This window comes from Ornithodoros turicata, chromosome 1, assembly GCF_037126465.1.
Source record: "Ornithodoros turicata isolate Travis chromosome 1, ASM3712646v1, whole genome shotgun sequence".
Classification (NCBI taxonomy): Eukaryota; Metazoa; Arthropoda; class Arachnida; order Ixodida; family Argasidae; genus Ornithodoros; species Ornithodoros turicata.
Genome location: NC_088201.1, coordinates 215,205,997 through 215,278,085, shown reverse-complemented (window position 1 = coordinate 215,278,085; position 72,089 = coordinate 215,205,997). Strand labels below are relative to the sequence as shown.

Below are 72,089 nucleotides of genomic sequence, written 5' to 3'. Positions count from 1 at the left end.
CCTTCCGTCAAAACCCTGCTCCTCTACAGCGTCACCAGGTCTGGGCATGAGGAAACACCCCACTTCGGCGAAGCTGGTTCTGATCCTTTTACGCAGTTCGCATACTTCATCTGGCAGTATGGGGTCCGTTTGAAGCAAAACTTGAAGCAGCTCTTCTCCGCCTTCCAGTCCAAATGATTTCTCTTGCGGAAATTGCCAGTCACGTATGAGAAACAGGAGCTTCTGGAACACTTCATTGCCATCGCCACCAGCATTTCTAGCCATGCTAGCATACTCCGTAAATAGCTGGAAGAAGGAATAAATTACAGACTGCCGACTGATCACAGTTCGATACTTTTCTGTGCTCTTTTTTTTTTCTTTCATTTTCTTTTTTTTTTTTATGCTTTAACCCATAACGCTATGTTACTCCACGACACATGTGTATTACTCATCTTTCATTGCATGTTCGCCTAAGTTGATTTCTTCCCAGACGCTACGACACTACGCCTCTGCGTGTGAGAAGAAGAAAAGGTGGGTGGTGGTGTTGAAAGGACTCGCCGTTGTCGGCCTCACAGATGTGGGCAACGTCACAACTGACGCTCAGGAGAATGTGCGTCCTGGGCCGACTTCTAAGGAAACTGTGCCGGCATATATCTGAAAGAGCCCGAATGAAGCCCAAGAGAACCCCTAGACACCAGAACCTGAACCGGGATTCGAACCAAAGATGGGAGGAAGCCCGTGACAAAGCGTCTCTCCGCTCAGACAGCAGCAATAATGGGGTATTCGCAGACGACCATAACATTATCGGGAAAAAGGGCACGTGGACCCCACGTGCAGTTATAACCTAATTTGGGGGCGATCCAAGTTCTACGTACACGAAGGAAAGGGGAAAATCTGAGGGATTGCTAGGAATGCTGAGCTGCTTTCATGACTTGTTGCTATTACATTTGTCGGTGAACGAACGTCCAGGTGCTGCGTTCATATCTGTTGGAGACATTCGAGCTTCTTTCTGCAAACTAAGCACGATATATATATATATATATATATATATATATATATCTTGAAAAGTTGGAGTTGGATCGGACGGCTACGTAATTATATAGTTGAAATAAATGGGAGGCAGAAGACGAAAGTAGGGGAAGTAACAAAAAAGGGGTTTATTAAAACTTAAAAATCATAAAAGTTAGGGAGGATGTCTACGTTACGGCGGAAGCTCCGCCTTCTTCGGGACAAAAGAGCTAAATGTGGCCACGAGGCTGATAAGGGGCTTGAGAATGACGTGGTCGGTTGGGGGAAATTCCCGCCACCTGGCGGTTGTCAATTGGGGAAATTCCAGAGCGTTTCTGTGTCAGGTCCAGGAGTGGGGTCATCGTCCTTGTGGGTCAGTGGGGACCTTGATCTGGCTGAAACGAGAAAAGGCAACAGGGTCTTATCTAGGTTGTTAGACTTCTTATTGTTGACAGCATGCCAGGGTCCTCGTTAATGGCCGATCGGAATTTGTAAATTAGGTAAGATTCCCGTTGTTCCCGGGAGCGGTCGGAGGTAAAGTTCGACTGGAGAATAAAAACTGAGGCTTCGTTGATTGAATGTTCTGGTTGTTTGAAATGGCGTGAGACTGGGAGATTAGGTTTCTTGGTAACATCCGATCGGTGATTGTTGAATCTAATTCGGAAAGAAGTTTTTGTCTGTACCCACGTATTGGGCCCGGCATGTGTTGCATTGGATTAGATAGATAACGTTGCATGAGTTACAGTCTACGTCTGCGTTGATCTTGACGGTAAAGTTGGAATTCGTACTTCTGACCGTTTGTGCGGTCTGCATTAACTTGCAAATCTGGCATCTCTTGCCATTACATGGATGACAGCCAGACAGACTAGCCCTCCGGCGGGCTGTCATCCATGTAATGGCAAGAGATGCCAGATTTGCAAGTTAATGCAGACCGCACAAACGGTCAGAAGTACGAATTCCAACTTTACCGTCAAGATCAACGCAGACGTAGACTGTAACTCATGCAACGTTATCTATCTAATCCAATGCAACACATGCCGGGCCCAATACGTGGGTCAGACAAAAACTTCTTTCCGAATTAGATTCAACAATCACCGATCGGATGTTACCAAGAAACCTAATCTCCCAGTCTCACGCCATTTCAAACAACCAGAACATTCAATCAACGAAGCCTCAGTTTTTATTCTCCAGTCGAACTTTACCTCCGACCGCTCCCGGGAACAACGGGAATCTTACCTAATTTACAAATTCCGATCGGCCATTAACGAGGACCCTGGCATGCTGTCAACAATAAGAAGTCTAACAACCTAGATAAGACCCTGTTGCCTTTTCTCGTTTCAGCCAGATCAAGGTCCCCACTGACCCACAAGGACGATGACCCCACTCCTGGACCTGACACAGAAACGCTCTGGAATTTCCCCAATTGACAACCGCCAGGTGGCGGGAATTTCCCCCAACCGACCACGTCATTCTCAAGCCCCTTATCAGCCTCGTGGCCACATTTAGCTCTTTTGTCCCGAAGAAGGCGGAGCTTCCGCCGTAACGTAGACATCCTCCCTAACTTTTATGATTTTTAAGTTTTAATAAACCCCTTTTTTGTTACTTCCCCTACTTTCGTCTTCTGTCTCCCATTTATTTCAACTATATATATATATATATAATGGTCCTGGTCCCGGTCCTGACCAAGAAAGTGCCACTGTCGAAACGTCGACCGTTCTTTCATTTGTTAAATTACCCATTAAATAAATTCCTGTAATCTGTAGTTCACGTCTTATTGTTTTACTTTTATTCAACTTCGTAGCCGTCTGATATATTAACCTCTTTGACCTATATATATATACATATAACGTTCGTTCGCTGAACGAGCAGCTGAATGTTTCGCTAAAGCTAAACTTTGGTTCCGTTACGAAACTACGATCAAAATTATATTGTACTCTTTCCCGTTTCGGCGCTAAGCAGTGAATGGTGCGTCAACTGGTGCACCAGTGTTTCTTAGTCCACTATTCCATTGGCACGTATTCCATTGGGAGAGCAGGTCTTGCCCCGCGCTGGGCGAACCCTTTCACCACCTTGTTTCTTCTAAACGGTAGCGTTGGGAGAAGTACTTTTGTTTGAACTGGACCAACTGAAACACGAGCTTTCCTTTGAGAGCAAGTTATTTTTTTGTATTTTGCGCCCCTTTAAAGAGTAAAAGAGTTTCTACCGCGTGTTGAGCATTCGGCAGACGTTAGAGAGCCCTCAGGTAGCCACACACCGACGACTGTACCGGGACGCATGATCAAAGTTGTCTCGTGACATCAAGCCACGAAATAATGTTACAGTCCGAACTTCTTAATATGACCACAGCCGTTCCCGCGGATTTTGGTCATCGAGCGAATTGTCATATTAACGAATTCTACGTGTTTAGCGTCGTACCACGTACGCTGTTTACGCAAGCTTCATAAATTATAAAACTACGTAAGCTGGCCAGTGGGATACCGATAATGAGGCATTTTAAAATAATGAATAATACTTTGTTTTTGTTTAAAAAGTCTGACAAAGACGTTTGCACAGTGTTATTATCAGCCTGACGTTTATCCCCTTCCCGCATCTTCTAGGTCGGTGGATGGCTTATGATAGGTTACTGACTCTATCAGCGAGGACACAACTCTTTTAAGCGCGTCAGACAGGCGCATCTAGAGTCACACCGAAAGCGTGTCCGCGTCTTGTTCGTTATATGTCAGAAACACCGCCATTTCACTGACAAAAGGTCATAGCAAGGAGAATAAAATACACGCGTTCGCCCCAAGTTGTGCTCAAAAGACCGGTCATTTCATATAAACTGTAACGGCCCATCTCGACGAAGACGAGGAAGAAGAGGAAAAAGGTAGAACGTTGGGGGGATTGGATGTTGTACCCAAGACCTGAGTAAAGGAATATTACATAAACGAAATGCATTCTTTTATGAACAAGAGTTACATGCGGAATGCATTGCGAAGAAACGGTTCCCGAAGGGAAAAAAAAGGGTGATAAAGCGGAGATGTCGTATTAACGAGGTTTGTCTGCACTGGAAAATCTGAGACAGCACAGCAGCACTGCGGGGTTCAAACCCGCTTCACATTCCAGCCTCGGTATGAAAGGCCATCATCCTAAACCCTACGTCACTCGACCTGGTGAGGGCCTAGTTCCCGCTCAAATGCAAAGAAATTGGAATTGCATGACTGTGGTGCGCGTTTTGTTTAGCCTTTCTTTATTATTTTTTTCGCTAATATTAAGTTGTGCGCATTATGCACCGGAAGCTACGGTAACCACATACGTGACTCATACCCACCTTCAGATGTTCCAAATCGGCCTGGATTATTTGTTTGGTGAGGTTGTACAGTTGTATAGAACTCAGCAGCATGCTGATTGAGAAAATTGTAACATTTCCTTCTAGCGTGGTCCTGTTGTCGAATGAACCTTCCGTGTCCATGAGGATGACTGCCACGGTCCCATATCTTTCCGTCTCCACCTTGAACACTTTTCCCCACAGGTGAATGCCAGTCGTCTCCCTTTGGCTACCGTACATCCAGGAAAACCCCGTCAAGGGTATATTATCCTGCTCCATCCAATCAGATGAATCTGGCGACGTCTCTAGGTGCTCCAGGTACCTGTCGCGTTGCAGAAAACCAATAAGTACATACACCGTAGCGTGATAAACGTAAGCTCAGGTCGGTCGTGTAAGTTGCGATCTAAGCAAACTAATACCGTAAACGGTGTCCAACGATATCCCCGGGGATGCGGTTCACACATTTCTGAAATTTAATACGCAACTTACTCAGATATTAGGCTTATGAAATGTACTGAGTCATAGATAACAAGGTAGTTCCCTCTGTTCGATTAAAAGTTGGAAACGGTTAATAGGGCCGAGAAAATACAGTTCGCATAGTAATGAAGGATAGGTCAAGAAATCGTTCGTAGTGTCTCCCGGTTGGAAAAGCTAATAGTGATATTCATATTGGTTACTATTATACTATATGTTATTGGTATATTAAATAGTCGTTTTCCCGCGATCCGCAAGTAAATGCAGTTGATTATCCGAGAATATAATCATGACAATGTCGGCGAGAGCAGAGTGGGAATCTGCAATATTTGAAATTCCAGCGCATGGTGAGTTGTGCACGACGTCATATGAGACAACACTGTGACGTTGCAAGGGCGTTCCCCTCATAGCCTCGCAAGGAAGCGAGCCCGCGGGCTCCTGTTGGCTGTCATCGTCGGTCCCACGTGACTACTCCAGATTGAATGCCATGCAATGTCAAGCGGCCTAATGATCGGCCGTCAGGTTTTCTCCTCCCTGTGGATCTTCCCGCGCTGGAAAGTTTTCACGACAACAATAGAGATATGATGACGATGATGAAGGCACATGCTTAATGTACATGCTCGAATAAACGCATTCGTCATCCCAACGTTCATCCGACTGGACACAAAATCTGCAATGCAAGCTAATGAAAATTGTGGCATACGAGGCTCATCCTCACCCGCAGTGACGGATGTGTTCATGGCTTACCACCTTGTGTACGAAACCCTGCAGAGGCTGGCTTTCCAATGGGGTCCAGCCCGTTGTGGTACCGTTGAGAATGAACATCGCCGCGGAAGCAGCACTCGCGTCCCAAAGACGGACGAGCATTGTGCTGCTGAGAGGAGAACGTCGTTTCATTCTCGACGCCTCCGCGTACCCCGCCAATACACAACTCATATTCTCCCCTATCAATGTTGAGAAGAGTCGATCCAAGGTTCGCTTTTGGCATGCCACGAAACACTATCCGTTAAGATGCTGCATTGATTGATCAGAAGCAACTCGATGTTGCATTGAGAGCTTAGTGTGGTTACCGCTTGAGACAAGTTGACGCTCCCAGATGCTGTTACCACGGTGCTCTGGAAGATCTAGAGAACATTATTCTTGAGTGCGCACGCTACCAACATTCGCAGACCACGCTCTCCGGTTCCCTGAGTCAGCTGCCCTCTCGCACCCCCCTCTCTCTCCGCTTGGTCCCTGGACAAATCCAGCCCACGAACGTTTTGTCCTCAAGGCCCTATTGAGCTTTTTCGCCACGATACGACTTCGATCGTTATTGTGAAGGAGCTCATTATTTCATTCCCCACATCACCACCAGCAATGGGGTAGAGCATCAACCCTGGCTACGAAACTCCCGATTCATCGTCTCAAAATACAGTCCTCGTTGTTCTTGTTCGTCCGAGTGCCCCCTTGCCCCACTGTCTAACATTTGGTGAGGGTGCGGAGGCACCGACGCCGTTCTCGGCACTCCGCTATTACGCAGTGACGGGGAAGTTTTGGGCATCGTCGCCCTAGCACTGAACCACGAAGACTACTGCGAAGACAATGAGTCACTCACGTGAGAACGAAGTGATGCCTAGTGTTGACGATGACTACGCGGTGATTACTGCGGCCGTTCCCCGGTCACGACGACTACACCACGCCCTCAACTTCAGGTCCAACGAACAGGTGCCGGGGCGGCGGTCCTTATCAGCTACCATTATCACCACACCACCTTACTCGAGCTCATTCTCTTGCACATCCTCCGCAACCCTCAACGTCGTCTTTGTGGTCATGTCCACACCTGCGCTTACCCTCAACCATCTCTCCTGTCCGGTAGGTCAAGCCCTCGGGAGTGTGTGTGTGTGTAGTGGGGAGAATGGCAATGTTACGACGATGCCGACGTAATACCCGCGTTCGAATTGAGGCGTTCATCACGCCATCCTTTATACGAGTGCCTCGCTTCTGTGCTGTCTGACAAAAATAATTGCATATCCAGCAATCGATACGATACGAAAGTTCTTACAGAGTTGTTTGGTGTGAACTGATCGACGACATAAGTCTACCGATTTCGATTACCCTAGTAAGACAGCTATCCTTTTAAAGCACTACGGGCGTATCTGTCGTATGTGAATGCATCATGTTGACTCCTATAGCTGACTCGGCGGCAGCGTGGCAGTTCATGCTTGTAGCAATCGATCGAGTGGTCGGACTCTGCGTGGTGGAGCGGCAAGGAGCCTGCCGGCTACCAGGCGAGAAAGCGCGTGTGAGAACGCGAGAAAGAAAGGTGTACAACACATGGTGGAGCCTTGTTTGGTGAAAAATAGATAACTCTCACTATCAAATCAGAAGACCGCGACCAGTCAGTCTTCCGAGCCAAGATTTATTTCTCGTATTATTCGCTGTTATTAATATAATTCTGTGAAACGAATTTGTTATCGTTTCATATCATTGTTGAGAGGAGCCTTTAACCGGGATTTCTTCCCCCGAGTCATGCTCATACACATTATATGTATTAACCCTTTAACATTCTGAAATAAACTTGAATTGAAAGTGGAATGTAAGTGCCATGACATAATTATTCCTCTTTCTCTCTTCCATTGCTCAGTTTCTTTCCCTAAAGCCCTTGATATCCTGGCTCTGACTGGCCACTCCACCAGGTATTGACCAACTGATCGTGTCGCGTGCAGACTTCCGAAACCTCCGTTAATCCGAAAAGTATAGAGCAACATAACAGCGGACGACACGAACAAGTCTACTCGCGAAGCTGACACGGACAAGTTCCGCATGCCCGCGTCGTCTGCTGACCGATGAGCTGCCCCTGTTTTGGCATATGGACCGATACCAACATGCTCATCTTTCAACGCTAGGAAGTTCTTGTGTCTCTGCTTGAGTTCGCTCTGCCCCGTACGATCTTTGTTTGCGAACTTAAGCGGGTTTTTCTCTCCCTTACGAGATAGCCTACACAGTAAATAAGTTTACACCTTTATTTGCTCAAAAAAGGTGTATTCTTATAAAAACACCATTTTCTATTCCGCAAAGGGTGCAAGAAGAGCATTACTAAAGGTGTAATATCGATATACACCACGTTTTATTCAATGTCGGTCTTTAAGGGTGTAAAGTGGGGTGTTGAAACAGGTGTTTACCGTCTAATACACCTCTTTTAATATTTGAATTGGGAATATGGTGTTAAAAATTGTGGTTTATTTCGCGCGAGAAAATGGTTTCACAGCTCCGCTCAGCAAGTAATCACATTAGAGACGATAACCTGAGTTAAAAACACAGTATTTGACAGGGAATTATGCTAGGAATTTAGCTGATATCTTTGACTCGTTGCAAGCGTGGGTGTTAATTGCAAAAACGCATTCCCGTCACCGTTACAAACGTTTCCCACCCCACCACATGTAACGAAGGTGCCCCAACAAATTGTATTTCAGTATATGATCCATCCGACTCGCCAATATAGGCTACTGCGGGTGCCCGAGGTTTCTTCAAGACCAGGCGCTCACGTTGGCCCAGCTTGGCAACACTGTGGTTTTACCAAGCTAACGAGGCGTGCCTTGACGCATTGCGCTCCGGTTTAGGTTCTACGATGGAACCACGGCTGGTAGTGTGCCGTGTTCAGGTTGGTGCTTGCCATAGAAGCTGTCGAACTGTATGTCTCGGCGACTGGTATCGGCATGCTGCCGCAGAAGCTTCTATTACACTAGCTATTTGCGAGGGAATATTTGCCAGCAAGCAATTCCATCATAAAAGGTGTTTTAGATAGAATACTCCCCTTTTAAGAGTGTTTTTGTTTTTAAACGCCCATTATAACAGTGTTTTATTAGGAATACACTTACCTAAAGGGTGTATTAGAAAACACCCAGCATTTATTTATTTATTTATTTCCATTACCTCAAAGGCCCGAGGGCATTACATGAGGGATGGGCGAAGAAACAAAATAGGATAGCAAGCACACGAACTTACAAAAGAAAAAATAACAACAAGGAAGAAAAAGTACATAAAGCACTGGACGTCAAGCATAGAAAAATATCATGTTACACGGAAGTGTGAACATAAGTGACGGCGAAATGACTGGGGGTCAGTAATGTTGATGATAAGCTCAGGTAGTGCATTCCACTCCCTGACTGCAGATTGAATGAATGATTGCTGGCAGTGATTAGAATGACAGTGAACAAGCTTAATCTTTTTACCATGATCAACCCTGTTGGAAATGTAATCAGGTGGGAGAAGCAGGTTAGTGTGAAGTGCGGTGTTGTGGTAAATCTTGTGTAAGAGGCATAGTGACGCAATTCGGCGCCTGGTGGAGAGGAGAGCTATATTATGGTGAAACTTAAGGGCAGATACACTTGTGAAGCGGGAGTAAGATGAGGTAATAAAACGTACAGCCCTGTTTTGAATCGCCTCGAGGGAGGCGATTAAATAATGCTGGTGGGGGTTCCATATGGCAGATGCATACTCAAGTTTTGGCCTTACAAATGTTTCGTAGGCTCGGAGCCGTACCTGTGGTGGGCAAGGGCGGAGATTACGTTTAAGATACCCTAGGGTTCGGTTAGCTTCAGCGGATATAGAGTTAATATGAGAGCTCCACTCCAGGTCTGCGGTTAGTAAGACAGCAAGATATTTGTATGAATCACAGATCGTGAGAGCTTCTGATTTAACCTTATAATTATAATGCAGGCTACTACGCTTCCTTGAAAAGTGAACGATTTTACATTTGGTGTTATTTAGATGCATTTGCCATGATGAACACCAGTCCGAAATTTTATCCATGTCATGTTGTAACATGTCTTGGTCATGGCTCGTGGAGATAGCCCTATACACAACACAGTCGTCAGCAAAAAGTCGGATGGATGAGTTGCATACCAGAGGGAGGTCATTTGAGTGTAAAGGCAACACCAAAAAGATATGCGCCATGGGACAAGCCATTTACACCAAAAAAGTGTGAAAAAGTTTGCTGTATAGGAAAGCAATCGTGTGAGAGACACCTTATTGGAAGCAGCTGACTGCGTGGCTTCAAGTAATCAAACTGGCAAATAAACACTGTCTCGCGCAAGCAGACGTCCCACACGCGGCAGCCCGTTCAATTCGTGCGCGGTGGCAGTATTGCAAGAAACTTCGTTCGGGAAACTTGGAGCATGACGAAATTTCGGCAATTCATTAATCGTGCTCACGATTGCACGTGTTTGTGGACGTTAAACGAGGGAGTGTCGCGATTAGAAGGTATACTACCACAGTTAATGCGAGAAAAACTCCATGCACGAAATATTCTGATCACGCCGAATGGGTCACGCGGTCGGTTAATATTTCGCTTATATTTCGCGCTCTGTTTATATACGCTACAGTATCGGACAAAAGACTACGGAGCACGCTCCGGCTCATGCCTTCCTTAGTGTAGCGCCCTAGCAAAGAATGCGACCGTACGTACTTTTGGACATTGACTTCGTAACCCAGTCACCTCTTGGCATGTCCATTCGTTACCATTCCCTGCTACTGCGTCACTCTGAGGAAGGAATTTCCCGGAACTTGTCCCGTAAACTTTTGTTCAGCATCGTACATGCATAAATAGGTGAAACTTAATTGATGCATTGGTCATTTCACCCTAATCTGCGACCTTGAAGGCACTGGAAAGTCATGTTCATTCCGACAGTTACAACTTTCAGCAATGATGCGACAAGTGATATACCCAAGCCATGCAACATGACTGGCTCTGTGGCTCGTAGTTGCAGACTGGAACACCTAAAAGGGCCGTGTACGTTCAAGCAATTCCCAATGATAAAGTCCACTTGGTCGCCTCCCTTCTCTACGGCGACCGTTAGTACAGTGGCTACATAAACGTGTCTGTACCTGACGCAGAATCCGAGAAGGAAGGACTTTCCCAGTCGGAAGCCTCCGGCGACGGAGAGAACCACCACAGGGAGATCTGCAACATCGGGGTGGGTCAGGAGACATGCCAAGCTATCACTCCGTAGTTCCAAGGAGTTTGGGTCGGAGGCCGGGCGCACGACGACCGGACACCCTGTAGTGTGTACTGGCTCCTGAAATGACCACATTCATTGTCACGGATAGCACCATTTTACACGTGTCCCCTTGCAATAGCATATGTCACCAGTTAGCAGCGGTCGAGCGTATTATCTGCATTTTTTCAGTGGCATATATTCCTTACCGAGCCTACACAAATATTCATCAGACATATTGTGAATTTCTGAATTTTCTTTCGGGTTCGCCTCTGTACAGATTGCGCCCACTCTGCACATGGCTACGATTAGACTTTATTTTCTTTATTAGCCTCGTACTATTATTTTGTTCCAAACTGTAAACTAATTAAAATATGCATCTCTCTCAGCGCTGGTACAACACCACATTAAAGCACGTATCTCCAGTTGAGTCTATACCGGGTGTTTCAGCTAAATCCCGGGCTCAATAATTCGCGGACGGGTGCACCTATCCAAGAACCTATTTTTTTACAAGTGTCTGCATACCTGTATACCGCCTACATCTGTATCTGCCTAGAAGTATCTGTACACAGCAACACCGTCTACAAGCTGCGCATGTGTGAATACGTGGGAGGCGCTCAATATTTAAATAAAAATTCAAATGACTCTCGTGAAAAACAACTTCTAAAGCAAAGCGGTCTCGGCACTGAAGTGCGTACTACAGCTTCAGTGGACACCTTTTAGAGGAAAATCTGCCAACGAAGCTGATCATGTTTTGCAGTAATGGTGGTGGTGGTGATAGAGCTTGCTGTTGTCGGCCTCACGTATGTGGGCAACGTCACGACTCACGCCCTGGGGGAATGTGCGTCCTGGGCCGACTTCTAAGGGAACTGTGCCGACATATGTCTGAAAGCGTCTGAGGAAAGAAGAAAAGGGAAGAAAAGCAGGGTAGAGGAGAAAAATGTGTGCGCGTGGACCGTACAGCTGCTTGGAACGTAAAGTGCGAATGGAGGTTTCCAGTTTGGCCGAGTATATAATTCGGGCCTGTTGTGCTCATCCTAGTCGTCACTAACCACGGCCCCAGACTTCGCCCAAGTACAGATCAGCATGCCGTGAGCTGGGTCTCTGATGTCCCATTCGTCTGGAAGCGACCTTCAGCTCGTGGATCTCGGAGTGAGAGCATCTCATAACAAATTGTCATTGTGAGTGTCATCTTGCCTATCCTCGCAGGAACTTCCAGAAACCACTCTAGCTTTCTTTCTCGTCCTCGTCGAGGCTGCCGACATCACATGACCTTGTCTCGATTAGCAAAAGGCACACGGCACACTGATTACAATTCTTCTGGCTTAGCGTACTTCCTTCTGTAATCGGGAACTGTAATTCGTATGCTTGGAGGATAACGAGGGTCAACAGGCTCTGGCAGGAGGTAGTCGTTATAAATTCGCGCAAGGTACACCACCCTTTTCTCGTTCCGAAAGGCGTCGTCCAGTACCTACAACGAAGAGGCAGTACTGCCGGTTGGTTATACGTGGAGTTGGCCGTGGATCTGGTACCAGTTGACATGCGTGCACTTCCACAGACCGCACTTCCTCAGTTCCGGTACGTGACTCTGTCCTGCACGCTTGCTACCGTCCGCCAGTTGGTCCTGATATTTCGCGAATGTTCCGGTAACCATATACGGCATGTTTAGCGCGGCACATAACTGAACATCGGCTCAATATGCCGTTCCACTAGAGAGGACTCCCAAAACTACAGTGGTGTTCACGTCCATATGATCTTGTCCGATGCTTGGCGGAACATCAGTGTCAGCCACACCCTTTAGTGTGCACATTTTGCACTGCAGTGTTAGTTCACTGCGCAGTCCTTTTCTGTGTTCAGAAACGACTTCCATGTCCGCAAGTGCACAACTGAATGGGTGATAGATTCCGAGCGCCTTGAAGCTACTGAACAGATGCATTAGTGAAGACAGATGTAAATAAAGCCCACAATATTGACATGTAACTAAAGGCCAAAACGTTGACATGCGACTAAAGCCCACAATACTGACATGTAACTGAATCCCACAATATTGACATGTAACCATGTAACTAAAACCCAAAATATTGACATGTAACTGAAGGCCAAAACGTTGACATGTAACTAAAGCCCACAATACTGACATGTAACTAAAGCCCACGATACTGACATGTAACTAAAGCCCACAATACTGACGCTCATGACGTCGTAACGCTGAGATTCATTTCCCAATCTGATGGAGCCAACATTTCTATCAATTTATTTACCGTACTTCGACCTGGGTCCCAAGTGCTCCGATTCCAGTTCAGCTTCCATTGTGATTCAACTTCGATCCTGAATAACTTTTCTCAGCCGAAGCATATCTGCACACATGCCCATCAAATTGTCCGTTGTACCTTATTGTACAGTAAACGATATGGGCGTGTCTGAAATCTGCCCCAACCAGCTCCATCCGCCGCCGCACTTGATCCGCGCTCCTAACCACGTCATGGGATGAGGGGATACCCAGTGCAGTTCAAATAACTATTGTAAAGTTGTCCCATGAAACAACAGACCCCCCTTCCCGTTGGCATCCTACTGGATGAGTGCTAAAAGTGCTGCCAGGTTTCCGGTATCCACTGTAAAATAAAATATTTCACTGTATAACCTATACAGCGCCACTATTTTTTACAAGCATGATCCTTCCACATTTCTGTGGCTGCGACTGGTAATTCCAAGACAAATACGTTTCATCTACTGTTCCCCCGAGAAAATGAGCATCGTCGAACAAACAATAAACAAAATTTCGGGCAGGGCTACGCTGCCCGTGCTCGTGCTCCCGCGTCATGGTCAACATCGGCCTCGTCGTCTTCCGGCCACGTGCAGCGGTATATCATTTCCAGCGGTCAAATTGTTGTTGCTTGTGACGACACACTCGATGAGAGATGGCAGCACTGCGCTGCCCATTCTGAAGCGGCGTACTCCACGGATGACCATACCTGACAAAAACTCGTCTGCTGAGTCAGCGGCTTAACATAGATGAAATCTTTTTGTTGGTATTGGTTCTTGATATGTTTTTCTAGTGAGTGATCTAGCCAGATTTTCGAGTTTTTTGCGGCTCCATTTTACAAGCGAGCGGAATCTCGAAATATAGCTTTTCCCAAACCTTTCGACGACGATATAAAAATTTCAGAGTCTAAAACGCAAGATCTGCTTCGATCAGGCACTAGATCTAAGCATCCTCTTCCATTTAAAAGCAGTTGCACGGAGATCAACCAAATTTTCGCGGCGCTACGGAAGTTGAAAAATGCATGGGGATTCCCATAGAGCGTCGGTGGTGATGCACCGCCTTAAGTTAGAAACTGCAACATCTTTTGTATGTCTAACATCTTTTAACATCTATAACATCTTTTGCTGTTCTTGTGCTGTTGTAAATTGCCGTGTGACCTATCCACCTGCGACTATACCTACAAGTATGGGTAAACAATATTGGAAATACACTAAAATAAAATTCATTCAGTGTTATCTACTTCTTCACCGCCTCGTGTGTCGGTGACCTTCTGTATTCCTACCCACTCCTGGGATTTGGGAATATACAAGCCTTCGATTCTGAATGTATTTAGTTCTGCCCCAAAATCTCTGGTCCAACGAAGTCGCGTTTGATCAAATCATTGCCACTCGCAGACGTCACCACTGGCATCCCCACAGCACTCACAGACGCCAAATTGTCCATATATTCCATTCCATTTAGTAATAACTCTGGATACAAACGTGATATCGAAGATGTCATCATTTATTTACGTAGTCTGTATATCCATGCCTAATAGCTATGAGTCCGCGGCCCATACCTGTTTCCATTGCAAGAGCCTGCGAAGTAGCGTTTGGTCAGATCGTTAATTTTCAAACGACCAAAACACAAAGAGGGTACAAGATCACACACAAGTCGCTCGGTTGTTGTTTCGCGTTTGTTCTTTGGTCACTTGTGGATTTACACCAACCAGCCCAATCTATATACTTGAGACATTTCGCCAAATCGTTGCCCAAGTGGCACTCACTGGCGCCAGATTGGCAGTTTCCTCTATTTTAGCTCGTAATAACTCTTAATACCAACTTGATACTGACGGTATCATCATAAAATTACGTAGTCTGTGTATCGTCTGCGGACGGTAGCTGTTGTCTTTACTGCACCCTTAGAACTCGCATTTAGCCAATTTGTCGTCCAGAAGGCTATCACAGGCGCCAACCTCCCAATTTCATCCGGTAATCTCCCGATATCTGGAAAGTCTCATGCTCGTTCCCACAGTTGTACATCACGTCTTATTCTCTATCTTACGCGAAAGCTTCCGGTCGTGCTATCGGTGTCGTTATCAGGTCAGGGCGCGAAAAGGGAATTGTTCGCCTCAGATATGTCCTCCTCTCCCTGCCCAAATCTGTTCCTCCTCACGTACTCACGTACAACCCTGTACACTTAGCTTCCCCAAGCCGCACAATGTACTGAAAGTCGAGTGCAATAGGGGTGAACGGGTAGGTGGAAGACCTTGAACGAACTGGTGAAACTAAAGAACATTGATAAGACACATACCGTCCACCCCTATTGCACTCGACATTAGGTACATTGAGCAGCTTGGGTCCTTGTGTAGTCCTCTGCTATCAGGTCAAGCCGGGTTTCAGAGGGGGGTGTCCCGGAATGCTGCTCGTGTTGTATTCAGCCTTTTCTACCTTGTGTAGCCCCTTTATTTCAACCACAGGGTATTTAAATAAATTAACAAAATAAATAAGTATTTGTTTGCGTCAGCAATGTACTGAAGTTCGCTTAGAAAGTATCAATTTGTGCTGATGTCCAACGTGTAATTAAATATTTACGTGGTGATTTAACATCAGCAACAGCGAAAAGAGTAGCCTTTTACCAAAGTAAGCAGAGCTGCACCCTGTTAGAGCAATTATTCGACAGTATTGTACTCGAAAGGAAATTTCAGCTTACCTCCATGTCGCAGCTGGTCCTCGGGCAGAAGTAGGCGATCTGTAAATCGCGCACGTCTCTATATGAGGCCGCAATATCAGTAGGTTTTATCTCCTCTCCATTTCCTAGAACGGGGGCTGGTGGTTGGTTGACAGCCGCATCCGATAGCAGCTTGCACTTCGCAAAAGGGGGAACATTACACTGAAGAGTTTTAGGAAACCGTTGATAGCGTGGTTTGCGTCTAATATCGACCGGAACCAATCAGTGGACAAGATTCTGAGCCAGACGCGACTGTGACTGGTCCCGATAGGCGCCATGAGGTCGCCAACGGCGTGCTAAAACTGCCTGATGTCCCCTTGTGTTGGTGCACTGTACTGAGCAGCCTTATTGGAACGGCGCTTTAGTGGCTGTCAGTGGAAAGCAGTGCCGTGTAGTGTTCACCACAGTTTCCAGTGTAGAATCTATAAGAATCCATACGCTACGGAGACGTCCGACGTTTGAGGTTCCTGCTCATGATGATGATGATGATGATGATGATTGCGTTCCCCAGATGATGCAAAACATCTGCTGTCGTGCCAGTCCACAAGTCGGGATTTACTAGCTCCCATGGCATAGTGGTTAGGATGATTGCTTTCCACGGCGAGATTGGGAGGGGTTCGAATGAACCAGACGAATGTCGTGACTATTCCCCCTGAAGTCGGCCCAGGACGCATACTAACCCCCATGTCGCCCAGTCCTTCCTGCTGTCCTCTCTCCATCTGTACGCCGCTCATAGCCACAGTTGCTTCGGGGCGCTAACACGGAACCAAAAAAATGTCCGGATTTCTTCGGAATGTGTCAACTGTCGTCCTGTTAGTCTGCCGTGCACGTTTTGAAAGGAATTTGAGCACGTTTTATTTTCTCGAGTCACAGATATGTGAGCAAGACATGGTTTCGTGCCAGGTTTCGTGCCCCGATGTTGTATGGTTTACGTCCGTGGTAGAACCTTGTGTCTCAGCACGAGGACAAGTAGATTCCATTTATTTCGACATTTCTAAACCATTTCACATGACGAGCTATAATGTTTCACATTGCAAACTTCAACAGACTAGCCTCGGGAACGCACTCATTGCTTTCTTTCGTTTCAGAAGCGTATACGAAGAGGGTAGTCAACTCTTCTAGATCACATAAACAAAATACAGAAGCTGACACTGAAGATGTTTAAGTTTAATTTGTACAAGCTTTCGCGTGGAGGTCCACCCTTCCTCAGGTACAAAGTGAAGTGGTGACACACATAAGTATACCGTATTACCGCGTATTATCCGGCATGCCGGATTTTCCGAGGTCGACCAACTTTCGCGATCTGCCTGCCTGGTCTATCCCGGCATGCCGGATTAAACGAGGTCGCCGGCACGTGGTACAGAATGACTGAGACAAGTAATTCTTGCAAAACCTTTGTTGTACAACGACATGCTATCACAAACAGAAGGCTATATGCAATAGTACAACAAACTTATAAGGCATTTATGTCCTCGTCATCAGAAGAATCGCAACTTTCCGCGTCAGTGAGTCCAGACCCGTTTTCTTCGTCGTGGATCGGGCTGGGCTCCATCGTGCCCGTCGTCAGAACATCAGCTAAACGTCCATGTAGACTACTGGAGTCTGCTTCTGCCACAAGTCCACACTTGATAAAAGATTGACGAATCAGCTCCTCGGGAACTTGACTCCATGCCTCTCTGACCCATTGTGCAATGGTGGCATATGAAGCGGAGCGGCGTTTTCCCGACTTCGTGTGCTCCACTTCTCCATTCCTCAACCATTCCGTCCACAGGCTCCTCATCGCTGTCTTGAAGTTGCGATTCCAAGCTACGTCGGCAGGCTGAAGAAGTGGTGTGAGTCCACCAGGAATAATCGAGAGGCAGGTGGCGTAATGCTGCTTGAAGCTTGATTTTGTTGTAGTCTTCAGATGCGCTGGCGCACTGTCCATCACCAGCACTGATTTGGGTTTGAAGAAGGCACCCGGTCGTGCAGCCCAGACCTTTTGCTTGTAGGTGTTCATAAGCTCAGCAGTCATGCTCCCTTTCATTGCCACGGAAACAACAATTTCTTTAGGGAAGTCAACCTTTGGCACGTTCTTGAGTCCTTTGAATATTATCATCGGCTTCAGTTTTGTACCATCGGCCATTGCGCTGAGAACAACAGTGTATCGAAGCTTGTCCTTGCCGGTTGTCCTGCATGTTACGTGCTTGACTCCCTTAAAGTCGTACGTCTTATTCTGTGGCAAGTCAAAATACATCGGCGTCTCGTCCATGTTTCCAATGTTCTTCAGTTCAATTCCTCCAATTACTGATTCGTGAAACTTGAAAAAACAATGGCACAGCTCACGCGCATTGTCCGGAACCTTTTGCCCAACACTGGTGACTGACCTGTTGACAACTTTGTACCTTTTGGTGAACCTTTCCAACCAACCATTGCTTGCCTTGAAGTTCGTTGCACCGTCGCTCTTGCTTAGTAAGTCTTCGGCCCGCGCCTTGATGTGGGATGCAGAAACAGGAATACCTTGCTTTCGTTCTTCGGATATCCAGCTAGCAAGGCTTTCCTCCATCGCAGGGTACCTTGCACGTTTCTTTGCGGTGTCCTCGGAAGAAGGTATGCACCTACGTTTCCTGATGACCAAGTCGTCGTCGGTCCTGCACGCTTCGAGCTTGTCCTGCTGCCTCAACCAGTCCTGCACGCACGAACGAGGAATGCAGAAAAATCGTGCTGTTGCGCTGATGTTACCATGAAGTTCGGACAGCTTCTTCAGCACGTCCAGTTTGAACGAGATCGTGTAACTACGCGTGTGCGTACGAGCCGGAGTCGGACCTTCATCCATGGTGGCAGGCTCAGTAATGCCAGAGCAAGACCCAAGCGGCCGTAAGCAGGTCAAGATTGTCCAGTGAAGATAATATTAGCACAATGAATGGGCTTTCATCCTCCGGAGGGAACAGTAGAGCAAGAACCAGCGTTCGTTCCGTGACGTCATCCTTCCCTGGACTTTCCCCGCGTGTGTCATTGAACTGTTGTGAAGGACCTCGGTTGACTCCTGGAAGACTACGTCCCCGATTCTCGCATTTGCCGGCATGCCGGGAAATACGGGGTTTCCCGGCATGCAGGTCAACCTCGCTTTAATCCGGCATGCCGGATAATACGCGGTAATACGGTATATAGTATAGACATATACACGACTAAACACACTGCTGTACAAAGAAAGGGAAAGGAGACATGGTGCCACATGTCTGTGTACAATGAATAGCTGGGCAGACGGATAGGTGACCTCTAACCGTTTAAGAACAGTAAAAGGTGTTATGGTGAACAAAAAGGCTCGCCAACACAGTTTCGCGGAAGGGGGGTCAGGAGTATGGGAAACGAGTGGCCCAGAATGGACAAAAGGGAAGATTACGGATTATCTGACGGAGTGCCAGACGATGGCTGAAGCGAAGATTCAAGAATTGTGCACAAATAAATATAGATATATAACTATTAAATTTACATAAGTGGATATAACGAGCCAGGACTAAGATTCAGACCATTTGGTGTGAGACACTTGAATTGCGAAATTAAAAATCTCTCATCATGAAGTTCGTAATCTCTCTGAATTCACTGCCAATAAGCTGAAGAAAATTCACGAAATCAAAACCAAAAAATCGAAACGCGATAATCTTATTCTATCTCCCATTTTAGTTCATGGCATTTGTGACGTGATAAATTCTGAACCATCTTCCACGGAGGCTGGCCATAACACCGTCTTTAATCTTTCTGGTGTGACCCTCGACCAGGCTGAACTTAGTGTTCTCTCAAAAGGTCTCAGTTTCGTACCTGCGGAGCTAATTATTGATGAATTTGAAATTTTGCACGATCTGCACAACTTAGGTAAGAGGATGCACCTGAAAACCTTCTTTCACGATAAACCGAGCTTAGATGCTGCGCCCTTCCGAAATCCCTCTAGCTGGACTCCGGACTCCTCTAGAACTAGCCCCCTCATTGATAATTACATCAAGGCCGTTCACAAGGATATCAAGACTAATTATTCGAAATCTATGGTACACACTGATAACTTGTCTAATTGTGAGAAAGTAGCGCTACGAAATCTTAAAGCCCGTAATGACATTATCATCAGACCAGCGGACAAGGGTGGCGGTATAGTGGTTCTCAATACATCCGACTACATCGCAGAAGCGGACAGGCAGTTGAGTGACCGCTCGTTCTACAGAGCTATCGATCAGGATCCAACCCCTTCCGTTTGTCTTCTTATCAATAAGAAAATTGACGAACTCGTCACTAGTGAACTTATCCCGTCCTATATTTCCGAATTCTTGCGTCCTAAGAACGTCACACCAGGTAACTTTTATCTTTTGATCAAAGTTCATAAACCCAATCACCCTGGGAAAACCATTATTTCAGGAATAAATACACCGACAGAGAAATTATCCTTAGTTGCTGACCACTGCATCAAACATATCCCACCCCTTCTCCCATCCTTTGTGAAAGACACGAACGATTTTCTTTCCCAAATTAACGCTGTCCATCACCATTTCAGTAACCATGCTGACATTTTGTTGGCAACAATGCATGTCGTTTCGCTGTACACTAACATTCCCAATGACGAAGGTCTCTCTGCTGTTGAACACTTCCTTAACTCTCACCTTTCCGATATTCTTCCCATGCCCGCTATCATCTCCCTTTTAGAACTAGTTCTTAGCTGTAATAACTTCGTATTCAACGATCAACACTTTGTCCAAATTCATGGCGCTGCCATGGGCTCCCGGGTCTCACCTAATTATGCCAATTTATTCATGGGTCGTTTTGAAAACTCAGCCCTTAATTCTTTCACCCTTAAGCCACTTATATATCTCAGGTTCATCGACGACATTTTTGTCCTCTGGTCTGGTGATGAGGCATCTCTGCAGTTATTTTTTGATCACTTCAATTCTCTGCATAGCAAAATTAAATTTACCTGTAACTATTCAAGGTCATCCATCAACTTCCTTGATGTGGCAGTGTCATGTAAATCTGGTAGGCTCACCACTGAACTATACAAGAAACCAACGGACAAGCGCCAATATCTCCACTATGAAAGCTATCATCCCAATCACCAGAAAAGGAGTATTCTTATGGTCAGTTCTTGCGCCTGAAACGAATCTGCTCAGATCAGACTGATTTTGTAAAACATGCTCAGCAAATGGTATCTGATTTCCAAAAAAAGAAATTACACATGCCTCGTCCATGCCTCATCCATGCCTCGTTTGCCAAATCTTCTAGCCTATCCAGGGAGTCCTTATTCACCCCGAAACGCAAAGAAGACTTAAGTAATGTAGTTTTATCCACCACATATCATAAATCTCTTGTCAATACCAATTCCATTCTTAGACGCCACCTCAATATATTACATGCTGACGAGCAATTAAAGGAAATTTTTCCGACTCCCCCATTAGTAGCATTCCGTAGATCCAAAAATATGCGGGACATCCTCACGTCATCATGCATGATGAAGCGCTCGTCGGGTTGTTTTCCCTGTGGTAGTACACGGTGCCAAACCTGTAAATTTATCGCGCCGTCCACCATTGCCCGTAGCACTTTGGGTGACTTCTGTTTGACAATTCGTCATTCACTCCACTGTAATACACCAATATTTGTTGCTTGATATTCTGCTGCAAGTGCACTTCACAATACATCGGTGAAACCTCCAACACAACGAGACAAAGATTTTATGGCCACAAATTTGATATCCTAAACGCCCGCCAAACTCCTGTCGCCATTCATTTCAATCAACCTAATCACGATGAAACTGATTTTGAAACTGATTTGAAAATTATATTGCTAGAATCTGGGTTCCGCACCGACATTAAACGTAAGAATAGAGAGTCCTACTTAATTTCGCAATTCAAGTGTCTCACACCAAATGGTCTTAATCTTACTCCTGGCTTGTTATATCCACTTACGTAAATTTAATAGTTATAAAGCTATATTTATTTGTGCACAATTCTTGAATCTTCGCTTCAGTCATCGTCTGGCACTCCGTTAGATATCCGTAATCTTCCCTTTTGTCCATTCAGGGCCACTCGTTTCCCATACTCCTGACCCCCCTTCCGCGAAACTGGGTTGGCGAGCCTTTTTGTTCACAATAACACCTTTTACTGTTCTTAAACGGTTAGAGGTCACCTATCCGTCTGCCCAGCTATTCATTGTACACAGGCATGTGGCACAATGTCTCCTTTCCTCTTCCCTTTCTTTGTACAGCAGTGTGTTTAGTCGTGTATATGTCTATACTATATATACTTATGTGTGTCACCACTTCACTTTGTACCTGAGGAAAAGTGGACCTCCACGCGAAAGCTTGTACAAATTAAACGGAAACAAAAATCTTCAGTGTCGGTTTCTGCATTTCGTTTCAGAGTAACATGCTGTGTCGTGAATATGCACGGTGTCTTTTCTTCTCGTTACTTTCCTAACTCTGGTGTTCCTCACAACAGATTTTTGGTGACCGCTCCTTCTCGATGTATCTATTGACGGCTTAGCTGGGCATGATCGTCACTTTCATGTCCTAGTACGCAGATAATTAAACTTACCGATGACCCAAGTGACGTTTCTCTGCAGTTCAACAGTGCTGTAAAAGTGTGATCGCTATTTATCCTAAGAAGATTAAACGTGCCACCTACTCAAGGAGAACGCAATATATATTATTACTAGTGTATATGTTAGCATTATATTCTTATTAATAAACTGCACATGTTACGTAATATGCAATGCGTACACCTATTCTGATCTCGTCAAGCACGTCGATGTCCTGAAGGATTTGGGGGTCGCTTTCGACCCCCAGCTCCGTTTTCAGGACCACGTCTCCTAGGTGCACTCTTCAGCTCTCAAAATTCTCGGCTTGCTCACAGAGACATGCACAATCTTTTCCACGACGTTTGTCTTTATCCACTTTCATCGTTGCTTTAGTTTACCGAGGCTGTTATCGACACCTTATAGATTATGGATAAGGCCAGTGCAATATCTGAAAAACGTCACGCGTCTGGCACGGCTCCCATACATTTTCAATGAGCCATCTTTTCTCTGCTTCGTTCTCTTGGTGACATCACATCTATCTGTCGCCAACATCCACAGCAGAGTCACACGACTGACGGAAACTCAAACGAGCGCAGAGGCCTTCTGTTATCTAGAAGAACGCGGAACTCTCTTTTCTACACTCCCTCGTCACGGATTGAAGCAGCTCTGTAAAAAAAAAAAAATCTACACATTGTATATAGCGTGTTTTTGAGAAATAGCTCTGACGTTTGCACGTACATCTACAGGGAGACAATGTCGTAGTGACACGCGTGACGGCGCTCCTCACCTGTCTATCGTGAAGGCGAAAGAGGGTGTTTCGCGCAACGGAGATATTCAGGGGGCTGTTGCATCGTCCAAATTTCGCTACGGTTGTACGAATTGTGGTAAAACTAAATTCGGGTGCCTAGCATTCCATACCGAACAAAAGCACAAACAAAGTTGTGTGCCTGTAGACTGCTCTTTTAAAGGGGAATGCTGTACCAGCGAAGAACCTTCTCGCTGTCAGAGACCACAACTCCTTCCCCGTGCCAAGCACACGAAGGCTACATCATTTTCAACCCATATCTGCTACAGTAGCCGAGGTGAAGCCAGCATCAGTCTTTTCGGAGACGCCAGTGTTTGTAGTACATAATACTATTTGGATCGAATTTGCTCTAAGCTGGGGTCTGTGTCACTGTTCTTTTCGTGTTTTCTGTCAGTAAAAGGATAAATGAACGATAGTTTCTGTAACGTGGAATAAAAAAAAAAAACAGCAGTACAATAGTAACACGGACAACCAACAAGAAACCAAAAGAAAGAAAAGCAAGAAACACACACGGACATGTCGGAAGACATCGACACCGTTTGATCCTTTTTTATTGTAGCGCATTGTTAGAAAAGCGATCTCAAACGTATCAGCTGAACGCCATTTTTTGTATTATGTAGCTGAATATCCTATTTGTCGGATAGCACCTCGCACCTGTTGCGACATGGACTGCCAGATCCCGAAAATGCCGGTCGATAGTTGGGAAAACTGCAAATGTTATATTTTCGAGCTCTGCTCACGGGCAATGTACTATGCACACGAACATAAGACTCTTTGATGAGACACCAGGGACCCCTCTTAATAGGGAACGGCGACTACTGCACCCCTGAGTTGCCATTGAAGGCAGTAAAAAACTGAAAAACACACGAGAAATGGCGCCTCTTAGGAGCGCCATTAGAGTGCGAGGGAGAAACTCGCTTTGCATAATTTACACAGGGAGCGATATGCCACCTGTTCACATAATAAAAGTCACATTAGGTAATCTACCACAAAAGGCGCGGGTGAATAAATGATAAAAAAGGTGAAAAAAACGATGTTCCAGTCTCAGAACATCAGTTTTTCTTTTGTTCAAAAAAGGTGAGCTATGACTTTACCTACTTATTCAGGTCTCATCTCAGGTCTCCTCAGGTCTCTCTCAATGTTAAATATCATACATCTTGAGAAGCGCCCTCCAACACTACTGTTCCACGTGGGTCAAATACTCGTACATTTTGATCGAAAAAAATAAAATAAAACGGCAATAGTTAAGCGCCCACTTTGGGTCATCTCGCGGGGACTGGCATAGGAGGCATCGTAATTCACAAAGAACGTTTCCCAACAAAAAACTGAGCGCAGGTGTAGATCATGAGGCATCCGTTGTATCGTGACTATTAAAGAAACAATGGAAGGCTACTTAACAAGCCTACGGCCATTTTCAATTTGCTCTTCCGTATTAAGGTGTCCACCCTGTGAAATATGTAGATAAAAATCGTGCATACGGCGAAAATATTCTACATTAACCGCAGCCGCGAAATGAGGCTGCTGAGTCCCGCCTGCGACGCGAACAGGCCGGGACGTCAAACACAGGGGATGTTGCCGATCGGCAGATGATCTTTCCCGAGGAAATCGAAAAAAATGCAAGCGAGACACCGTCATGAAATAAGTTTAAATTTGATCTGCAGCAAAGATCGTATCTAATGGATGACGCAGAAGCCCACAGGAAGTGTGATATAGCCGTTGATTGTCGGCATATTTACCGGAACATGTGTTCCTCTCTGAACATCTTTTTCTTCAGAAAATGTCTCCGGCGGTGGCCTCTTGGGAGCTGCTACGTACAGAACAATTCATAGACGATGTGTGCGTCGCTTTATCGCTTCCTCCTTCGCTGACAATTTACGTATCGCCACATTTACAATGCTTAGACGGCAGATATTCAAGAGCGTCGTTTGTTGTCCAAACCGAATCCACGCTCCTACCTGGTCCCGCGGGGTGTATGCTCTCGGTCGTCCGCAACTGGCTGTGAGGACTCGGAATTGATGACGTAGGCCCGCTTCGAAGGGACCTATCCGGCAGTCATGTTGCGCTACTTTTGCATGGTAACTACGCTCCCGATGCACTGAATACAGATAAAGGTGAATGCGTTCATGATAGTGAAGGACCGCTTCCAGCATAGTACTCAGAATTCGCGAAAACCATTTCATGATCCCTTTAAAGATCCATAAGCGCCATCCGATTCCGGATCTTTCTCACTGTCAGCCAATTAGAGTGAGTAGGAGGCTATTAGTTTTTCCGGTACCGCGACGCCCTAAGCGCTGCGATTCCGTCTCGTGAAATCAACATGGCTATTCCACGAGGTCCCACCACTGTTTCGAGAACCTCACGAACTATATTCAAACGTGGGCGATGGCCCATGATTGCCCGTATACCCAATTTTATTTGTTATGAACTCGACAGATAAAGAAACAGAGAAACAAGCAAACAAACAAGCATCATCATCATCAAGCAAGAAACAAATGAATGACACAGAAGTTAGAGAACACAGCTACAGCTAAGCGAACGGAACCTATTCCGTTCGTCTCTTCGCTTATTGTGCAGCCAGCTCGACATAGTGCAATTGAAGGACGCTAGCCGACGAGGACAGAAGGAACCACAGAGGACAGGCGTCGAAATTGCACTATGCATTTCCACCAAATAGCCCAAGTATCTGCAATTGTTCACTTCCACGTAGTCACAATTGTCCCGTGGGAAGCCGTCCATTTCAATAAAACTTTACGAGTACCGCTGCGTATCACATTCGCAAGATTTACGGGCTGCTGGATTCGTTCTGCGCTTACGGTTACATAGTAAACGTTTCTTATCTGTATCGCAACGTAAATACATCCAGGTACTGCGGCAGGAAGTTGCCCCGCATGCGGTAGACGACGACGTCCGTCGTTGCTTTCTCCTCCATCTTATTTTTCCTCAACATTCCCACGTGCCTATCAACGCTCAAGAAATTCCTTCTGCGTTTTGCAAAATCAATTAGCGTCTGTACATCGCCGTGCTGCTGTTAGTATATTGTTTTGTGCATTGTCTTCGTTACATACGCGTTATTAAACATAGCAGAGATATAGGTGACCAAGTGAACGCTATCGCTTCTCGTTTTTCGTCATCCTGGTAAGCTGTACCTGGAGCGAAAGTTCTTGGAAGTGAGACAGGTCCGTTGCAGATTGCCAACAGCGTGGAGAGGAGCAGATAAGGAAAACAAAAACATTCATATGAGCAACGCATTCATGTTGTGAAACAGTTTCTGTTGTAGAGGATTCCCATGGGTGATTTCTAACACAGTCATGCCAGGGTAGTCCGGTCGTCCTCTCAGATCATTTCGTTCCAATATATACGGAAGGCTAGGAAGTCCTTAAGAACTACAGCGGCGGAGGAAATAGCTAAACATATCTTATAGTTGTTAAATAAAACTTTCCATGACAGACTATTCCAAGAACAGCGCTTCCTCGCAGTTTTCAGGTTTCGTATCTTAGTAACCATCTAGACCAGGCAGTTATTTTTTTGTCAAGATTATTGCCTATGTGCTGCTGTACTGTTTGCTCTATCTTTGACGTTCTAGCCTTTGCGATGTCCAGATAAAAGAAATCGCAAAGTCGCCCCATTTGCAAAAAATCGCACTTCTTCGGCGCGTAACTGCTTTTCTACAAATAATATATAGCTGACGTGTGTGACATCGCTTTGTTTGTACTTAAAGGGACGGTCGCATCCGGGAGCGTGGGCATGAAACTGTTACCATGATGTTCCGCATCCTCCGACAACCTACTTGGCGATTTTTCTCTCGCGAGAATTGTTTAGTTATTTCACAATCATATTTTGAAGTTCGCGCGCCTCGACGGCGGCGAGCGTTGCAGCAACAGCGACATCGTTGTGACGTGGTTCGGACCATGACGCGACGGACGAATCAGAGTGTAGTCGGTTCCCGAGCTTCTCCGACGGAGGTTGTATCTGAGACCGTCTGCTTCGACTTCGTGATAAACGTCCATATTTCAAGTGTTTCGCTGTGATACTTTCTCCCAAAGGAGATTGTATCATGTCAACGAGTACAGGAACGCGTTGTTATGTTCCTGGCTGCATGAATTCGTCTGCGGCCAACCCGGAACTAACGTTTCACCGACCGAGAGACAATGACACAAAACGAAAATGGGAGGCGGCCATCGCCAGCAGATATCCTGCTATGGAGGAACGTCGTGTTCCGCACATATGTTCTTCACATTTCTCTGACGAAGCTTATCTGGAGACAGACATCATGCAGGTTCGCCTCGGGTTCGCTCCAAAACGAAAGCGGCTCAAACCTGACGCTATGCCTACGTTGTTCCCGGAACAAGTGGAAAGCCTTGACATGCCCAGTGACGAGGTAAGCTTTTAGTTCAGTCCGAGAGCTGTATAGTGTAATATAGATAGCAGTATAGTGTGCAGTTAGGCAGTCGTGATTTCCAAACAGAATTATCCAACAACCAATATTATTTATTGGCTGGCAAAAGTGCACATTGCGGGACATCGACGGCACAACCATAACGAGACTGAAGATGCGGTTATTATCCCCTCACATGGCGCGTGTAAAGTGTCTGCTTCGAGTGCTTTCATATGTATCTATTTCTCTTTTTTAAACACTGTATTTCTATTACAGATTCAGTCAGGCAGCATGATGGAGTCTGCTTCATTTGGTATGTCAACAACAATATATCTTCTCTTATAGCATTGGTAGTGCGCGTGTTGTCTGTCAGTAGTAGTCTGCCTAGCAGTAATATATAGGGATAATACCTTTTGTAATATGTATGGAGATTTCCTTCATTAATAAAGGAAGATATCTCATGGCTCTGCACCATATTTAAACTCAGCCTGCTGGTATCATATGCTTGCATTATAGAAGCAGAAGAGCCATCTACAAGTGGCACCGCATGTCCTGTCTCACAGCAGATGGCACCAATAATATTACCAGATGATGGTATGTACCTACATAAAATGCAGTACATCTCTAGTGCAGTGTCTTACAGGCCTTTTCTGTTGTACCTTTCTAGTGTACCCCTTCTACTGGGGGTCTTTACCTAGTTGTTTTCATTTTGATAGAGTTGATATCATATGCTTGCATTATAGAACCAGGAGGAGTGCCATCTACGAGTGGTACCAGTGCATGTTCTCTTTCACAGCACATGGCACCAACGACATTACCAGAAGGTGGTATGTACACAACACGTTTATCTACCTTGTTTTATGTTTTTCGGGTTAATTATGAAGAGGCACTTTACGTTCCCTTTGAAAATCATACTTTAGGTACATATATACTTTCTCTGATGCAGTGTGAAGATATCAGTAGGCATTATGTATCTAATATGAAATCTTATGTTCATTTGATTTTTCAAGTACTCATCCTGGATGGACTACCCCTCAACCCTTTGATTCCATACCAGACAGTCAGCCAATATGGCTTCCTGTACACCTTGGTGCCATATGTGCCTCACATTGAAAGTAGAAAAATGGGGCACAAGAACACTCAGACTGCTGTTCCAACTGCCACACTTGGTAATAACGTCTGACGATATGTCTTTTTTTGTACTTCACATAACACAGAGGAGAAACATTTCCCATGTTAATTAGAGGCAATTACTGACCTATGGCAAAGCAGAGTGCTGCAAATACTGTCTTACATGACTGACATTCTCCACAATTTAACATTGTTGGCAGATGTTTTTGGTACACAAAATTTGTTGATAGTTCAGAAGGAAGCTATAATGCTGTGCAGGGTCACTGCTGCATCCTTACCATACATGTCAGCCAAACAAGGTTATGGAGGCAGTCACAACTTGAACGACTGTACAACTCACCATATCGCTCGTGTTGCTTGTTGGCATTGCCTGCACACACATGGCATGGTATGAAAATGTTACTGAAGCTACTAAGGTACTTTATATGCATGCAGTTGTAATCCATAGCTGTGAGATTCATTATCACAATACATGGTTTTTGGAACACCTATTAAGGTTGCACAAAACTGACAAAGTAAGAGAAAAGCATGATTTCAGCACTTTCTTTCAAAATGTCTTAGTTTCTTTGCGTGTCTACATGCAGGAACTCAAATCCGAATCCTTATGCCAAGCAGGGCAAGTCAAACGAACTTGACCCTTCCACCTGGCAGTAGCCTCTCCTTCACGTCATCTGAAATGACGGAATGCCCAGAAGACAGCGTGGGTGAAAGTGCAGTGCTTTCCACAGCAGAGGTTTTTTTACATGATGTGGGCACCTCACAACTCTTTGATGCCTCACTTGAAATGTCTCATGACAAGGACCGGAGCTCCACTCCAGTACCTGAGCAGTTGGATACGACAGTTGGATCCTCCAGGTAATGTGAGCTATATGAGCATATCATTTACTAAATTGCTATTACTGAGACTTTGGTAACTGCATTACATGTCAGTGCCCATGGAAAGTGTAAATGGAATAAACTATTTTCTTTGGTGCACGCAGCCAACCTGACCCTATGGATGCGACGTTTCACCTGTCCACAGCAACGGAGAGCTCGGATACTGAAGAGTAAGCATAAGAGTCATTAAGTGGATAAGTAACTATAACAAAAGCTCCTCTTCTTCTCTCCCTCTCTTTTGTTTTAGTGATGAATACGAGAAGCAGCAGCAGCCTGGGCACTCAAAATCTCGCAGTCGTCAAACGTAAGTGAATGATTCAGTACAGTATAATTACATGACGCTATACATTTGTAGAGCAATTAAATATCCTCCTGCTTTTCAGAGTAAATCCGGAGGAGCGGTTCTTCCTAGTCGCTGAGTCCAGCCTGCAAGAGCTGTTGTGTGTCTGCCCCTTCTGCATGAGTGATGAAGCTCGTGTTGACACTACAACAAGGGGAACATCTGTAAAGTCTACAACTGTTTGCAGCTGTGGCAAACAGCGTACTTGGCACAGCCAACCATGGGTGAAGGACAGGCCACTTGGCAACATCCTGCTATGTTCTGCCATTCTGTTTTCCGGGGTCAACATCAGAAAAGCATTTCGAATGCTTGATATGATGAAGGTGGCCACCCTAACGAAGTCACAGTACTTCAGGACGCAGAAGCAGCACCTTTTCCCTGCTGTGAATGACGTGAGTGTAGTGACGTAACGTGGAAAAATAAACACTGCGAGTGCCTATGACCCAATTAGTCCTCAGTTCACCTAACTTTGATGCACGCTCATATTGCCTTAAAAGTCACTAATGTCTGTCTCTTGCAAACTGTTTCAAGGTCTACATGAGTAAGCAGGCTGATATCCTGGACCAGCTTCGTCCGGTGCCCCTGGTCCTTGCCGGAGACGGCAGGTGTGACTCACCTGGCCACACAGCACTCTATGGTACATACACTCTTCTGGAGACAGCTGTCAACCGCATTATCCACTTCGAATTGGTGAAGGTACTTCAGATCTATCTGTCTATGACCAACAGAGCAGCTTTTCATAGTTGTAGGCTCAGTAACAAAAGTGTAGACAGAAGAGTATTTTGGGAGAGGTTCTATAGGGAGTTTACATAAGAGAGTAGGATTTTCCACAATTTCTCTCTCGCAACTGCACTACCAAATGTACCATTTGGGGCTGAACCAATAATCCCCCTCTGGCTATACGCCAATGCTTGGTAGAATTGGATAACTCATGACATCGTCACCAGAAACATAGATAGGGTGGTCATCCTATATTTACTTGCTTTTATGTATCAGACATTTTAACACGACAGCTATGAAATTTGTGAAGATGCTATTTTTGTGTGCGGTCATACAGCCAGGGCATTCTATGTGAGATGTTGATTAGTGGGCAAATAATTTCATAATTGAGGTTCATTGATTAAGCATGGCTTCTCGGGCAAAGCCCAGATACTGTTTGTGCATAGTGGGGGGGTATATATAAGTTTAATAAACAGGAGGTGGCGTCCACGCAAGGAGAGGTCAGCCTGACCTATGTCGGCTTGCTACGCCCTGGTGGAGCAAAAAAAAAAGCATAGTGCTTACCTATAGTCATTCCATTTTTTATATAGCAAAAAATACCTATATGTTGTATATCCTTAATATGTTATTCCTAATGTTTTCTCTGACATAGTCAACCGAGGTCTCCAGCAGCAATGCCATGGAAGCGTACGGCCTTCAGAAATGCCTAGCATTCCTCGAGGTCCAAGACATGGTTGTGGACAGTTTAGTCACTGACCGCCATTCTGGGATCAAGGCCATGCTGAGGGAGTCCTGCCCACATATTAAACACCGATTTGATGTGTGGCACGTCGTGAAGGGTGAGCATAGTGACTGGTAAGAATAGTTTGATATTTCAGGCACGGTGTCTCCCAACAGGTATCAAGAAGAAGCTCATAGCCCTGAGCCGCTCCACAAAGCACAATGTTGTGAAACTGTGGATTGAGAGCCTGACCAGGCATGCCTATTGGTGTCCGAAAACGAGTGGGGATGATGGGGAATTGTGCATCGCAAAGTGGGTGTCGGCACTTAACCATATTGTCGACATCCATGAGCATGACGACCCCCTGTACCCAGTTTGCTACCATGGTCCGCTTTCGGAACCACGACAGTGGCTCAAAGAAGGTATGCACTGAAAAAACTGACATAGTGGAGCATGTAATTTAGTTGCAGCTTGTAAAGTGTTACACACTCCACACTCACTTATGTGACATCCATTATTTTCTGGTGGTCTGGATAGTGACAGACCTTTAAATATTGAACTCAGGGGTATCTTAAGCTGAAACCCGTCCCCATATTCAATGTTTGCGAAGTGAGGAATCTAAATAAGTTAACTCTAGATAAATGTGAGTCAACCATATTTACATCAGTGTAGTTATTGTTCCTAATCTAGGGTATCACTATACAATAACATGCATACATGCATCTGACAACATGCCATTGTAGATACTGAGACCTACAGACGAGTGAGGGATATCCTGATGGCACCTATGCTCCTGAGGGACATCCCAATGCTCTCCTCGCACGGGCAAACTTACGGACTAGAGGCTTTCCACAGTGTCCTCATCCATTTCCTGCCAAAGTCCTATTCATTTTCGGACGAGGGGATGGTCGCCAGGTATGATACATAATCTGCAGTTTTCAAGGCTTAGGAAGACTCAAATGTCTTATGAGAATGAGGACGGGTTCATAGGACACAGCTGGCTATCCTCCACTACAATGAAAATGCGGACCGCGCGCAGTTGGAGAGGGAAGGTACGAAACAGTACCGCTTGAAGCCATCCAAGCTCAAGAAAACGTGGGTACCCGTACCTCTAAAGGAAGATGCTACGTATGGTATGTTCTTGTATCTTCTAAGATGTGAGCATCATGCATGTGCTAAGTACTGCAACTCAACACAATCTATCATGCCTGGTAGACTCTTGTTGATTCAAACTCCAGGGGATTCAACAGTTCTCTCATGACCATAGAAATTTGTTTGAATTATCAGAAATGCCTCAAAATGTGGGCTTCAAGAGAGAATTATGTTATGGAGCCATATATGTCTTGTGCTGGGGGGGGGGAGGTTGCCGACAATTGTCCACAACTGATGGTCATGACTGCTGTAGCTCACATCATGCAATCCGACTGCCACTACATTTGACTGGTCTCACAGCTAACTATATGATACAGGTTTCTACCTTTCTTGATAGCACGCACCCAGAAAATAGCAGACCAGGACCAGGTTAGGGAAATTCTACTAGTGGGTGAAGAGTTGGAATTACGGGACGGTAAAGCCTGGTTCATATAGCTCTTCAGTAGATAGAAAACAGAGCAGACCAAACAAAAATTTCGGATTAATTTGAATTTACTAAAAGTTTAAATTATCAGGGTTTGAAACAATGGCTGTATCATACGTACAACAGACAAAAAAGTTGATACGTACAATACTTATCATGACCAACTGAACTTTGATCATGTGACCACTGTGAAGTTTACAATCAGGATGTTACTCAGTTCTTGCAAACAAGCCATCAGTGCTAGATTTATGCTGTTTTGTCATTTGTCTTGTACAGGCAGGTTGATTTCCTATCTAAGACGAACTATGCAGGTACTTGATGACCATAGGAAGCTTTCAGGAAAAAAATTTGGATGCAAGAGCGTTGAATGGGAAACAATCCTGCTTGAATTCAGACGTGTGCCTGTTGCTTGGAAAAAGTAACTGATCACCATTATTAATTGCTGAACTTTAAATGAAACTGAATAGCAAGAGGAAAGGTAACTTTACTCCGGTCGTTACTGTGAATTCACCCAAATTATATCTTCCTTTGAAAAAAAGGGGGTCAAACGGCATAACATTTGCAATAACATGTAAAAAAAACGAGACGGTCAGGTAGACAATCCTTCATACACCTCATCACAGTCTCTGCGGGAAAAGTAATACACCGCTGGGTAATGGATCACTAATTCATTACAAGTCATGCAATCACTTCAGGGCATTATGAAGAAGTCTGGTTCAAAGCTAATCTGTCTGTTACAAATCTTGAAGATTGTCTTCTGTTCTGCTATCTCACCTTTGACCAAAAGCCACTGAACGATCTCATTAACAAAATTTCGGTCATTATGTAGCATCTAGTTGCTGCTGTCAAAGTGCTACGCAGTTTTGTGGCCATTTCACACTTTCTCCTTTTCTTTTAGACTATACATCAATCCTCACTGGCGAGGTGTTGTCTCGCATAGAAAAACACCTAAAGGAGCCTGTTTCTGTGGAAATTGGACCACCACGTGCAGCAACATATGGTGAAAGACCAGCTTTGGCACAAGCTGTGGAAAAGCACCAGGCCAGGTATGTGAGCTGTTTGCCACCTGCTTACTATGACCACTAGTCGTTCTATTACACTTTGCACTTTTCTTCCTAGGTTCCAGAAGTGAGGGTTGTGACCACCTCACACGCTGACACTTCAGACCCCTCAGAAACCGTGACAAAGAAGAAGAAGAACAAAAAAAAAGGCCCTTTTCAGGGCCACCCAATGCTTTACACAGAGACAAGCGTTGCTTTTTGATAAACCCATTCTGCATGCTAATATATGAAACCAGTTTTACATATTCATACAACTAAAGTATTGTGGCACTACCTATGGACTGTTTAGAAGTAAAGGTGTTGAAAAAATAGCAGTATCGAACTAATTTAAATCTGTTTTTATTATTTTTTTTTTTTCAGAAGAAGTCTTGGAGAACCTGCAACAATGCTGAAGTCATGAGAGCTCTGGAACATTCACCAACAGTGGTGGCACCCAACAGGAGGTCTCAGCTACGCCGCTTTCCTGGCTTGTATTTTATGTACAAAGTACATTCCCTAACCTAGGGAGTGAGATTCGTTCATTTCACTCTGCATGGCAAAATAAGTGTCTTTCAACAGCTTTGTGCGGTATTGGGGAAGGATTGCTAGAGGGGATGTAGTAAGATGTGGTTGTATCCCGAGTGCCCTTCCTTGATCTTTTACACCCGGTGATAACACAATAGCCAACAGAATTGGGCATAAAATATTGCTACAGTGTTCTATCTTTGCCACCAAATAATCCCAACACGTATCTACAGATTCCGACAAAAGTTCCAACAGAACACAGGGTTGGCATGTATCTCTTCTTAGGAGTGCCACCTTAGCCGCAAAATTCATCCGTAGCTGACACACTGACAGGTGGGCACCTTGTTAGCCTAGACACATATTTGTAACTGCATGCACACCAGTTCGCTGATACGGTGTCACTCCTGTGAGGAAGTTACGTCAACCCTGTGTTCTGTAAGCTTTTGAAGGAATCTGTACATACTTATATGAGGTGGCATAACTGTGCCAGCTATTTTGTCTTCCTACTGTGCACACTGACATGTGGGAAGCATCACAGTAGTCTTGAAGGTAGTTCTGTTCATAGCTGTCGAAGAAGGGTCATATGCATGAAAGAGGTAAGGGAATGATAGGAATAAGACTCGTAATGTACCATGTTCACTTTTTCCCCCCCAAGTTTTATCCAGGGCACATCAGCACTGTATTAATTTCATAAAAACCTTTTAGGTACACAGGCATAATAACTGTTGTGTAATATGAATTATTTTTCATTCCAATACATGGTTTGTGTGAATTGTCTATCTGTAATAAATGAAATTCTAGAACCAGTCCATGATTCATTGTAATCAAATAATTGCATGGTACTATAAAAGGTAATAAAAACTGCACCAAAAACACCACATCTGGCTGTTCTTACCCACGCACTCGAACAACAGAGGAGTGTCAAGTCAGCTGATATTTGCAACTGTGAACCAACGTAAGATTTGTTGATTGAAGTTTGTCTACTTTTTGGTTATGCTGTGATAGTGTTTTTTCAAAAGCATCACTTCAGATTCTTTCCTTCTGAACCTTCACAGTCACTGAGTTTACTGCAAAGCGAACACAGTTTCCATGTACAGAACATGACAATTGTGGAAAATTCTTTCGAATAGGGTTTAAAAAATTACATGCAGCTCCAAGAACAAAAATCATATCAGTCACACTTTGCACTGCAGACATGGCAGAAGCTTACCTGAAACTTACTGATGTTAATATAACAATATCCATAATATGACTGTGACTGTATAGTGTCCTCTGATTAGGTGTAAAGCACACACTGGAATTTGGAGACTGTTTCTGGGGCCCAGCTTTCAATGACTAATATGCTGTAAGTAGCAGGCATCTGTTTTGGAACAGACAAAGAGTGAGAGAAAATTATACTGCATGTACATTACTACCATAAAAATTACACGGCATATATGGCGTGTACACGGTGTAGCTCTGATCACGAACTAAGTCTGTTGTTAGAACAAGAAAGCTCTTCAAAACTACACCGGTGCACGTGAAATTATTACGTGCTTAGTCCACCCCCTTTTATCCGGACTTGATACGGATCCCCCCTGTCGGGGCATTTCCGTCGGGAACTGTGGTCCGCACAAACGGGGGTAGGCTGTACTTCGGAGGATATAGCTTAAAAGTTTGTGCACCACTGAATCTGTTGTCCCTTGAATACAGAAGCCGCATCCGGTGATCGTATCGGCAACACGAGGCGTGTAGACTACCAGTAGCTCTCTCTGAACGCAAAGCTCGTTGAAGTGTGGGTACCTGGCGTTTTCACACAGAGCAGATATCTGGCTCACAGAACTACAGCAAAGGTGTCCATCCATGCTTCTCTGGTATTACAGCAGTCGCAGAAGTACCTGTCATTGCCAAGTGGACCTGTGAAGCCGGTGTGTGGAAAGGTTCGCCGTACGCCTGCGATCCGGTAATGAAACGTACCTGAAACTGCATGTCGTCGTGCAGGTCACGTCCAATATCTCACCTCTGTCACGAGCAGGATGAAGTGATAGCGGGCCTGTCGAATACGGGTCATCGTCTACAACCACTTCATCGACGGTGTCTTCTTCAAAATCGCTTGGCAGCGACGCGACATCCCTTTCTGATTCCGACATGATAGCAGACAATTGGAGATTGCGCCTTGCAGACGCCCGCCTGCCAGCTGTGCCGGGAAGCGCGCCCTCATTGGCGCAGTCTGATCATGTGACTCCTTTGGTCCGGATGACGTTTTCGTGGCTCTCCGGAGAGGGAATCCCGGAATACTTTCAATACGCGTCGTCTGCTCTTGTCATGAGTTACATCAAACTGCACAGGAACAACGCCACCAATTCGCGTCGGGTTTGCGGCGCTATTATCAGTGATAAAAAGGGACTGAAACAGCACTATAGTTTCGGAACCGACCGAGCCGGATGCGATCGTCCCTTTAAACGCACGCTCTTTCCTCTGGTGGAAAAGAGATTGTTGGAAAATAAATCTGGAATGTACCTCCTGAAGTGCGTTAAGCGGGGGATGGCTATAGGCAAAAACGAGGAACTTCGATTACCTATTTTCCATATTCGCCCACTCGTGACATGGTTGATTATCCTGACACGTGTTGTCAGGATTACTGTGCGAATCCTGTGAAACCTGGAACCTCGAAGATAGAGCAAACAGTACAGCGCACATTGGAAACAAGCGTAGAAAAAAATAACTGTGTGGACTTAACAGTTATGAAGATACCCAACCCAAAAATTGCGAGGAAGCCCTGGACTCGAAATGATCAGTCCTGAAGATTTTTTTTTTGAACGATTATAAGATATTTTCAGCTATTTCTTCCACCAATGTACTTCTGCCAATGTACTTCCTAAGCACTTGGCTTCAATATATATTGAAACGAATAAAAATCAGAGACGTCGACATGACCACTGTGTGTCTGAACCTGCTTGAAATCACTCCTACGTCATAAATTTCCTGCGTGCCACATTATCTGGTGTTCATCTGTATGCTTCAGCGTAAAAGATTGTTTTATTTTTACTGTTATTATTATGATTATTGTTGTTCTTATTGTCACTATTATTACGTTTCTGTTATTTTAATTATACTCGTAATTTACATTTGTTCCTATGTAAAATTTGCACGAGCCACATAATAATTAATGACCCATCGCAAGTGTGAATTTAATTAGCTGATCATTTCCCTTCACACCTGAATACCAGCCCAAAAACTACATTAACCTCGAGGTAATCACACGTGGCGTACTTGTTAGAAAAGCATCGCATTGTTAATCGCAACGTAAATGCAGCCAGGTATTGCCGCAGTAAGTTGCGCCGCAAGTTAGACGACGACGTCCGCCGTAGCTTTCTCCTCCAGACCATATTACTTCTCTACATTCCCTCGTCCAAATCAACGATAAATAAATCCCTGAAGCGCCCGAACACGCTTCTACGTTCTGCAAAATCAAGTAGTGTCTGTAAATCACCGTTCTACTGTTAGTATATTGTATCATGCCGTCTTCGGTATGCTCAGTCTTTATTGCATACCCACTACTAAACATAGCGGAGATATAAGTGACCCGGTCAATGTTATCACTTCTCGCTTTCTGTCTTTCTGGTAAGCTGTACTCGGAGCGAAAGCTCTTGGAAATGAGGCAGATACGTTGTGGATTGCGAAAAGTCTGAAGAGGAACAGATAAGGAAAAAGATCAGTGATATGAACAGGGAATCCATTGAGTGGAACCGTTCCATTGTAGAGCATTCGTAGGGATGATTTCAAACAGAGTACAGATAGGGGGGTGCGGTCGTCCACTCAGATTTTTTTTTTTCCTTCGAATATTAATCGAAGCCTAGTGCCTAACAAGTACAGTGGCGGATGAAATAGCTGTAAATATTTTACACTTGTCTTGAAAAAAAATGATCTTCGGGTCTCACAATTTCGAGCACTGCGCTTCCTCCCAATTTTGAGGTTTCGTATCTACGCAACCACTGAGGCCATTCAGTTCATTTTTTCCACGTTTATTGCCAAGATGGTGCAGTACTGTTTGCTCTATCTTTGAGGTCCTATGTTCTGCACGTGTACAGATAAAAAATCGCAAAGCCGCCTCATTTTCAAAACAAAATTGTCAGGTAGTTGATGTGTGCGAAAATGGTTCTGTTTGTATTTAAACGCTCTTCCCAACCACATAAAAGAAATTGTAGGAAAACCTCGTTCGTAATCCCTCAAGCGGGGTGGTTATGGAGTGGTGGTTAGGCAAAAACGTGCATCTTCTGCTGCGTACTTCCCACCCAAGCAGCACAATGTACTGAAAGTCGAGTGCAACAGGGGTGAACGGTATGTGTCGTAGCAATGTTCTTTAGTTTTACGAGTCTGTTCAAGTCCTTCCACATAGCCGTCCACCCCTATTGTACTCGACTTTCAGAACATTGTGCTGCTTGGGCATATTCGCCCACTCGTGACGTGGTTCATTATCCTGACACATGTTGTTCATCACATGCTCGCATAGCGTAGTGCAAGAAATACGCGCTGAAGAAGTGCGATTTTCGCGAATCAAGCGACTTTGCGATTTTTTTTATCTGGTAACCTGCCGAACGTAGAACATCGAATATAGAGCAAACAGTACAGCAGCAAATTGGCAATATGCGTGGAAAAAATTAACTGCTGCGTGGCCCTAATGGCCACGGAGATACGAAGCCTGAAAATTGCGTGGCAGCGCTGTTGTCGACATGGTCAGTCATAAGAATTATTTTTTTAAATAGATATTTTCATCTATTTCCTCCACCAATGTTCTTTCTAAGTACTATGCTTCAACATACCAGGTGTTTGCTCTAACGTGTCCAGAAATTAAATTTAAAGCGAGCGATAAAAGAAAAGGAAGTTGTACCTTTCTGCTACTTGAGTAAGAAACAGGTATTGCTTCACTAGTAGCACCTATTTCTTAGTCAAGTAGCTGAAAAGTAGCGCTCGTTTCTGTTTTATCGCTCGCTTTAAGTATAATTTCTGGACACGTTAGAGCCGACACCCTGTATATTGGACCGAAAAAAAAATCTGAGAGGTCGACAGGACCACACTGCCGAAACCTCCTTGAAATCGCCCCTATGTAATAATTTCTCGGCACGGCACATTATGTGGTGTTCTTCTGTATGCTTCAGCGCAAAAAAAAAAAAAAAAAAAGATCACGTTTATTTATTACTGTTATTAGTATCAGTAATATTGTGTTGTCAGTATTGCTGTTCTTATCATTACTATTGTTATATTTTTATTATTTTAATTATACTAGTAGTTTACATTTATTCCTATGTCAAAATTTTATGATCAAGCAACATAACAACTCATCGCAAGTACGAACTGAATTAACTGATTATTTATATTCATAGCTGAATATCTGCTCAGAGACACGTTAACTTCGACGTAATCACGCGTGGCGTAGTTGTCGCATTATTTCAATCTCTGTTAGTTCCCAGCTATGGCTGTGAGAGGCCTACAGAAAGAGCACACAGTTGAAAAGTGTGGGCGACAAAAGGGTGTGTATGAAGTCCTGAGCTGAATACAGGGGTGACTACGTCGACATTCGTCCTGAAAACACTAGGACAACCTCAAGAAGCACTGGCGGTAGTACAAGTCGAACCGACCATCTCCCAGCCTCCTTGGCAATCTTGAAGTAGCCACTATCTAGCAGGCTCTATATCCACTCCGCAATGCCGCTGGTATTTGATATTTACATGCACTACTCAGTGAAGATTTGTTTGTTCATCTCCCATAGGCTCGTCCGGTTGTTCAGGTGACGCCCCGCTCACTCTCCAACAACACCAAATATCCTATGGACATTATCACATGTACATCCTATGACATGTATATCCTATCCTATGATATGTATATGACATATCCCATGTACACCCAGTGGATATTCGGTGTTCTCGGGGCTGCCATCAGTGCGACTTCTAGTGGTAAGGCTACGCTATTTCCAGCGCCTATTTAAGTTATTTCGCAGTTTCCTGCAGTTATTTCATTAGGCATTGTACGCATTCATTGAGCTATGACGAACACGAGACGAAATTGCTTTTGATATTGTTATGTTAACTGAGACGTGGTACACAGATAACGATGACATTAATATGTTTATTCCTGTTGGTTATAAACACTTTTTTAAAAATCGCACTAACAGGAGAGGTGGTGGTGTGGCATTATTGGTCAGAGATACGCTGACGTGTGAAACGCTTTGTGAGCTGAGCTCTTGTAATTACATTGAAATGCTCGCAGTCAAATGCCAAAATGATATTTTTGTAGTGGTTTACCGACCTCCGACTACCGGTATCACGTTGCTATTCGCTGCCATGGAAAAAAAATTAAGGACGTGTACCAAAAATATGTACAATATCTATGTATGTCGTGACTTCAACCTTGATATGCTTAACAATAACAATCAAGCATGCGATTTCACGAACTTACTGCAGTCGTATGGATGTTACAATGTTATCACAGATCCTACACGCGTCACCGATACCTCGTCAATGCTCCTTGATTCGATGATAACAAATCGACCCTCTGAGGCAATCTCTGCCGGTGTTATCTCTAGTGATGCAAGTGATGCAAGTGAAACAAAGTACACACCTACAAAGGAAATTGCGGTATCATACAGTCCAAAAGATGGGCGATGAGGAAATAAACGAGTTCAGGTCGCAACTGAGTAATAGTGACTGGCTCGCCGTATTCACCTCAACATCTGCATACGAGGCGTATAACAACTTTATGGCTCTTCTTCATCCTATCTATGTTAGTAGCTTCCCGATGCACCGTGTCAAACATCCGTCACGTGCACGTAAACCTTGGATTACGCCTGCACTACTACGTATGTCGCGAAAGAAAAACAGACTCTAGAAAAAAATTATCGAAACAAAAGACTCGGAAGTCTTTGATATCTATAAAAGGTTCCGCAATAGTGTCAACCGTGCCACTAAACAAGGCAGGCTACTATCGGGACCTCTTCTCGGGGAGTTGCGACGCGGTCACTGCATGGAAAAAGTTATGGCGCATTTTAAATCCGACTGTTGTGACGGACAATGTTAGTGTCAGTGGCATCTCAGACGGTGACCTTCGAAATCTGTTCAGTAACTTTTTCTGCAATCTTGCATCGTTCGATGCTACTGATGTACCACCTCCATATTACCTCTCTCGTGACAATGTCACGGAATCGATATTCCTCACACCCGCAGTCGACAAGGAGATAGCCACGATCGTCTTAAACTTGAGGAATAAAAAATCTCTCGATTGCGATGTCAAGTCGATAAAATGCGTCATTGATATTATCGCTCCATTGCTAGCGCATACATATAATTTGGCCTTAACCACTGGGACATTTCCCGAGCGCATGAAAATCGCTAAGGTCACTGTAATCTACAAGAAGGGTGACAGTAATCAATTATCAAACTATAGGCCAGTATCCATACTACTTTTTTCTAAGCCGCTTGAACATATAATGCGCAAAAGAATCACATCGTTCTTAAATAAGCATTCATACATTGTGGAATCGCAACATGGATTCCGAGAAAACAGATTAGCCGAAACTGCATTATTGACACTAAAAGAAAGCCTGATACGCAACTTCGAAATGAGGTTATACTTATTGGGAATATTCGTAGATTATTCTAAAGCCTTTGATCTCGTCATTCACTCAATACTTCTTAGCAAATTGGAACACTATGGCATTAGAGGGCAAGCTAACCTCCTATTAGAATCATACTTAACCAACCTAAGCAATTTGTTGTTATTAACAATTGTTCATCAGAGATGTGCGGACTGAAAGTGAGAGTTCCACAGGGAAGCATCTTGGGGCCTATGCTTTTCTGCACATATATCAACGACATTGTTGACATCAGTCCACATATTCAATACATAATATACGCATACGATGTAAGTCTTTTGGTCACACACCAAGACATTGCCCAACTCAACACTCTAGCAAATAATGTTTTCTCTGAACTTGCACTATGGTCCAAGAATAACGGCATGATTATAAACACAAATGAGACAGAGGCGGTTTTGTTTCGACCCAAAAATAAGGTTCCCAGTGTAGCGCTGGACTTACGAATAAATAATGACATTATAGGTCTGTCAAGATGCACAAAAATTCTAGGAGTAACATTTTGTGACACATTAACGTGGAACGAACCTATTACACACATCCGGAATAAAATGTCGAGAGGTATAGGTATTGTAACAAAATATCGCTATATATCCTACTTCCAACAAAATATCCTACTTCCAACATCCGCAAAGATTTACATTTATAACTCCATTGTCATGTCTCATATCACCTATTGCCATTTAGTTTGGGGGTAACACCACAGAAACAAACATCCACTCTTTATCCAGGGTGCAGAAAAAAGCAGTTCGAATGATTTCAAACGTTAGCTTTGATGCTGATACTAGAGAACTTTTCAAGCGGTATGCCATGATCCCAATCAAAGAGTTACATTTGTTCCTACTTAGTAAATATTTTTTAAAAGCTCTTAAATACAATAATACATACTTCCTGGGTCTCGCAAATTTGAATGAAAGGAGGCACGCCTACCCTTCCCGTCACCCAAACAAATGGATGGTACCTTTTTCTCGCACATCATATGGCCTACAGTCGCTCACAGTGACGCTCCCGCGTTTGTTAAACGACTTCTTGGATGCTGGCATGGATCCGTTTACACAACACATAACTCGTAAGCAACTAATAAACCATTTTCTCTGGAAGGATACCCCTGAACCCAGTGTGTAAATCAATGGCACGCTCAAGTCGATCGTTACTGGTTGTTACTTGTTGCTCTTCATGACCTGTTTCGTTTAGTTTTTGAAGTTGTTGATGCCAATGTATTATAGATGACCTGATGTGTACAACATTCTGTTCCTTATATGTTTTTCTTTCTTAGCTCATTGCAACTGCTGCACTGCAACCGGGTGCCCGGCCTTAGTCAATTAGCTAGGCTGCTTTTTGCCGGACACTCGGCGTTCATGTTACGTATGAACGAAATAAATAAACTAAATGAAATGAAAAATGAAATGAAAATTCACGCGAGAAATCGCCTACACTGTGTTATACGCTTGAAAGATATGCTGGGAAACTTTTCCTCCGCCCGTCACCGGGGAGGACAGCCGGTTTGCCAAACTCGGGCCGAACCATCCAATTGTCGTACCTTATCATGCAGGCAGAAGATGACACGCAGGAAGCCAAAACACCAACTACTTTATTCCAAGGTTTCTTTCCTTTCATACCCAACAAAACACCCCCAAGTGGTGGGTGAAGCAACAACTTACAGTACAAAATTCGACACTCCTCCCCACTTAGTTTTGACGTGGGCAACACAAACGGTCGTAAGCAAGCCTGAGCGGTTTCTGGCGCTCACGAGATGAGCGCTCTCTGGTTGTATTACCCTCCTCAGTTTCACTGCTACTCAACTGATCACTCGCGTGGCGACCACCACCCTGATCGTCAACATCTTTACTTCTTTATTTTAACTTCTTTATCACTTGAACTTCACTTGAAGATGTACTTCCATCTGACATAGAAACAAATACGGTGTCACTAAGCGACACATTGTCCAACAGTTCCGATGCACCCTTCTCGTCTATACTGTACCTGACTCGGAGGTGGTCCGTATGTACGTGCCTAACTGTTCCGGAGACACCAACTTCATATGATACAGAACCGGTGCGACGGAGGATTTGCCCTGGCGACCACATCTCCGACTCTCCTCTCGTGTTCTTCACCCACACCTTCTCACCTTCTCGGAACGATTTGGCAGGTCCTGGTTTTATGTCGGCTTGTTTTTTCACGCGCAACTGCTTCTCGAGTCCCTCCTAGGTTGTTCCTGTTTTCAACAGGGAAAGACGTGTCCGGGGCAGTCTTCCTAAGAAAAGCTTGGCCGGTGACTTTTAAGGTGAAGCTGTGAGGCGTCATCCGATAGCTGAACAGGAAATTTGAGAGCTTGTGCTGAATGGTATTTGAGGTCGCACGGTTGCGTTCTTCCAACACCTGTTTCAGGAGAGACCTCTTCAAAGTTTGTACTCTCCTCTCTGCTAAACAGTCTGAAGCAACGTGGTATAGCGGGATGGTGCTGTGCTCGATCCCTTGTTCCTTTAGGAATTGGAGGCTCACAAACTGTGGACCATTGTCAGTCACTATCATTTCAGGCAGCCCAAACAAACACACTCCGCAATTTCTCAATCGTACTCTGAGACGTCGTAGATGTCATGTGAAATACCTCCTTCCACTTTGTGTAACTGTCAACAGCACCAAAGAAGAAGTTTTGTCCTTGATAGCAAAGTCAACGTGCACTCTTTGAAACGCACGGGTACACAGAGGCCACACCTGTAGCCGAACACGTTGAGCGTCGTTCCTTACAACTTGGCATATTTCGCAAGTTTCTACCGCCTGCTCCAACGTTGGTTCTAATCCCGGCCACCACACGTGCTGTCTGGCGAGCGATTTGATTCTTGTAATGCCCGGATGCTCTTCGTGCAACAACTTGATTACCTGGCCTTGAAGTGAACTCGGCACAACCAACCGTGTTCCCCACACGAGACAATCTTGATCAACAGATAGTGCGTCGTTCCGTTGAAAATACGGTTGCAGTGCTGGGTCATGAACTACATTCGGCCACCCTCTTTTGGTGAATTCTATGACTTTTAAAGGTACGACGTCCTTCTTCGTTTCTTCTCGAAGGTTCTTGTTTGTTAGCGGCGCGTTTTCTACTGGCAAAAAGTATTGAAGTTTGTGCTCCTCTCCACCTGAGTCTTGCAGCGGTAGCCTTAATTGATAGCGCATCAGCGTCGCTAGTTTCATAGCTTTTCTTGTAGATGATCTTGTAGTCTTATTCAGCCAACAGTAGCCTCCATCGTTCAGTCCGTGCCGCGGCTATTAGCCTTGGGTTTAGCAAAGTCGTCAGGGGATAGCGGTCTGTCACTATACAGTGAATGTTCGGCGAAGAGGTACTTCTGAAAACGCTTTACAGCAACGATTAGCGCTAGAGCCTCTTGCTTTTCGAGTAATTTCTTTCAGCGACTGTGAGGGTCCCCGAAGCGAATTCCACAGATCTAAACACGTTCCTTTCCGTTTCTTGTGTTGGCACAGCGCCCAAACCGTAGTTTGAGGTATCGCACGTCAACCGCACAGGCTTACCCAGTAAACCATAGATGTACAAGTGATGTCCGGGTAATATCCCAACCTGGATGTTTGGATATCCCAGGGATTTTCGTAGAGAGCCTGTAGACGTCACATGTACGTCCAGGAGACTTAATTTGTTCCACGGTTTTCCACATTTGAGGAACGTCCCACAGATGTCACCACAAGATATTTGGATATCCCAGGGATTATTTCAGAGAGCTTGTAGATGTCACATGTACATCCAGGAGACTTGATTTGTTCACATTTTTCCACATTGCAGAAATGTTGCACAGATGTCACCGCAGGATGTTCCCAGGATGTTGTTTAAATCCCTGCATTGTGTTAATGTTGTACTTGTTTTCATCACCATGATAGCAGCTTCTGCAGAGGCAATGCACTATACTAACCAGCAACATCTCAAGTGTTCTAGTAAGGTATATAATCTTGTTTATTTACGACTATGGTATACAATTTATCGCAAAATGTATTGCAGATTGTGGCATTACAAAGTTTACCACGTGCAGCATAAAAAAACATATCAACACACTACACAAGTGTTTTTATCACAGTTTCACATGACTAAATTTATCGCAGTGTAATGTTTATCACAGTGCAATGTAACACTGTACTGAACAAGAGCATGTCAAAACTTCTCAGTATCAAAATGTACTACTGTGCGGCATTGCAAAATGTACATAGTACAGCGTAGAAAAGTGTATCATGGTACGGTAAAACGAAGTTCTTAACACAATACAGTTTAAGTAAAGGCAAGCATTACAACAAATTCTATCTGTCCATGAGATTCCCAGTAAAAAAAAAAAGAATTGGTCCAATTGGACATTTTCGCATACGTAATCAATTGGTATTCCAGTTGTGTTTTTGTCACCCATTGGACTGAAACCAGTTGAAATCAATTGGTCCCCCGAAATGGTCCAGGTGGACTCAGTAGGAGTGAGCCAGAAATCCCACATTGGACCCCCTCCGATCTAACCCTGGGAACGAGGCTTAGACGGAAGTGAGCACAGTCTCGAACAACTGCGGGGGGGGGGACCCCCCCCGGACCCCCCCGCGCGTGTAAAATGTACTGACCTAACCTAACCTAACCTCACTACAGAATTTGCACATTACAGCGCAATTTATTACTAGGGACGCGCGACTTCCGGTTAGCCTTGTTCCCAGGAGGGGGGTCCGATATGGGAATTTTGCAATTTCGGACTCAGTAGGGTCTCCAATTGGAAACAAGTAGCCCTACCGCGGGTCTGCCACATAGGGCTACAGCTACGGTTTCATCAGTGAATATCACACACGAACATATGCAGGAGGTAACAACTTGTTTATTGTACGTTGGGACTAGTCTTGTTGACTAGAACTGCTCAGAACAAAGTACTTTACAATGGCCATTTCGGAACGAAAACAATACACCAGGTTTTTATTAAAAAGCTATTAGCTATCTGGCGCAAGGCGATGACACGTCATAAGGGAGGTTCAGATAAACATACATATCTATTGAGTTACTATCACCCACCTTAGTTCGGATTTGAGAGTTCAGGAAATTCACAACTGTCATACACGGGCCGCTTGTCCTTCCTCGTAACTCAGCTGGTGCACGGGTGCGAAGAGAAAATTCTACGCATAACACAGCAGCTCACGAGACAGATACAATTATGTTCTCGTTCTTACACAGTTTGAAAAACCAGACGAAACGCTTCATTCACGGAGCTACACAATCGACGCGACCGACGCCAACGGAAACTTGTTCAAACCGATTCTGGGGTGATGCCGATGCGCTGCGTCAGACATGACGATGAGAGCATCAAAGTTTCGATTTCAAACTGAAGTGAAGACAGCGAAAGCTTTACTCGTGCGATGTAGAACCACGAACTTTCTTTGGCGCTGTCATTTTATATTCTATCCAGCTGTGGCTATGAAACCTAATTTACGCATTTTCTGCTTTATCGAAAAATCTCGCTCTCCGGGGGACGAACTAATCTTTAAAATATAAAATACTGTATAAACTGTTGTACTGTAAACTGTATATGCTGTAATAAATTACTGTTGCTTATTGATAGCATTAATAGTTTAGGTACACATGCACTGACTAATTGTATTGAGAATACTGAGTAACATCACTTACTTCACAACTCTACATTGGAATCAGTTGCCAGTTGGGCCAACAGTTGCTAATTGTCTGCTAATTGGGCGGACCAGTTGGAGACCGAGAGACCAAATGGAACTGGAGTTCCCTATCAGAACGACCTATTGGACCCATTATGTCCAATTGAGTGTCCAGTTGGAGTGCATGAAACCAAATGGACCTTACAATGGGTGCTCAACTACCAACTGGACAGTCCAATTGGAACTGAACGATCCAACAGGTTTTGACATGGGACCTGTTGGGTCCCATTCGAACCAATTAGAAATTCCAACTGGACCATTTCCTTCTTTTCGGCTGGGTTGGCCACACATGACGACCATTAGGAACATGATCCTTCCTATTTACTAAATTTACTAAACTGAAGCACATCCATATGCTTTAGTCACAGGCTGTGATAAGCAACTGCCGTTCTTGTCCTTCCCAGAGGCCTTATTTGCCTCTACAACCTATTCCAAAATCAAGACCAGGAAGACCAAGAGAGACAACAGGAACCTCCAAATGTGTGTGCTTGCGTCACATCACAGTAAATGACTATTATAAAAAAAGGTTTACACACCGACTTAACTGAACAACACAAAGTAATTTACTCAAACATGTAATTTCTGGGGGGACATCATCAGTGTACGCCAAGAAAGACAGAGTGAGGAATGCCCAGTTGCCTCAGTTAAGGTCAGTGTATACCTCGCGAAGTGGGCTATGGTTAACATTGCATAGGGTCTAATCTTTCTGAATGTGCGGGGACCCCACCTTTGTTCGCAAACACTGACGCAAATTAAGTTCATTCATGTAGTTGAAGCTGTTACCTGTTGTCCAATAATGATAAAAAAATTGTGTCTCTGACCTTGTCGAGCTTGTGGTTCTCTCTAAATCACGTTCCACAAATGCAACAAGGTCAAAGACAAAATTGCCTGATTATTGTTGGACAACTAGCCACAGCTTCAGCTACATGAATGCACTTAGTCTGGGTCGCGAACAAAGGTGGGGTACCCGCAGATTCCTCGAGTTGTGGCAGATTAGGAAAGATAAGGCTGTATGAAATGTTAACCGCGGCCCACTTCGCGAGGTATACGCTGACCTCAAATGCGACAACTGGTTGGGCATTCCTCACTCAGTCTTTCTTGGCAGACATTAGTGATGTCTCTCGCATGGGAAATGAAATGATGACCAAGGGCTTTGCACAGTACCAATCATTATGTTTCTTTGCTTATCTGGGGGGAGAAACAAAAATAAGAAAAATAAGCAAAAAGGAATGATGAACATAAAAGGATTATGCTAATAATGCCATCAGATATTCTACAACAGCGAGGAAGTCACTGCAGTACGTCTAGCAGTGGCAAAAATACAAAAAGTGCTGTTTGTCTTTCTCAGATTAGCTGCAGCTTTGAAATAGCCTCTTAATGCCCGTTGAAGCCTTAATGCCTTAATGCGTTGAATGCCCGTGAATGAAGGCACTTTAATGCCCGTACTGCAAACATATCTTGAAAAAAAAAAAAGGAAGAAGCACACAATTTTGTTTTTTCTTCTGTTCCAATTCAGCCAAAATTAGTTGTTGTTTTTTTGTTCGCTCGGGAACCCTGATAGTACTCGAATGGCATATATTAAGCTGGAATTATAAAAAAAATGAAAATGCAACTTTTTTAGTCACATTTTGCACACACTTAAGTACGTCCACCGTGTTACGTCTATGAGACATTGAAAACACGACATTCTGAAATGTCACATCAAGGATATCCATGGGACGTCTATGAGGCATAAAGAAAAAGTCATTCACGAACGTAAAATTCTGGATGTCCATGAGACGTCCATGTGACTGGTGTGATATCTGTGACATATCCGACCTTTCTGGGATATCTTTTGGATGTTGGTGGTTTGCTGGGTAGTAGGATCATACTGCTGCAACGCTTCTGAACTGCACAATAAGTCCTTCACTTTTGAAAATGCTGCTGCACATTCGCGTGACCATAACCAACATTTGTCTTTTTTCAAGAGTTCATACAGTGGCTCAAGGATCGTTGCAAAATCAGGCAAAAATCTCGAATAAAAATTAACAAGTCCCAAAAACCTTTTGAACTCAGTTACACATTTTGGAGGAGGGGCATTCTTGACAGCAGATACTAGTAGTATGTGATGGACTCTCATAGTGCACAACGCTCAACTGTCCTGAACACGATTTAATTAGCAATTAGAGCTAATTGGGACCCCCCAAATTAATTAGCGCCCTCCAGAGAGTCACCACATTATTTGGGGAGCGTCTAACTGGTGTCCAGACCAGCTGAGCATTGTGCACTACGAGAGTTCATAAAAAAGAAAAAAAATAGATAGAGATAAAGTGAAGAGAAGGAGTTTAGTATGAACGACGCCATCTTGAAGAAAGCGGTCCCGAACGGCCGATGTTCATCGCCGGGCGACGGAGCCAGAGGCAGGTTGCAAAGCATCGCAGCTATGACCACAAGTTCCGGACATCCTGTGACGTCAGCTGTGACGTCATCGTGACATGTCTGGGCAGGTTAGGACAGCTCTGGACATGCGAAGAGAAAAACACTTGTAATACAGAGGCTGGGAAAGCAAGAGTATGCTAACCATCAATAGCAATCAACAAAAAGAATTAGTTACACAACAAATCATCCCACGACAACAGCAGCGCAGAACGATGCGACTGCTCCATCCGACAACCAGGCAGAGAACTGACTCGTAATGGTTTTTTCTCCTGTATAAAGTCCCGCAGCTGCACCCACTAGTGGTTGCTTTGTCAACTAATCTCACAACAAAATTATTAAGAATCACGCCTGCGCTACTCTCATTCCCAAGGCAGAAGAAGATAGAAAATGGCGGGGATGCCCGGACAACAGCAACCAGCTCCCGACGTGCACGGGCATGAAAATCGCAAACAAAGCTGGGACAAAGTTGGTGAAAGCATTAGTTACACAACAAATCAGCTCATCACAACAGGAGCGCAGACTGATGCGACTGCTCCATCCGACAGCCTCACGCAAACTGATCCGCGCGGGGACTGCGGAGCGAACAAGGACACGTCTGCACTCCGGGAGATCCAGCGAGGAAGTGACTGGGGCGCCGCGCCACGGCCGCTACGCATGCGCGCGCTCTTAGCGCCCTCTGCTGCAACCACCTGCGAGGAGGAGGAGGAGGAGGAGTGTCGTTGGGAGGAACCCGAGAGGTCTGCCTGCCTGATTAGACGGCATGTTGCTCGGGAAGGGAAAGGTGGTGGAGAGGAGGAGAGGAAAGGGTGAAGTGGAAGACCGAGCGGAATCCGCTCGGGGGGAGGATAGCTGCGTCCATGGGCCGACTTCAGGGGAACTGTGCCGGCATACGCCTATTACACATCTGAGGGAAACCCAGGAAAAACCCCAGACGGCACAGCCGGCCCGCGGATTCGAACCGCGGACCTCCCAGTCTCCAAGCGCACGCGTTACCGCTGCGCCACCGGAGCTGGTCACCACCTGCGAGAGACTAAGAGAGAAGAGCATTCCTGCGCCCTCCTCTTGCGTTGCTCATTGGTCGTGACGTTATCCCATTGTCCCAAGGCTACACAGATTTTTTTTTTCACATGGTCGTCGACACAACTGGACAAGGTCAATCTGCAATGAAGCCATGCACCTGCGTTGCTCAAGGATGCGTATGCTCTAGACAGGGGACCTATTATTTATTGAATCACTATCCCAAGATTATTTCCTTTATTCTTCTATAACGGTTGCATAGGAAACTATTGCGAATTCCAAAGTCTTACTAATTGAGACTTCCAAAAGAACAAAATATCCTAACACGTAACTCCATCAATGGCTAATAAGAGGACTACGCACTCAACAATTCAACACAGAGTACGGGTAACAAGGAGGGCAGAACGATGCGTCTACTCCATCCGACAGCCAGGCACGGAACTGAATCTTAATGCTTTTTCTCCTCTATAAAGTCATGCATGTGTCCCTCTTGCGGTTGATTTCTGAACTAATTTAATCGCAAAATTATTAAGAATTGTTCTAGCACTATTCCCATTCAGGGCAGCACTATCGACGTCGTCAAGACAAGAATGTTCCTTGTCAAAAAAGAAAAAAATACAAAGCATCAACAAAGGAAAGCATGCATGTCGGGGCATGTCAGGACACGTCAGGACAAATCGTACGACTGCTGGGCAACAGAGGAAAACAAACACAGAGACACTCGAACAGAGTGAAAAAGACACTCATCATCAATTTTCACGTTCACCGCATTCCCTCATTGTAAATCCGTTCGTCACAAAATCCACCACAATCGTCACACACCATTCACCAGTGACGAACCACACATCTGCACCCCATCACAGGCAAACATAACCCCACCGAAGCTACCCTCTTCCACTGACGGCCAACGCGATTGCTAGCAGCAGAATTAACATGTCCACACCCTCGAGTGTCCAAGGAAGAAGTGGATTCTTGCGCTCCCTTCAGGCCGTGCTGATTGGTCGTGATGTAAACAGGGGACCTGTTATTTATTGAATCACTATCCCAAGATTATATCCTTTATTCTACTATATTGATTGCATAGGGAACTATTGCAGAAAAACACCATACATGAGAGGTGATTGTAGGAATTAAGCATTTCATTCCCAAAGTCTTACTAAATTAGACTTGCAAAAGAACAAAATATCCTAACACCTTCAATGCCTACATACAACGAGCTAATCGAGACGTGTCCATCCCTTCCGAGAGCCAGGCAGCTAACTGAATAATGTCCCTTTGTTCCTCGACTGCATAAAGCCATGCACCTGTCCCTCTTGCGGTTACTCTCTGAACTAAATGAATCGCAAAATTATTAAGAATAACACTACTCTCATTCAAGGCAGCACTATCGAGATCGTCAAGAATGTTCCATGTCAAAAAGAAAAAACTACACGTAGAAGGAAACATGACAGAACGGGCCAGGACATGTCAGCGCATGTTTGTCAGACAACAAGGGGGAAAAAGCAAAGAGAAACACTTGAACAAAGCAGAAAACCAACATCAAACTATTTCTAAGTGCACGCACTCCTCTTATTCAAAAACAGTGCTCATCATAAATCCGTTGAGGACAACACACACCATTTTTCTATTGCTACACTTTTTTCCAGTAACGGTCAATGCATTGCTACTGACTGCGTGACGTCATCACATCCCGTCTGAAGAAGACAGCGGCAAAGACCCCTATTATTTATTGATCCGCAAGATTATTTCCTTTCTCCGATTCTTAATGACGTTCACTTTTACAATAAAATTCAACAAAAAAGCACGGTGCATATTAGCAATTTTCACCCCAAAGGCTCATCATGGTCATTAGAATCACAGCATCAGTAAACTACCACTGCTCTTTTAAAATAATAAGCGAGACCACTCAACGTCATCACCAGGCTTATGTAATACATGACTCTTTCTATGCTCGTATACTCATTGTCTCAGGCTACACCTACGACCAAAAAGGCACGAAAGCCAGGGGCGAAGTTCCATTCACGCACGACAAAGCACAAGACAGAACCGCCTTTACGGGAACATGATGGCATTCCCACCATATTAGTGATTTTCTATCTTGCATTGCAGTTGAGAAAAACTACTACTACAAAACTATAATTTTAGGAGTCTATTAAAATTCTACTTTCTATGGAAACTATAATTGCCCTATTACTTGGATCGCTATTAATGAAGCGCTCCAATTTTTTCTCTCTTCCCATTTTAGCCTTGTCATGCAGTGAAGCAGACTCACATCCAAAATAATATATTCACACTCAAGGTGCCGTGCTTCAGGAATTCCTATCCTGCGCTCAGATGCAAGCATTTCTGCATGGATACTATAACAGCTTACTTCTTCAACACACCGAGCTCCTAACAACATCTAACAAACAAGCAGAGAAACCCACTTCTCAGCTTTACCATGCGACTTTCTTCTGCACAAAAGCAGAGATTTGAGGAAAGAGCAGCAAAAATTGCGCGCACTTGTGCTTGACTTAAAAAAACTGAAGCATATGCTAATAAACTAAGAAAAAGACACTCATGTCTGGTATCAGATAATGCTACATGCACAGCCGCATTGTCCCTTCGTAAAGAAAGCACAGGACAAGGGCACACAAATTCCTTTAAGCGAGAAGGGAAAAGGCTTAAGACCATGGAGTAAGAAGACTAGGAGATGAAACTTCACTCTCTCGCGCGACCAGGGAATGTACGACGAGCGCGCACTCCGCGCCCCAGTCCACAGTGCCATCTGTTGCACGTCATCGTGCAACAGATGGCACTGTGGTCTTAAGCCTTTTCCCTTCTCGCTTAAAGGAATTTGTGTGTCCTTGTCCTGTGCTTTTCTAAACTGCAATGCAAGATAGAAAATCATTAATATGGTGGGAATGCCATCATGTTCCCGTAAAGGCGTTCCGTCTTGCGCTTTGTCGTGCGCGAATGGAACTTTGCCCCGGCTTTTTGCTCGCAGGTGTAGCCTCAGACAACGAGTATACGAGCATAGAAAGGTTCATGTATTACACAAGCCTGGTGATCATGTTGAGTGGTCTCACTTATTATTTTGAAAGAGCAGTGGTTGTTTACTGGGGTTGTGATTCTAATGACCATGATGAGCCTTTGGGGTGAAAATCGTTAATATGCACGGTGCTTTTTTTTGTTGAATTTTATTGTAAAAGTGAATGTCATTAAGAATCGGACAAAGGAAATAATCTCGCGAATCAATACATAATACGAGTCTTTGTCTTTGCCGCTGTCTTCTTGAGACAGGATGTGATGACGTCACGCAGTCTGTAGCAATGCATCGTCCTTCGCTGGAAAAAAGTGTAGCACTAGAAAAATGGTGTGTATTGTCCTGGACGGATTTATGATGAGCACTGTTTTTGAATAAGAGGAGTGCGTGCGCTTAGAAATAGTTTGATGCTGGTTTTCTGCTTTGTTCAAGTGTTTATCTTTGCTTTTTTCCCCCTTGTTGTCTGACAAACATGCGCTGACATGTCCTGACCTGTTCTGTCATGTTTTCCTTCTACGTGTAGTTTTTTTTTCTTTTTGACAAGGAACATTCTCGACGATGTCGATAGTGCTGCCTTGAATGGGAGTAGTGCTATTCTTAATAATTTTGCGATTAAATTAGTTCAGAAATCATTTAGTTCAGAGAGTAACCGCAAGGGGGACAGGTGCATGGCTTTATCCAGTCGAGGAACAAAGCGACATTATTCAGTTAGCTGCCTGGCTCTCGGAAGGGATGGACATGTCTCGTTTTATGTAGGCATTGAAGGTGTTAGGATATTTTGTTCTTTTGCAAGTCTAATATCGTAAGACTTTGGGAATGAAATGCTTAATTCCTACAATCACTCTCATGTATGGTGTTTTTCTGCAATAGTTCCCTATGCAATCAATATAGTAGAATAAAGGAAATAATCTTGGGATAGTGATTCAATAAATAACAGGTCCCCTGTCTAGAGCATACGTGTCCTTGAGCCACGCCTCTGCATGATGACGTAATACCACAACACTATTGTTTCAGGTGGACATTGTCTAGAGGAGCATTAGTGGGAAAAAAACAGTGTAGCCCTGAGACAACAGGGTGACGTCACGACCAATGAGCACGGCCTGAAGGGGGCGCAAGGATCCACTTCTTCCTTGGACACTCGCGGGTGTCGACACGTTAATTCTGCTGCTAGCAATCGCGTTGGCCGTCAGTGGAAGAGGGTAGCTTCGGTGGGGTTATGTTTGCCTGTGATGGGGTGCAGATGTGTGGTTCGTCACCGGTGAATGGTGTGTGACGATTGTGGTGGATTTTGTGACGAACGGATTTACAATGAGGGAATGCGGTGAACGTGAAAATTGATGATGAGTGTCTTCTTCACTCTGTTCGAGTGTGTCTGTGTTTGTTTTCCTCTGTTGCCCAGCAGTCGTACGATTTGTCCTGACGTGTCCTGACATGCCCCGACATGCATGCTTTCCTTTGTTGACGCTTTGTATTTTTTTTTCTTTTTTGAGAAGGAACATTCTTATCTTGACGATGTCGATAGTGCTGCCCTGAACAGGAATAGTACTAGAACAATTCTTAACAATTTTGCGATTAAATTAGTTCAGAAATCAACCGTAAGAGGGACACATGCATGACTTTATAGAGGAGAAAAAGCATTAAGATTCAGTTCAGTGCCTGGCTGTCAGATGGAGTAGACACATCGTTCTGCGCTCCTTGTTACCCGTACTCTGTGTTGATTTGTTGAGTGCCTAGTCCTCTTATTAGCCATTGATGGAGTTACGTGTTAGGATATTTTGTTCTTTTGCAAGTCTCACTTAGTAAGACTTTGGAATTCACAATAGTTTCCTATGCAATCGTTATAGAAGAATAAAGGAAATAATTTTGGGATAGTGACTCAATAAATAATAGGTCCCCTGTCTAGAGCGTACGCGTCCTTGAGCCACGCAGGTGCATGGCTTCATTGCAGATTGACCTTGTTCAGTTGTGTCAACCGACCGTGTGAAAAAAAAAAAATGTGTAGCCTTGGGAGAATGGGATGACGTTACGACCCATGAGCAACGCAAGAGGAGGGCGCAGGAATGCTCTTCACTCTTAGCCTCTCGCAGGTGGTCACCGCAGAGGGCGCCCATGGACGCAGCTATCCTCCCCCCGAGCGGATTCCGCTCGGTCTTCCACTTCACCCTTTCCTCTCCTCCTCTCCACCACCTTTCCCTTCCCGAGCAACATGCCGTCTAATCAGGCAGGCAGACCTCTCGGGTTCCTCCCAACGACACTCCTCCTCCTCCTCCTCCTCCTCCTCGCAGGTGGTCGCAGCAGAGGGCGCTAAGAGCGCGCGCATGCGTAGCGGCCGCGGTGCGGCGCCCCAGTCACTTCCTCGCTGGATCTCCTGGAGTGCAGACGTGTCCTCGGTGGCTCCGCAGTCCCCGCGCGGCTCAGTTTGTGTGAGGCTGTCGGATGGAGCAGTCGCATCAGTCTGCGCTCCTGTTGTGATGAGCTGATTTGTTGTGTAACTAATGCTTTCGCCAACTTTGTCCCCGCTTTGTTTGCGATTTTCATGCCCGTGCACGTCGGGCACTGGTTGCTGTTGTCCGGGCATCCCCGCCATTTTCTATCTTCTTCTGCCTTGGGAATGAGAGTAGCGCAGGCGTGATTCTTAATAATTTTGTCGTGAGATTAGTTGAGAAAGTAACCGCTAGGGGGTGCAGCTGCGGGACTTTATACAGCAGAAAAAACCATTACGAGTCAGTTCTCTGCCTGGCTGTCAGATGGAGCAGTCGCATCGTTCTGTGCTGCTGTTGTCGTGGGATGATTTGTTGTGTAACTAATTCTTTTTGTTGATTGCTATTGATGGTTAGCATACTCTTGCTTTTCCAGCCTCTGTATCACGAGTGTTTTTCTCTTCGCATGTCCAGAGCTGTCCTAACCTGCCCAGACATGTCATGATGACGTCACAGCTGACGTCACTGGACGTCCGGAACTTGTGGTCATAGCTGCGATGCTTTGCAACCTGCCTCTGTGCTCCGTCGCCCGGCGGTGAACAGCGGCCGTTCGGGACCACTTTCTTCAAGGTGGCGTAGTTGATCTTCAACTAAACTCCTTCTCTCCACTCTGTCTCTATCTATTTTTTTTCTTTTTTATGAACTCTCGTAGTGCACAACGCTCAGCTGGTCTGGACACGAGTTAGACGCTCCCCAAATAGTGTGGTGACTCCCAGGAGGGTGCTGATTAATGTGGAGGGTACCAATTAGCTCTAATTGCTAATTAAATCGTGTTCAGGACAGTTGAGCGTTGTGCACTATGAGAGTCCATACCATACTACTGATACTTTCTGCGGGTTAGGGCTCAGTTATTGTGCACTCAACAGATACCCGAGGTAGGGCACGTCGCTTACAAAAAAAATACTCTTTTCGACATTCAAAGAAATGTTATGGCTCTGCAGCCGTGAAAGGACAAACTTGACATTTTGTAAGTATTCATCATAGGAAGCGCCTCCAACTAATACATCATCAATGTAGCAGGACACATTAGAAAGACCATCCAAAATTTTATCCATAACCCCCTGAAATATGGACGGGGCACTTGACACACCGCACGGCATACGTGTGAACTCAGAGTCCCAAGTGCGTTGTCACAGTGAGCATTTAACTGCAAATGTGCACATCTGAGGTCAAGCAAAGTGAAAGCCTTACAGCCGACAAGGTTTGGAAACAGTTCGTCAGGGAGGGGGTAATGGTCTGTCATAATGTTCGGATTAACAGTTACACTGTTGTCACCACAAATACGAAGTCCGCCCCCCTGCTTATGAACCATTTCAATAGGCCTGGCCCACTCACTTGTTCTTACGGGTTCCAATATACCCTGGCTAACCATATTTTGCAGTTCTTTCTCAGCCTTATCCCTGAAGGCAAACGGAACTATACGATTCATGGAAAAACTGGTTGACAACTGGGCTTCACTATGAGCGTTGCTTCATAATCTTTTATCGTTCCAGTCCCGGAATGAAACACAGAAGGAAACGCAAGTTTCAGGCCTTCCACTGTCTCATCCTGAGCAACAACATTAAAAAAATTTCAAGTAAAGTTCAATTCGTCTAGCCAGTTTCTGCCAAGCAGACAAGGCAACTGTTTATCAGAGCTCTTGACAACTAGATGAAGCATACGCTCCTGCGTATCAGTTTTATCCTTGACATGGGCGACGCCCTTCACCGGGACCTCATCCCCTAGATACGTGCATAACATCAGGTCTGTTTCTTCACAAGGAACATGCGAAAAGTTTTCTAGATAAAAGTCCACAGGTACCAGGGCCACCGCGGCTCCTGTATCAACTTCCATCATCATCACTTGTGCCGTAAATGGCTTACATAGTTGCGAACCGTTCGTGTACTTTACGTTAGTCAAGGGCACTTCTCTCTTGCGATTTTTTTGCCAGCATACAGCTCTTGTGTGGCCAATATTTCCACAAAAATAGTATTTGGCTCTTGGAAAAGAACACTTTTGAGCAGAACGCTTATTACTGCCACATCTAAAGCAATGCCCTACCGGTACACTTTGCTGTTGTGTGTTCCGTCGTTGCACGGCATGGACGTCCGCACTGTAATGTTCCCTTGGCTGCTGCTGCATTCCACGTGTTTCTTGCATGGACAGTTCCTTAGCCAACGCGTTCTTATTCACTTCGTCGAATCCCTCGTTGTCCAATTCAAGTAGGCTTCGTTGAATTTCAGGGTTCCTGCACTCTGCAAGGAGGCGGTACCGCAAAGCCTCATTCAGGAATGCTTCGAAACAGCACGTCTGCGAAAGTTCCTTGATGGCCACCACAAAATCCGTGATGGACTCGCCGTCCTGTTGCTGACGAAGATGGAACTTCGTACGCGCCGCTGTAATCAGTCTTGATGGTGCACAATGACGCTTCAATTCCTTGGCGAGCTCGTCGTAAGTTTTCGCTTGCGGTAGACTGGGCTGCAGAATATTCTTAAGCGTATCGTACGCTTCCTTCCAGATGTAATGTAAAAGGTTGTCTACCTTGCTTTCAGCCTTCACAGTGTTGACTTTGAGGAATATTTCGAACCGTTCGATGTAGTCATCTATGGTTTCTTCCCGAGGATTGAATTGCACAAACTTAGGCATCCCGTTGTTTAGGCGTTGTTTAGCGCTCATCGCCAACTTGTCGTATCTTATCATGCAGGCAGAACATGACGGGCAGGAAGCCAAAACACCAACTACTTTATTTCAAGATTTCTTTCCTTTTATACCCAACAAAACACCCCCAAGTGGTGGGTGAAGCAACAACTTACAGTACAAAATACGACACCTATTATTGCATGCTCTTAAGCGATTTGTAAGCTTACTTCATTCCCCACATCACCACCAGCACTGGGGTAGCGTATTGCCTCTGGCGATGAAACTCGCCAGTCATCATCTAAACATAACATTGTTGTTGTTATAAGCTTAAGCTTGCATGTGCTTTGGGTAAGCGTAGGAGAGGCAGTTGTATCTTGTACTCTCAGCAGATATGGATTTACCAGCAACCGTCTGATTCCAACCCCGATTGCACAACATGTCACAACCGCGATTCACAACTCATTAGTCTGTATTATTCTCAAATTGTGTACACATCTACAACCCTAGCATTAATGTAAAGGTATAATTGTACCATGACACCATTGGATATCTCGCAGTTCCGAAACGCGACGAGGGTCATCGTGGAAGCGAAGTTCACTCTTAAATACGGAATCCCTTAGCCGAACTTGACAACGGAATTAAATGGACGACTAAAGATTAGCGTACAAGGAGTGTAGCATAGGTGTATCACAAATACGTGAGCACTAGGAACGTCAGGGCTCGTGAAGACTATAGGAACTATTATCGAGAGAGATTATATCAGCTTGTTTGAGAACAATGGATGGTGTGCTTACACATTTATCACTTGCTTTGTTAATCAAGTAGGCTTCAAGGATCTCTCTCTACACTTAGTTTTGAAATGTACCTGCTATTGTCGTTTTTTTTTTAATAGTGGTCCGCATCCGCAGTTTTTGCGGTGAACTGGTGGATGACCAGACGGGGTGTTAGATTTTTGGGCAGCAGCGCGTTCTCTCAACCTCGTGTTTACACATCTGCCCATTTGGTTTACATATAATTTGCTGCGTAATAAGGGGGTACTGTAGACAGCCCCTTGTGTACATTCTACCCACATATGCTTGTGTTGTATCTGACAACCTCTAATCTTCTTGTCTGTTCTGTTTATAGCAGGTCATAGCTTGAGTTTATTCGGGGCCGTGAGAACCAGAGTTCGAGGTAACTCGTTACAAGTAACTTGTTACTGTAACTAAGTTGCTTTTTTTGGTAACTTGTAATGTAACTCAGTACTTTTGTGCCGTGGTTACATTAAGAGGAACCCGCTCCTTTTTCAGTTAACTTTGCCAAACTAACTTAAGTTCCAAGTTACTTTTAACTCGCTTTTCACTCATGCCCACATTTTTTCTTGCTTTCTCTCCGGTTCCTTCATGGAATTTCCTATTTTTCCTATTTTATTCAGGAAGTAACAATCGCTGCCATTGAAATGCAGCTCCACCATTCTGCGCCCACAGGGATTAAATGCAAAGCATTCGAATAGACCTCTGCCCGAGAAACGTCATCATGACATTGGTAGCCAGACTGAAACCGAAACAAATCGGAAGGAGAGGGCTGGGTTCTACGAACGCGCACTTGTTCGCTGCCTCCAATTGAAAGAAAAGCAAGACCAAGGGTCGCATCCCTTTAAGGGACCATATCGTAATCCCCTCAAGACCCTGGCTTTCGGGCGCGACAATGTTCACCTCTATAGCTTCGAGCGTAGTTCAATTCTACCAAATTTATGGAGCTGTCGAACACTATGACGTCATTTGTTTACGAACAGGGAGAGGCCTATTGTTGGACATAAACGAAAACGATATAAGCGTGTTGCACTCCTCCGCAGGCAACTCAAGGTCTAACTCAACTACTCACGCGCGCTGCACCTGCATAATGCTACTTTGTATCCGAAGTAACTTGAAAGTAACTCGTTCTTTTTTTAAGTAACTCAGTAACTGCGAGTTACATTTCAGGCTGAAGAACTTTCTTAACTTAGTTACATTTTCACAGGGCAACTTAACTTGTAACGAGTTCTTTTTGACGGCTAACTGCTCTATCTATGATGAGAACCACGGGAACTGCGTGCCTGTTTCCTACTTTTTTTAAATTGTACGTGATGCTATGGATGTAAGGTATAGCTTAACAGGTCTCATCCTCGGTTTGAATTGTTGTGTCGTATTCGAACCTTTTAATTGTTTTATCACGGATTCTGCGATCTCTAACAGCAAGATTTCTTGGTACCCGCTCTTTCTCATTCTATCTAATTGCATGCAAATAAGTGTGCATTTAAGTGTGTCAACAATAAAATTTTCCTTTAGTTGTGAGTACGCAGCCTTCCTGTCCGTTTCTCATGTCCTTGTCTCTCCGCTGAAAAAAAATAATGAACCTTAAGTCATGATATCTGCATTCTGTAAGGCTTCCATATAAGGCTTCCATCAGTGTTCTTTTGTATACAGGAAATATTAGAAAAGATGTGAATAAATAAGTGGTTCGCACTATTTTTATAAAATTTCGTAACAAATAGTCACTTGGCTGCATGCCATAGTTCGTACAGCTATAACGGTAGACGAATAAATTAAGCTTTCGGAGTGGGCAGCGTTCAGTTGTGGTGTTTAATTGGATCGCACCTCAATTAAGCAGTTGTACGCGGATAACCCAAGGTTGGAGTCCGAAACGCATGGGACGTCTTCGCAGAGCCAACACACCGGGCGCACGCCATGGCCTTGCACACGCGGCGTAGAAACACCCGCTAGGCGAGCACACAAAACGCATGGGACGCGCGGCACTGTGGCTGTATGCGTCGACCACAAATGTCTGTTAGAACGTGCCGATGCTGTTCATTCATTCCAGAAATCATTAAAATGTACAAGGCAGTCAGTCAGTCTGGTGGGGCCATTGTACTGTAATAAACGGTTGCTCTGTTATTTTATGCGTTGCTGTGGCTGTCTGACCTAAGGTCTTTCACGGGGAACGGCATCCGGCTTGGATGCTTCTGGAGCACAGTGCGCCGGTGAATTATCAGGACTGATATGACTCGACTGTGTTTTCCACCCGTTTTCTGCGAGCTTCACCTATACAAGGATTGAGCACGGCAGCATTTCGGCGCAGTCTTGTGGGGCCATTGTACTGTACTGAATGGTTGCTCTGCTATTTGAGGTGAGCGTTTTTTGTTGAATTCATCACTTCACCTCAGTTGTTCCCCACAAGCCTGCGAATTTATTTGGGCTGACTATGACTTCCCAACACCAAAATGAGGCATTGTGTTTGTCATGTCATCAACCAGTTGCAAATGGTGATACGTCGATGTCGTGTGGTGGTTGTGACAACTTGTATCATGCTGCTGCGGTTCATCAGTGAGGTCGTTATCAACTGCCGAGGGGCAGATCTGGACCTGTAATACATGTAACATTTATAGAAAGCAGACGAAGTCTCAACCTCAGCAACCTTTCGGTTTCTGTAGATTTCAATAAAGTTAGAAAAAAAATGGGAGGAAGAATGAGAAGGTTGCTCAGAAAATGACACAACTGTTGGAAAAAGTAACTACAGTGCAATGTTTTATTAAAAAGTTATCAGCTCGTTGTCATGACCTTCAGTTGACAACAGAGGACCATAAAAAAAGCTACGGGAACATAACGTGAAACTTCGGTTCACTATATCTTCCAAAGAAAAAATAAATTACAGATCTTGAAGCCCAAGTTGTTGAACCAGAAATATACTCACGTCGTACCAACTTGGAGATACGGGTCTTACCGCATAAGCCTGACGAATATCTGACTGTCATCGTCAATGACTTGGCAAGAAGGTTAGGTACTCCACCCCCGGTTGGTACATGGAAGTCATACATAGACTACCTGCCCATGAAGGGAAGGCCCCACCTGTTGTAATACGCTTCAAAGACAGAAATATTTGAGAGATCAATGGCATATATCACGTCTCGAAGTTAGACAACTTGCAGCAACCGAGTAGCACGGTTTGTTCATTTGTGAGAATCTTACGGCCAGGGCGATGAGTTTATTGTGGGAAGCAAGAGCGCAGGCAAAAGAGGCGGGATATGCTTATAGTTATATATGGGTACGAAACCACGAGATATATGTAAAGCGTTCTGATGCTGAGAAACCAACGTGCATTGAGTCTAACGCGGATATAGACAAACTATGACTGTGACTGTGGAGTGCTGTCCTGATCCTTTGAATTGCTCTTTCTATTTCTTTTTGTTTACTTCGAGTCATGTTTCCTCGATCAAGGACATCTGTTGTTTTCGAAGTACAAATAAACTCTTTGATGAACTGAGGGAGACATTTGCAAGCCTTGGTGCTGGTGTGTCTGTCATAGCTTTGTCTGAAATGTGGTTACAATGTGGCCAAGAAAAGTTTTTTTTTCATATTGACGAGAGATATGTGCAGGCATGCGGAAAACCAGCGCTGGGTCAACTCTGCTCACCATGGTGGGGGGAGAGAGTTAGCAGTCATTCAGCGCATTCAGCGGTTCAGGGTGAAGTTACTCGAATGCGCCTCGATGTGGCCTTCACAGCACAGTGGTGCTACCGCTTGAGACAAGTTGCCTCTCCCCACTGCGGCTCTGTTGAAGATCTAGAGCACATTCTTCTGCATTGCCCACACTACCAACCCTCCTGAACCGTAGTCTCCGGACCCTCAAGGAGCTAGACTCCCGCCCCCTATCTCTCACAAAATTGATTGGTCCCTGGCCACATCCAGCACACCAACGCTCTGCCCTCAAGGCTCTCTTCACGTTCCTGGACACCACAGGACATCAATCCTTATTATGAAGGGGCTTATTATTTAATTCCCCGCATCACTACCAGCAATGAGGTAGATGCCCTGGGTGATTAAAAAGGTATAATGCTAGGTTCTCCCACAGAGTGAGTGTGCTCATGAAGGTGTTGCGGTTTATGTTAAGGAAGATGTTGCATATACTGTGAAACAAAATATTAGTTTTAAAAGTGCCATGAGTGTCTGTTTCTCTGCGTGCAGCTATAGAAGCCATCTTAATCTGTCATTTTGAATTTCAAACTCGTCTCTAGCGCCATTTACTTGTTTCTTTAGTGGCTTTTTTCTGCATTATAATTCACTGTGGCATCGAGGAGTGCTCAGTCACCCTCCCAGGTGTGTATCGCTCGCTGAGCGACCCCTGGTTTGCCAATCCCGAACTATGCGCAGCTCCCCAGAGCTGACGAGCTGCAAACACGGCGAAACACGTGTCCTCTGGTGCTGTCGCATCGTTCCATGAGTATCTGTTTCTCTGCGTGCAACCATAGAAACCATCTTAATCTGTAATTTTGAATTTCAAACACGTCTAGTGTCATTTACCGAGACTACGGTTCCGAGACTACAGGGTACGGAGACTACGGTTCAGGAGGGTTGGTAGTGTGGACAATGGAGAAGAATGTGCTCTAGATCTTCAACAGATCCGCAGTGGCTGCAGTGGGGAGAGGCAACTTGTCTCAAGCGGTAGCACCACTGTGCTGTGAAGGCCACATCGAGGCGCATTCGATGAACTTCACCCTGAACCGCTGAATGCGCTGAATGACTGCTAACACTCTCCCTCCACCATGCTGAGCAGTGTTGACCCAGCGCTCGCTTTCCGCATGCCTGCACATATCTCTCCTCAATATGAAAAAAACTTTTCTTGGCCACATTGTTACCACATTTCAGACAAAGCTATGACGGACACACCAGCACCAAGGCTTGCAATTGTCTCCCTCAGTTCATCAACGTGTTTATTTGTACTTCGAAAACAACAGATGTCCTTGATCGAGGAAACATGACTCGAAGTAAACAAAAAGAAATAGAAAAAAGCAATTCAAAGGATCAGTACAGCAATTCACAGTCACAGTCATAGTTTGTCTATATCCGCGTTAGACTCAATGCACGTTGGTTTCTCAGCATCAGAACGCTTTACATATATCTCGTGGTTTCGTACCCACATATAACTATAAGCATATCCCGCCTCTTTTGCTGTGCTCTTGCTTCCCACAATAAACTCATCGCCCTGGCCGTAAGATTCTCACAAATGAACAAACCGTGCTACTCGGTTGCTGCAGGTTGTCTAACTTCGGGACGTGACATTTGCCATTGATCTCTCAAAAATTTCTGTCTTTGAAGCGTATTACAACAGCTGGGGCCTTCCCTTCATGGACTTCATGGTCTATGTATGACTTCCATGTACCATCCGGGGGTGGAGTACCTAACTTTCTTGCCAAGTCATTGACGATGACAGTCAGATATTCGTCAGGCTTATGCGGTAAGACCCGTATGTCCAAGTTGGTACGACGTGAGTATATTTCTGGTTCATCAACTTGGGCTTCAAGATCTGTAATTCCCTTTTTCTTTGGAAGATATAATGAATCGAAGTTTCACGTTATGTTCCCGTAGCTTTTTTATGGTCCTCTGTTGTCAACTGAAGGTCATGACAACGAGCTGATAACTTTTCAATTGAACTTTCCACTGTAGTTACTTTTTCCATCAGTTGTGTCATTTTCTGAGCAATCTTCTCATTTTTCCTACCATTTTTTTTTTTCTAGCTTCATTGAAAACTTCGGAAACCAAAGGTTGCTGAGGTTGACACTTCGTCTGCTTTCTATAAATGTTACATGTATTACAGGTCCAGATCTGCCCCTCGGCAGTTGTTAACGATCTCACTGATGAACCGCAGCAGCATGATGCAAGTTGTCACAACCACCACACGACATCGACGTATCACCCTTAGCAACTGGTTGATGACATGTAAAACACGATGCCTCATTTTGGTGTTGGGAAGTCATACTCAGCCCAAATAAATTCGCAGGCTTGTGGGGAACAACTGAGGTGAAGTGATGAATTCAACAAAAAAAGCTCACCTGGAATAGCAGAGCAACCATTCAGTACAGTAAAATGGCCCCACAAGACTGCGCCGAGATGCTGCCGTGCTCAATCCTTTTATAGGTGAAGCTCGCAGCAAACGGGTGGAAAACACAGTCGAGTCATATCAGTCCTGATAATTCACCGGCGCACTGTGTTCCAGAAGCATCCAAGCCGGATACCGTTCCTCGTGAAAGACCTTAGGTCAGACAGCCACAGCAACGCCTAAAATAGCAGATCAACCGTTAATTACAGTACAATGGATCCATCAGACTGCCTGACTGCCTTGTACATTTTAATGATTTCTGAAATGAATGAACGCAGGAACCACACGAAAGAACAGCATCGGCACGTTCTACCAGACATTTGTGGTCGACGCATATAGCTACAGTGTCGCGCGTCACTCACTCCGTACGCGTCCCATTCGTTTCGTGTGCTCGCCTAGCGGGCGTCTCTACACCGCGTGGGCAAGCCCATGGCGTGCGCCCGGTGTGTTGGCTCTGCGAAGACGTCCCATGCGTTTCGGACTCCAACCTTGGGTTATCCGCGTACAACTGCTTGTATTGAGGTGCGATCCAATTAAACACCACAACTGAACGCTACCCACTCCGAAAGCTTAATTTATCCGTCTACCGTTATAGCAGTACGAACTATGGCATGCAGCCGAGTAACTATTTGTTACGGAATTTTATAAAAATAATGCGAACCACTTATTTATTTACATTTTTTCTAATATTTCCTGTATACAAAAGAACACTGATGGAAGCCTTACAGAATGCAGATATCTTGACTTAAGCTTCATTCTTTTTTTCAGCGGAGAGACAAGCACATGAGAAACGGACAGGAAGGTTGCGTACTCACAAGTAAAGGAAAATTTTATTGTTGACACACTTAAATGCACACTTCCTTGCATGCAATTAGATAGAATGAGAAGGAGCGGGTACAAAGAAATCTTGCTGTTAGAGATCGCAGAATCCGTGATAAAACAATTAAAACGTTCGAATACGACACAACAGCACAAACCGAGGATGAGACCTGTTGAGCTATACCTTACATCCATAGCATTACGTACAATTAAAAAAAAAAGTATGAAGCAGGCACGCAGTTCCCGTGGTTCTCACCATATAGATAGACCAGTTAGCCGTCAAAAAGAACTCGTTACAAGTTAAGTTGCCCTGTGAAAATGTAACCAAGTTAAGAAAGTTCTTCAGCCTGAAATGTAACTCGCAGTTACTGAGTTACTTAAAAAAAAGAACGAGTTACTTTCAAGTTACTTCGGATACAAAGTAGCATTATGCAGATGCAGCGCGCGTGAGCAGTTGAGTTAGACCTTGAGTTGCCTGCGGAGAAGTGCAACACGCTTGTATCGTTTTCGTTTATGTCCAACAATAGGCCTCTCCCTGTTCTCACTTAACGCAACAATAGGCCTCCCACTTCTCAAGCTATGACCTGCTATGACCTGTGAGATACAACACAAGAATAAATAATCATGCAGCAAAATCTATATAAATCAAATGGGCAGATGTGTAAACGCGAGGTTGAGAGAACGCGCTGCTGCCCAAAAATCTAACACGCCGTCTGGTCATCCTCCAGTTGACTGCAAAAACTGCGGATGTGGACCACTATTTAAAAAAAAAACGACAATAGCAGGTACATTTCAAAACTAAGTGTATAGGGAGATCCTTGAAGCCTACTTGATTAACAAAGCAAGTGATAAATGTGTTAGCACACCATCCATTGATCTCAAACAAGCTGATATAATCTATCTCGATAATGGTTTCTAGTGCTCACGTGTTTCTGATACCTATTTAAATGTGTCAACAATAAAAAAATCCTGTAGTTGAGAGTATGCAGCCTTCCTGACTGTTTCTTCTGTCCTTCTCTCTTTGCTGCAAAAAAAAAAAAAAAAGAAGCCCTTAAGTATGACGTAGGAACTACCCGGTTTCTCTACCTCAGATATCTTGACCTCTGTAGAATTGGTGAGAAGAGTACCTGGAGCTCTTACTATTATTATTTTTCTGTGAATTTCAAATGTTGTTGGTATTAATCACTAGTGCTGTTAAAACTGTCCAAAAATAATATATGCTCTTCTGTAAACTATTGCTGTGTTGTTGAAATCGCTATGACTGCTTGTAGGGGACCAGGTTCCCCATCAGAGATCCTAATCCCTTTTGTATCTGGTACTCATTTCCTTTGGAAATAAAATATCGTAGAAATGAAAAAAAAAACAATAAGTGAGCGCGATATAATAATAATAAAAATAATTGGGGGTTTAGGTCGCGAGACAACTGAGATCGCGTGAGCGCGATACGCATAACAGCACCCCATGAAGGAGTTTGTGTTCTCGTGCTCATAGCGCAATCCACTAGAGCAGACAAACCCCACTGATGGCTGTCCGTGGGAATATTCTATGGCATTGGCAACAAATATGCACACCAGTTGGTGCAGCAGTGCTTCCTCTAACATCGCAAGATAGTTTTGCAATGTGCGCTGCACTGACAAATAGACGAGTTCAGAAAATCCCAGTGCTCTTTGCGTACGCATTGCATCCTGGGCACTCAATCCTCCACATTTCGCTTTTGCTGACCTTGACACGTCGTGGACAGTGGACCGATAGGGGAGAAATCGGAACAGTTTGGAGGCCACCCGTTTCTCTCGGATTAGTAAACTCGCACAGTTCAATGCAGCGCAAAGCACTCTGGAATTTTCTGAACTCGTCTATTATCAGTGAGCAAAATTGTGCACACAGATGTGCCTCACCTGCGATTTAAAGGTGCCGACACCTTTGCTACGGAATGACGAGAGCGGGTTTAATCGGTGGTGCCATGTATCAACACCAAGTGGAAACCAATCGTCGACTGGAGCGGCCGCAATGAGTACCGTCTCCTCCGCCGCATTCCGGGTTACCAATGTCGTACAGAATTCTGTCCATGATATTGGGAAGTATCCAACACAGTGTGCACCAATTTCCTCACCTGTAACAATGCTCCACAGCGGGCATGCACACGCACGTTTTGATTTATTTTGACAACGTGGACTATGAAGGAATGAATTTTCAAGGGTGAATTTTTAGCGTGGACTTTAAATGTTTTATTAAGGGTGGATAACGGGGTACACCCCTAAGTCCGCGCAGGGCACACCCAGTTCCCAGTAGCGGGTCTTTCAAATAGATCATTTGTTTCACACTCCTTGTACGCTAATCTGTAGTCGTCCATTTAATTCCGTTGTCAAGTTCGGCTAAGGGATTCCATATTTAAGAGTGAACTTCGCTTCCACGATGACGCTGGTTGCGTTTCGGAACTGCGAGATATCCAATGGTGTCATGGTACAATTAATGCCTTTACCTTAATACCAGGGTTGTAGATCTGCGCACAACATGACTCAGTCTTACTGCGATATACCATTATACGATGAGATTGTCGTAAGTATACTTCTTTTACTATAAAATTTGAAAATAATACCGACTAATGAGTTGTGGATCGCGGTTTGTGACATGTTGTGCAATCTGGGTTGGAATGGGACTGTTGCTGGTAAATCCATATCTGCTGAGAGTGCAAGACATACCTGCCTGTCCTACGCTTACCCAAAGCACATGCAAGCTTAAGCTTATAACAACAATGTTATTTTTAGATGATGAATGGCGAGTTTCATTGCCAGGGGCAATACGCTACCCCTCAAGCAGCACAATGTACTGAAAGTGGAGTGCAATAGGGGTGGACGGTATGTGTCTTATCAATGTTCCTTAGTTTCGCGAGTCTCTTCAAGGCCTTCCACCTACCCGTCCACCCCTATTGCACTCGACTTTCAGTACATTGTGCTGCTTGGGCCCAGTGCTGGTGGTGATGTGGGGAATGAAGTAAGCTTACAAATCGCTTAAGAGCATGCAATAATAGGAAAGAAACCTTGAAATAAAGTAGTTGGTGTTTTGGCTTACTGCCCGTCATGTTCTACCTCCATGATAAGATATGACAAGTTGGCAACGAGCGCTAAACAACGCCCACTGACGGGATGCCTAAATTTGTGGAATTCAATCCTCGGGAAGAAACCATAGGTGATTACATCGAACGGTTCGAAATATTCCTCAAAGTCAACACTGTGAAGGCTGAAAGCAAGGTAGACAACCTTTTACATTACATCTGGAAGGAAGCGTACGATACGCTTAAGAATATTCTGCAGCCCAGTCTACCGCAAGCGAAAACTTACGACGAGCTCGTCAAGGAATTGAAGCGTCGTTATGCACCATCAAGACTGATCATAGCGGAGCGTACGAAGTTCCATCTCCGTCAGCAACAGGACGGCGTGTCCGTCACGGATTTTGCGGTGACCATCAAGGAACTTTCGCGGACGTGCTGTTTCGGAGCATTCCTGAATGAGGCTTTGCGGGACCGCCTTGTTGCAGGGTGCAGGAAGCCTGAAATTCAACGAAGCCTACTTGAATTGGACAACGAGGGATTCGACGAAGTGTATCAGAAGCGTTGGCTAAAGAACTGTCCAAGCAAGAAACACGTGGAATGCAGCAGCAGCCAAGGGAACATTACATTGCGGACGTCCAAGCCGTGCAACGACGGAACAGACCACAGCAAAGTGTACCGGTAGGACATTGCTTTAGATGTGGCAGTAATAAGCATTCTGCTCAAAAGTGTTCTTCTGCAAGAGCCAAATGCTATTTTTGTGGAAAAATTGGCCACACAAGAGCTGTATGCAGGCAGAAAAATCGCAAGAGAGAAGTGCCCGAACGGTTCGCAACTATGTAAGCCATTTACAGCAGAAGTGAATGTTAAAAACAAACCGATGATGATGGAAGTTGATACAGGAGCCGCGGTGGCCCTTGTACAGCTCCCCGCAACCTTACCTTGACCGCCGTTTCGCGTGGCGGAGAAGGAGGAGAGACACCTTAGTGGGATTCAGCTGAACTATTGGGAGAGCGCGTTTCGGGCTGTTCCACTCGCGTGTAGGGGTGTTTGATTGTTGCTCAAACGCCTCGAAGGCATGCGGGCGTTGGTTTCTGAAGACGCCGTTATCGGGATGGCGATTGTTTGTGTTGCTTATGTGAGATGATATGCTGGATTATATTGGTAATATCGGCGATATTCGAGGCATGGCCGCGTTGACAGCTAAGAATGATCGTGTGCACCCGAATGAACTAGCAATGATGCTGTATCAACTCGAGACGAAATAAACGAGGATAAAACAACTTTATTTTGTGATTGTGATTAGAAAGTTTCATCTCCATGTGTGGCGATGCTTAGCACTATTGCCGATGGTAACATGATGAAATAATGATAGAAGTACATGATACATTTATTTGACTCAGGGAATAATGAAATTAAGTCAGCCGTAGTAGGTGGCAATTGAAATAAGACAACTTGTGCCTTTCCTTTTCATGTAGCTACATTTGCAAGTATTCTTGACGGTCAATACATCATTATATACATATTCGGACTGTCCCGGGACTAGCCTATGCCTTGAGATATGCTGCCTAGCAGTTTGGGGCGTTCAGTCGTCGCCGGGTGAAGAGCTTCAAACGCTTTGGAGCTGTATGTGTTAGTTTCCTCTCTGAAGTCTTATGTTCAACGTTATAGCAGTTTATGCAGATTATAGGTTATATCTATGCGGATCTTCTTTATCCAACGATGTATTGACTGTCAAGAACACCCGCAAGTCTAGCGACATGAAAATTCACAATTTGCATGTGCCGTTTCGGTAACCTATGTCATAATACGGAGATCACTGCCTCACATCTACTACGGCTCACCTACTTTCATTATTTCCTGAGTCAAATAAATGTATGATGCACTTGTATCCTTATTTCACCATGTTACCATCAGCAATGGTGCAGAGCGTCGCCACACAAGGAGATAAATCTTGCTAATCATAAAGTTGTTTTATCCCAGTTTATTTCATCTCGAGTTGATACAGCATCATTGCTAACCCATTCTTGTGCACACAATCATTCTTAGCTGTCAACGCGGCCGTGCCTCGAATATCGCCGATATTACCGATATCATCCAGCGTACA

At 44.7% G+C, this 72,089-nt stretch overlaps 4 protein-coding genes across 4 annotated transcripts in view; 2 read left to right on the top strand and 2 right to left on the bottom strand.

Moving 5' to 3' along the window:
• Nucleotides 1-16,401, bottom strand: part of LOC135394485 (atlastin-2-like) — a 22,231-nt gene extending 5,830 nt beyond the window's left edge. Inside the window, exons 1-5 of the mRNA XM_064625249.1 lie at nt 16,396-16,401; nt 15,698-15,853; nt 10,634-10,824; nt 4,298-4,616; nt 1-285 (exon numbers count right to left, since the gene is read on the bottom strand). The exon at nt 1-285 is cut by the window's left edge and continues 7 nt beyond it. Coding sequence (XP_064481319.1) covers nt 1-285; nt 4,298-4,616; nt 10,634-10,824; nt 15,698-15,853; nt 16,396-16,401 — 957 coding nt within the window. The remainder of the gene's footprint in view (nt 286-4,297; nt 4,617-10,633; nt 10,825-15,697; nt 15,854-16,395) is intronic.
• A 13,473-nt stretch (nt 16,402-29,874) lies between these two features.
• Nucleotides 29,875-31,774, top strand: LOC135376437 (uncharacterized). Its single transcript, XM_064608938.1, has 4 exons — nt 29,875-30,165; nt 30,305-30,469; nt 31,146-31,332; nt 31,391-31,774. Exons 1-4 carry the CDS (start codon nt 29,893-29,895, stop codon nt 31,645-31,647), a joined length of 882 nt encoding a protein of 293 aa, XP_064465008.1. The 5' UTR covers nt 29,875-29,892; the 3' UTR covers nt 31,648-31,774.
• Nucleotides 31,775-31,978: 204 nt separating this feature from the next.
• On the top strand, nt 31,979-33,993 carry LOC135376429 (uncharacterized). The gene is made up of 4 exons (XM_064608933.1): nt 31,979-32,129; nt 32,205-32,347; nt 33,689-33,836; nt 33,910-33,993. The coding sequence occupies exons 1-4, from the start codon at nt 31,993-31,995 to the stop codon at nt 33,920-33,922; spliced, it is 441 nt and encodes a 146-aa protein (XP_064465003.1). The 5' UTR covers nt 31,979-31,992; the 3' UTR covers nt 33,923-33,993.
• A 24,039-nt stretch (nt 33,994-58,032) lies between these two features.
• On the bottom strand, nt 58,033-59,232 carry LOC135394474 (uncharacterized). Its single transcript, XM_064625227.1, has 2 exons — nt 58,648-59,232; nt 58,033-58,155 (listed from the first exon to the last, which is right to left on the bottom strand). The coding sequence occupies exons 1-2, from the start codon at nt 59,230-59,232 to the stop codon at nt 58,033-58,035; spliced, it is 708 nt and encodes a 235-aa protein (XP_064481297.1).
• Nucleotides 59,233-72,089: the final 12,857 nt, after the last annotated feature.

Bases quoted from the DNA above. Each gene is read 5' to 3' on its own strand.
- LOC135376437 (XM_064608938.1), top strand. From the start codon at position 29,893: ATGAGTGATGAAGCTCGTGTTGACACTACAACAAGGGGAACATCTGTA. The intron at 30,470-31,145 runs GTACTTCAGATC...TCTCTGACATAG, and splicing joins TCCACTTCGAATTGGTGAAG to TCAACCGAGGTCTCCAGCAG. The intron at 31,333-31,390 runs GTGAGCATAGTG...GTCTCCCAACAG, and splicing joins TGTGTGGCACGTCGTGAAGG to GTATCAAGAAGAAGCTCATA.
- LOC135376429 (XM_064608933.1), top strand. From the start codon at position 31,993: ATGGCACCTATGCTCCTGAGGGACATCCCAATGCTCTCCTCGCACGGG. The intron at 32,130-32,204 runs GTATGATACATA...ACGGGTTCATAG, and splicing joins GACGAGGGGATGGTCGCCAG to GACACAGCTGGCTATCCTCC. The intron at 32,348-33,688 runs GTATGTTCTTGT...CTTTTCTTTTAG, and splicing joins AAAGGAAGATGCTACGTATG to ACTATACATCAATCCTCACT.
- LOC135394474 (XM_064625227.1), bottom strand. From the start codon at position 59,232: ATGCCTAAGTTTGTGCAATTCAATCCTCGGGAAGAAACCATAGATGAC. The intron at 58,156-58,647 runs GTAGGGCATTGC...GTTGTTGCTCAG, and splicing joins CACAACAGCAAAGTGTACCG to GATGAGACAGTGGAAGGCCT.